This window comes from Pelodiscus sinensis, chromosome 1 (genome assembly GCF_049634645.1).
Source record: "Pelodiscus sinensis isolate JC-2024 chromosome 1, ASM4963464v1, whole genome shotgun sequence".
NCBI lineage: Eukaryota > Metazoa > Chordata > Testudines > Trionychidae > Pelodiscus > Pelodiscus sinensis.
Window position 1 is genome coordinate 10070321 of NC_134711.1, and position 72089 is coordinate 10142409.

The 72089-nt window shown below is 45.9% G+C and overlaps 1 long non-coding RNA gene across 2 annotated transcripts; it reads left to right on the forward strand.

Moving 5' to 3' along the window:
• The first annotated feature begins 4543 nt into the window (after nt 1–4543).
• On the forward strand, nt 4544–22000 carry LOC142826490 (uncharacterized). Of its 2 annotated transcripts, none has more exons than XR_012900657.1 (3): nt 4544–4793; nt 20461–20569; nt 21073–22000. It is a non-coding gene; the product is annotated as an uncharacterized LOC142826490 (long non-coding RNA). The 2 variants fall into 2 exon arrangements; XR_012900659.1 differs by lacking the exon at nt 4544–4793 and adding an exon at nt 18738–19360.
• Nucleotides 22001–72089: the final 50089 nt, after the last annotated feature.

Sequence of the window (72089 nt, forward strand, 5' to 3'; positions counted from 1 at the left end):
GCAAAAAGGATGGGAAGAGAATATGCAAATGAGAGCGTGAGATTTGCAAATGAGCACTTCATTTGCATTTCCTCTTCCGAAAAGTTGCCGTAGTGTAGACGTAGCCTTTCTGTCTGGATTAATCCTGAGGTTATTGTTTAGTTCCTTTTTGTGCACTTTCTGAATCTTTTTTGGATTCTTTTATAAGGATGCTTCTATCCTGTCTTTTAGTTTCTTCGGAGGGTCTCCTGACTGGCTTTGATTTCTGTTATCATTGCACAAATATTCTTGATCTGCGTTCAAGTAGGAAAAGCAGTTTTTAATTCCTTTCGCTGGGGGAAAAACATCTTTCTCCATTCTTGACTTCAATTTTTGCAACATCCAAGTGGCCCGAGAAGAGAGAGGCCTCTAGATTGTGCTGATTATTCACCAAGAAATGAATGAGCTGACAGAGGGCGATGATCGTAATATCTTGTTCTGGTAGAGCACTTTTCATCAGTAGGTATCCAGGGGCTCTGCAAAGGAGAGTGGTATTGTTATCCCCATTTCACAGATGGGGAAATTGAGGCATGGAAAAATTAAAATGATTTCCTTGAGGTAATCTATGGGGCATTATTTGCTACAGGGTAAGAAGGGCAGTTGTTCCCTCCCTTCCCTTTCATAGGTCCTTATGTCTTCTACTTTTTGTTTCTCGCCCATCACTTTATAGAAAATTATATAATAACGTATAATGATCTACATGCTGATACAACTTTGTCCCCCACCCTCCAATTTCTTAAATGGCACCACTGGTCACCTACAGAGCCCGAATAGAATGAAGATCTCTGGAATCCTTGTCCAGTGTTCTAACCAGTAGGCAATACTATCTTCCTATTCCCTGTTTTCACACATATTGACTTTCTTGGCTCAACACAGCTGAAGAGATGGGATCTCAGGGTAGGGGTGCATGTAGTTCAGTCTCCCATCACCAACCGTGGCAGTTAGGCAGTTACCTGTTCCCATGGAAAATGCCTTCTTAACCCTAAAAATAGGCTTGTGCCATGATGCCTGGTGGCTCATGTCAAAAGCTTAGCAGCAGCAATACTTCACAAAGCTCAGTGTTCAGATTTTCCAGCCAAACTCTCTCTCTCGCTGGGCTCTCTGTTCAGTCTCTGCTCATTGCGCAGGCTCGGGGAGGTTGTCTACCCCACCCCAAGCACATGCCAAGTCCTTCTGTGTCTGTCCCAAGGGGTATAATGTGCCATGCTGTCAGGGAGAAGGTTCTTTATGGATCATTTGTTTGAACTAAATGAAGCCATTGCCTCTGGAAAAAACCAACCAACCAACTAACCATTTTTGCTTTTTAATACAGTAGGAGGGCCTTGTCCTCATCTGGCATTTTTCAGCAGTGGATCACAAAATGCATCACAACCTTGAATGTGTTTCTTCTTGCCACATCCCTCTCAGGCAGGAGAACAGTTTCCCAATTTTACAGAGAGGGAACTGAGGCACACGGTTGCACAGAAATATGCAGAGAATTGAGCGCAGCCCTCTACGGTTAGGGCCCTTATCACTGGGGTCAATCATCTGGTATTTTGTTTGACTAAAAATTCTTTCTGTGGCTGGGGTCAGTGTGGCTGTAGCACCTGATCCCACATCAGATATATGATTTTAGTAGGTTGTGACAGCTTCATTTTCTCACCCACTGACTCCTGGATTCAGCTTTTAAGGTGACAAGGGGCAGTTCTGATCACTGAAAATTATCTCTGCATGACAGAGACCCAAGAATTTCACACTCTTGTTCCTGGAGCGAGAATTGGCCCAAATCACGTTGACACTGGGGTGCACAGCTGTGTATTCCAGTTTCTTTTTAGAGACAGTCCAGATCACAGCCCCAGATGTGATGTTTGTGTTAACCCTATGGCCCGAAGCTCTGCTCACTGTTGACGCTTTACCAGCGTGTCTCAGAGAACAGGAGGAATGATTGAATGGCCTCAGTGGCATTTCAGTTGTGTGGCATTTTGATTACAATACAGTTACATTTTGAATTTGGTGGCAATATAATGCTGTTGACCCTGTTAGGAAACAAAAATACAAGAGAGTGGTACTAAATATATACCGGGGGGGAGGGGAGGGTCACCCTAACTGATACCACAACGAGGCACAGTTAGGTAATGGAGCTTAGGGTATATCTATGCTGCAGTTTTTTTTGGAAAAATGGCCATTTTCCTGAAAAAACTTCACTTACGTCCACACTGTGACTGCGTTCTTTCAAAAAAAGTTGAAAGTACAGAGGGGTTTTTCTGACATTGGTAAACCTCTTTCTACGGGGAAGAAGCCTTTTTCCAAAAGAGCTCTTTTGGAAAAAAGGCGTGTGTGGAAGGGGAAGAGGGAGTTGCTCTGAAAGAAGAAGAAAGAGGAAAAAGCACAGGTGCTCTGGTGGCCACTCCATCCATAGTAATCACAGCTTAAATGCGAGACAACGTCCGTTCAGTGTGGACGCTATCTTTCAAAAAAGCGGATTGCTTTTTTGATGAGCTTTGGCAGTGTGGATGCTCTCTTTTGGAAGAAGTTTTTTCAGAAGATTTCTTATGGAAAAGCTTCTTCCGAAAGAAGTCTGCAGTCTAGACATAGCCTGAGAGAGGGCTGAAGAGAGAAAGAGGCAGAAAAGGAGCTTGTATGGATGACACTTCTCTGACAGTAAGGACTTTGTTAAGGGTCTGTAGACCACTGATTCCTCTTCAAAGTCTCAGCCCAGAGGCAGCTTAAAGGAAATGGATAAGTTTGAGGTGGTGTATGGGGCTGAGGCTGGCAGTGGTTCTGCGGCGGTGTGGACTGAAGGTACAGAGACTAGTAGCCTGTACCTCAGCAACCTCCTTAAACTCCCTCAGCCCTGGACAGTAAATTATGTGTAGGGAACTGAAGTAGAAGGAAGGGGCTAAAACACATTAGACACCTACAACTGCAAAAGGAAGACTGAAGCTGGGATGATTGTTAAAACACACAGGGAGGTGGGTGGGGGAGTTTTATAACAATAGACATAATTAATGTATGAATTGCTGCCTTCCCCAAGTTCATTCTCACCCCCCCCCCCAAAGTGTTTTGTTTGTTTGTCTTTATACCCCGAACTTAGTGCTTGCACTTTGGGAAATATTACCCATCCGGGTCATATAGAGTTCCCTGGATTTCTGGATGAGGGCTCAAGATGGTGTTATTAACCCCTAGAAAACTGAGTCCACGCCTGTTTGCTGTCATGAACACCTGGCAGAAAGAATGCACAGCTCCAGAGCTGACTCTAAACTCCACAACTCTCTCTCTCTCTCTCTCTCTCTCTCTAACATGCATGAAGGGAACGCTAAATCTCAATCCTGTGGATGTCTGGGATGGAGGATGGGGAGGATTTATATTCAGATCTGAATCCAGACCTGTCACCCAGTTTTGTCGCGTGGGCCCCTCTTTAATTCTTTTACCTGATGAGCTTGCTCAGCATGCCCACATCCTGCCCTGTGGCTGCCTGCAGTGAGACCGGAAGACAGGCAGACAAGAAAGCATGCTTACTGACAACAGAAAGAGTTGAACCCCACACCTTTTCATACATGGACAGGTGCTCCCCTGGTCTCCAGAAATGTCAGGGATTTCTTCCAGTCTATCACCGGAGCATTCTCGAACTCTATTCCTCTGCCTCTCTCTTCCATACACCAGCACCTGTCTCCTCACTTTCTGTTCTTGTGAGCTTTCTAATGTCGGCAGAAGAGTGTTCTTTGTAACCTTTATACAGTGAAACCTTTGTTATCTAGCACTCCATTAACCAGCGAACTTTGTTAACCGCCACTGCCCCCAGCCACGATACTGTCACATCTTCAGGTGTACAGGCCTGGCTTGGTTTACCACGATTGGCTTAACAATTTTTTATTTAAGAAGTACTAATCATCTTTAACTCAGAATAGAAACGTGAGACCCACTGCCTCACACTACAAAACTACCAATATTAAAAACTTGAGTTTTACTATTATTGTCCATTGGTTTTTCCTAGGTTGATGGGACCCTCAGATAACCGGAATTTTTAGATATCCGGAACCCCCTAATCACTGAGCATGCTGGATAACAGAGGTTTTACTGTATCTCTGGTTCATTGACTTCCCAGCTCATTTCAAATCTCGGCTGGGCAGGCGTGTCTTTTCCACATGGTCTGCAGAGCTGTTCATTTAACTCCCCTTGTATTTTTACCTTGTTATGGAATATAACTTAGTGAATGCAGCATTTAACGCTCCTTTCAGTGCTGCCTCACTCAGAGTAACAACACTTTGGCACTTCATGGTAGGTACCACTGAGTGATCTTGACAGAGAGGCAGGAGTTCCAAACACCATACCAAGACTACTGGGTGTTTCTCACACGGGGAGACATAAAGACTTTATTCACATTATGGGAGTCTGTGCCAATAAATGCACAGCTCCTCAATGGAAAGACTGTGAAGCCCTGCCACAAGGAGAATGGTCATGAGACATCCCAGGGCCACAGAGTCAAAGAGAAGTCATATGCCAGAAGGAATGACTGGGTATCAGTCTTTATTTAGTTTCGTTTTAGTGAAGGCATGCAGAGAAAAGAACTTGCCTCGTTCCAGTATAAAACTTCTTCTAATGAAATAACTTATTCCCCTTAGAGATCAAGATGTGACTTGAAAAAAATGTTGGGCACTGAAGGCCTTTTAAATTTAGGGGGAAAAACGCATAACAAGAACCAATGGTTGGAAGTTGACGGCAGACAAGTTAAAATTAGAAATAAGCTCTGTATTTTTAACAGCGAAGGTGATCAGTCATTGGAACAGACTATCAAGGTAAGTGTGCATTCTCCATCTCTTGAAGTCTTCCTGGAAGAGATGCTTTAGCCGAACACAAATTTTTGGGTAGAATGGTTAAATTCTGTGACCTGTGTTACATGGGAGGTCAGACCACATGATTTCAAGGTCACTTCTTATTTTAAGATCTACAGATTTATGGCAGCACACATGCATGCCTTCCATTTGTGTTACTTTTGCCAAGTGTATAGTGGAGATCCAGAAAATGTTAGGATTCAGCAGGGATGGGTTAGAAAATTGTACAGAGGCTATTATAACACTGTTGTATAAAACAGTGTGTCTCAACCTTTCCAGACCAGTGTACCCCTTTCAGGAGACTTATTTGTCTTGCATACCCCAAGTTTAACCTCACTTAAAATATTTGGTTACAAAATCAGAGATAAAAATACAAAAAAAAGTGTCACGGCACACTATCGCTGACAAATTGTTTACTTTCTCATTTTTACCATATAATTATGAAATAAATCAAATAGAATATGTATGTTGTACTTCCATTTCAGTGTATAATGCATAGAGAAGTATAATAAACAAGTGATTGTATGAAATTTTAGTTTGCAACTTTGCTAGTGCTTTTTATGTAGCCTGCTGCCTGTAGCCTGTAAAACTAGACAAATCTCTAGATAAGTTGATGTACCCCTTGGAAGATTTCTCTGAACCCCCAGGGGGTAAATGTGCCCCCGGCTGAAAACCTTTGATATAAAGCAGCAATAAGCCTTCATTGGAATCTGTCTGTCTCAACCAGGAGAGCAGAAACTGAAGGGGTTTAGAGGGAAGAATGAAAATGATTCAAGAGGTGGGAAGTTATCCATATGAAGAAAGTTGGAAAAGACAGGGACTGTTCAATTCATAGAGGACTCAAGAAAGAACAGATGTGGTAAAAGTATGCAAAACGATGAATGATGTAGAAAAAAGTACCCTGGGTGCACTTATTTACCTTCTCTCCTAACACAAGAACAAGCGGCCTATCCGTGAATTAGAAAGGAAGCTAATTTAAAACTGATAAAAGGAAAAACTTGTTATGCAAAGTGCAATTAGCCACTGGAACTCATTGCCGCAAGGTACCAACGTGACAGTTTGAAGGTTATACTATGTTGCCAGGCTGATTTTGTATAAACTCTGTTGTGTTCCAGCCTCCGTTTTGGGCATCACCTTCACTGTGTGCTTCACTATATATTGTAGAGCCATGTTGGTTTGCACCATCTCACTTGTGTTAGGCAGTGGCTAGTGCTTAGGTGTCTGGAACGAGAGGGCCATCGATGGCTGTCAATGGCCATCAACTTGGCCTGTCACCTTTTAATGACCCTCCACACTCATGGGGTTGCAACATGGGACTCCCTCACTACATCTACACTGCTTCCCTCTTGCGGAAGAAGAAATGCAAATGGAGTGTTCGTTAGTTTATGTTACGCTCTTATTTGCATATTCTCTTCCAATCCTTTTGGCAGAAGAGAATTTTGCACAAAAAACCACAGTGTAGACAGGGCCGTTTTACGCAAAAAAACCCTTTTGCGCAAGAACCTTTTTTCAGCAAAAACCTCTTCTGCAAAAAGGATCGGAAGAGAATATACAAATGAGAGCATGACATATGCTAATGAGCTCTCCATTTGCATTTCCTCTTCCCCAAGAGGGAAGCAATGTAGACCGTAGCCTCAGTAGACAGAAAGGAAAAGAAGGGTTTACACAATGCTTTTTAAAAGGAGACAGGATTTCTAAGGCTTAGTCTGCACTACAAAGAATGGCATCATTATCTGAGTCAAGAGATAGCACTTTGAGGCACTTGGAAGAGGGGAAAGTGATCAGGAATATTCAGCCTGGATTCACCAAGGGCAAGTCATGCTTGACTGACCAGCTTAGCTTATACGATCAGGTAACTGGCTCTCTGGACATGGGGAAGTCAGTGGATGCGATTATACCTTGATTTTAGCAAAGCTTTTGATACGGTCTCCCACAATATTCTTGCCAGCAAGTTAAGGAAATATGGATTGAATAAATGGACTGTAAGGTGGCTGAAAAGCCAGCTAGATTGTTGGGCTCAACAGGTAGAGATCAATTGCTCAATGTCAGGTGGGCAGTCAGTTTATAGCGGTGTGCCCCAAGGATTGGTTCTAGGGCCGTTCAACATTTTTATTAATGACCTTGATGAGGGGATGGATTGCACCCTCAGCAAGTTTGTGGATGACACTAAGCTAGGGGGAGAGGTTGATACGTTGAAGGGCAGGGATAAGATCCAGAGTCTAGGTAGGGTCTAGACAAATTGGAGGATTGTGCCAAAAGAAATCTGATGAGGTTCAAATAGGACAAATGCAGAGTCCTGGGAAGAATTCCAAACATGGTTACAGGCTGGGAACCGACTGGCTAAGTAGCAGTTCTTCAGAAAAGGACCTAGGGATTAAAGTGGAAGAGAAGCTTCAGTGTGTCCTTGTAGCCAAGAAAGCTAACGGCATATTGGGGTGTATTAGGAGGAGCATTTCCAGCAGATCTAGAGAAGTGATTATTCTCCTTTATTTGGCTCTGGTGAGGCCACATCTGGAGTATTGCATCCAGTTCTGGGCCCCCCTCTATAGAAAGAATGTGGACGCCTTGGAGAGGGTCCAGCGGAGGGCAACCAAAATGATGAGGGTCTGGGGCACATGACCTACGAGGAGAGGCTGAGGGATTTGGTCTTATTTAGTCTGCAGAAGAGAAGAGTGAGAGGGGATTTGATAGCAGCCTTCAACTTCCTGAAGGGAGGTTCTAGAAAAGTTGGAGAGGTTGTTCACAGTGATGATAGATGGAAGAACAAGGAGCAATGGTCTCAGGCTGCAATGGGCAAGGTGTAGATTGGACATTAGGAAAAACTATTTCCCTAGGAGGGTGGTGAAGCACTGGAATGGGTTAGCTAGGGAGGTAGTGGAATCTCCATCCCTAGGGATTTTTAAGTTCCGGCTTGACAAAGCCCTGGCTGGGATGATTTAGTTGGGATTAGTCCTGTTTTGGGCAGTGTGCTGGACTCGATGACCTCCTGAGGTCTCTTCCAACCCTTAGATTGTCTGATTCTATGAAGAGTGTGAAAAATCACACTGCTAACTGACATAGCTATGCTGGCAAAAACCCTGGTGCAGACACAACGGTGCAGACACAGTGCTGCTGCTGACATAGCTAATGTTGCCTGAGGAGATTGTGTAGTTGTGCTGTTGGAAGGACTCCTTTTTGTTGGCTTGTACTACAGCTCAACTAGGAGGCTTCCCAAGGAAACCCTGCTGGCATGACTGTACTGGCGAGGACTCTAGAGCAGAAAAGCCCCAAGCCAGGGAGAATAATCACCCAAAGGAGACAATGGAGCAGGTGGAATAGAGGACAAGACTCTGTGCAGTCTGGTTCAAATAGTCCCAGTGTAACCAGAGGTCTGATCCCAGAGAAGACCCTGATTTATTTTCCTCCCATTGTCCTATTTGAGCCTTAAATTCACAGTTTAGAGGCCCCAATTCATGCATTCTAGATTTCACTGATAGTCACCTGAGAACAGGGATGGGCTGTAATTACAGGGGTTCTTGTAGAGAAGCCGAAGAAAAGACAGTTTAGATATGGCTGATTTCAGGGGACAAAGCTGTTACAAAGGAGCTAATCACATATAAAAGTCAAACTCAGTAGATAAATCAGTATGCGTTTTTCTATCCCATGTGCTGCCCACTCACTGAACCTTGATGCAACGATTGTTTCCCGCGTTAATCTTATTTTTTTTTTGGAATTGTTCAAAGATTGCATACCTTTGTTCCCACTTCTGCTAATCATTAAGGATGTGTTGAAAAAAAGTATTCACATAACATTAAAATTGCCAAAAACCTGACAGAGGTGATCAGCAAGGGTAGAGGCAATCCAGGCACGATGAAATCAGGTTGAGGGGTTCGTGATGTGTTAGGCGAGATCAAAGCTTCACACAGTCCCGTGTCAGAACTTAAGGCTGATAGCTTGCAAATGAACATTGCAGTTTTCATTTCTTATTTTGGCCAAGAAGCGGTACACTATCTTCTCAAAAGCTGTGAGCAAAAAATGGCAGCATCTGGGACTTGACATTGAAATGACTTGTGGATTAACTGGTGGTCTTTGAGCGGCTTTAGCAGAATTGCAGTCTTCTGGGTTCATTGCATTTAAGGAAGCTGCTGCTTCAAAGGCTGAAATGTCAGGGATATTTGTGCACTAGAAAGAGAAACAATCCCGAATAAGGTAAAATCATACCTGGCGAATTTGCAAAGGAGGAAGAGTCATTCGATCTCAAAAAAAGTTTTTGAATGCAAGGTTTTCAAACCCATCTTTGACACAATATCAACATAATTGCGTAATAGGTGGAGTATGTATGATGAAGTCAGAGAAAGATTTGCTTTTTTGACAGGCGAGAAACTGAGAACTATCAGCAGCAAAGACCTAAGAGGCAAGCTAGAAACTTAGCAAGCATCCGCCCGGAGGATTTGAACTCTGGCAGTTTTGAAAACGACCTTGAACTCTTTGGTAGTTTCTGAAAGTCAGTTTTTAAGGTTGACTCAGAGATTAAGTCACTCAATGAGCTCTCCACCTACACTCACAAAGGGTCTTTAGCTGTGAGTTTCCTTAACACAGAAACAGCATGGCATTTTTTCCTTCTATATCCTACGCTACTCATGAAAGTTTCAAGAAGCTAAAATTAATCAAGAGCTAGCTAGGAATGTCCATGGGGCAGGTAGGGTTCAGCGATCTGGCAGTTAGTTCTACAGAGAACTCGGGAGCAAGGTAGGCAGGCTGGGAGGAGCCAATTAAGGAGATTGCTTCAAAGAAGGCATGGAAAGTCTGATTGTAAAAGTTCTTGGCACCGCCTGCTATTTTTTTGTTTGCTTTTGGTTTTGACCAAAGTGGGGAGGGCCCTGCGACTGAGCCGTCCAAATGGGCCCAGAACACTCTTGGCATGGCACAGCGGCTGGGGAGATAGGAGGAGTGACACTGATCAAAACCCAAGACTCCCAGGAGAAGTAAGGTCTTTGAAGGAGGGAATTGCTAGTGAGTTTTTTTTTTTTTTGCCTAGATCTTTACATCTCTTAAGCTTCTTAAGCAGGAGACAAGGTGGGTGAGGTAATACCTTTTATTGGACCCACCTTGGTTGACAAAAGAGGCGCTTTGTTTCATTGAGAGCAGTCCAATAAAAGATATTACCTCACCAGCCTTGTGTTTCTCATATCCTGAGGCCAATGTTTGGCTTCAACAACACTGCAAACATGGCTCTTAAAAGTAACCTGTGCGTTGGATGTTCTCTTTAGAAGCCTGTATTACTCTTTTGAGCTGCCACGTGTTCCCCAAAGAGTTAAGCTATTCACCAGGTTTCCCACATGTGCAGAGCTCTGGGGACTTTTGGGGGGGTCAGTCAAAACTGGTATTGTAGCCTAATGTGGAGGGGATGGGGCTCCCTGGGAGTGTGCCAGAGTAGACAGATATAGAGACAACGTTTGGATGCTGCTCAGACCCAGTGGGCAGAAAGGTATATGGGGCTGAAAAGTCTGGTTCAATACAGCAGTGTGGCAGCTATCTACAAGGGGAACTTGGCCAAGGTGCGTGATGAACTGTCTGCACTGTTTATGAGCCTACACAAACTCTATTTTGAATATGCTAATTTTTGCCTTCTCTATGGTACGTCTGTTTCCATGTGAGGTTGAAAACGCCAAAGGCTGGTGGCAAAAGAATAATAATAGAGGTTAGTTCACCTTTATGAACCAAGAAATTGGAAATCTAGTCACTTTAGTTGGTCTCGGGCCCAGGACTGGATGGCAGGGGGAAGTTACCATGGCAACAAGGTCACCTGAAAGACTTTTGTGATCACATGGGGAAGTTGGCAAAAGTGTCCCCTGATCCAGGTGGACTGAAAGCTTTTAAAAAGACAGAGGCTTAGGTGGCCATTTTCTCCAGTCCATGAGGAAGAGACCACTCCCCACATAATAGCTTGCCTATAAGTAAGCGGTATCCTTCCCGCCTGCCTTCCAGGACACCAGTGGTAGAACTTTCCTCATGGTCTGTGCTATTGCAGCCAAATAAGTCACTGACAGTTCTTAGTTCATAGTTCATAGTCTGTTGTATTTAGTGAGCTCACAAAAGCCTAAGAACTGTCTTTTCCCAGTTTGCCCTTTTCTGTATCTTGTGGTTGGAACTGGCCAAAATTTTCACGTAAAATATTTGAGGTAGAAAAAAAAATGCCAATTAGTCAAAATTCAAACTGCTCACAAAGCAAGTTTGGATTCAATGATACTCTCAACTTGAAAAAAAAAAAGTTGGGAAAAAGTTTGAAATTGTTGTCCTTTTCTAAATGTTTAAAATCACTTTGTTTCAAAATGTAAACTAATTTAGTTTTAAAAAAGGGCAAAGGGGATGGAGAGGAAAAAGTAAAATTGAAATGAATTTTTTTAGTTGACTGAAACTAAAAAAAAAGTCATTTTTTTGTTTTGTAAATAGTACAGAGATTTCAACTTTTCATCCTATTTAAGATGAGAGAAAATGCTGAAATCTTAAACATAGCTGAAGAACAACAGTGTTTCCTCCTCACCTCTACATCAAAGTGTGTCTTTCCAAGCAGCACATGCAGTCTGGGATGGTTTTTGCAGAAAGATTTTATTCTCATGAAAATCAGGAGTCAGAATTTCATTCAGCATTTCCTCTTCAGCACAAAACTACGCTTCCAGCAATACATCGTTAGCTTTGTATGTATCAATTCACAAACTAATTCAATGAGGCAAACCTTCTGTGATGGACTGGGCCAAGTCTGGGCACAGCTGAGGGCGTCCGCTCAGGGTGAATTGCTCAAATCCGGGGCTCCTTACAGCCCCCAGACTGGTGACTTTCCCAAACAGGCCACAAACCAGTCCCACAGAGCGCTTCAGCAGCCTGCCTGAAGCCTCACGAGCAAAACCCCTCCGGTACCCCAGCAATAACCATGCTCCAGATGGCCCCAGGCCTCATACACAGGTGGGGGGTCCTAGCACCCAATCCCACCTACCCCGAACAAGTTCTGTCCGGTTCCAAGAAACCAGCCACAGATCCCTGGTCAATTTACCCTCTGGATCTTACCCACAAATCACGCTGAGCCAATCCTTTAGCATCTAACAACTAAAGGTTTATTACCATAAGAAAGAAAAGCATGAGAGTAAGGTTGTTAAAGGAATAGTACATTACATGCATCGAATCTCCCAGTCCTCGATGCAGGCTCTAGCAGAGATGTTACAGCTGCTGGTTTAAAAGTCCTTGTTGCACATCCTAGAATCAGGATGGGTCCACAGTTCTTCTTGTCTCTTCTATCCCTGCATTGCTGCCTCTGGGATGAAGTGCTGAGCTGAGAACAAGATGGCGTCAACCACATGGCCTATTTATCCTTCCTTCCTGGTCCCTTCTTGGCTGTAGCAGGTCACCTGGCCAGAGGCCAATCTCTGTGTTCCCTGCTGGCAGCTCTCAGATGACAGCCCCCATTCTTTAGGTGTGTCCTTGGCCCATTGAGAGCCATTGTCCCACAGGGCCTCGCTAATTAGCATGTCCACAGGCCCGGCCCTGCCCAATGCTTAACCACATGCAGGGAAATCTTCAGTATCCATACAATTACATGCTAATAATTGCACACACAGACATTATACAAACACATGAACAGAGTACATAGGATTATCAGACAGTAAGTTTCTATTCAATACCTCACATGGCCCCCTTCTATACCATTTTTGGGGCCAACTCCCTCACCTATGGGTGCATCAGTGATCTGGCTGCTCCCCTCAAGATCCAGTAACGTGACACCTTCCTTGATACACAAGGCCAGACCTTAAACCAGATCTAAGAGGGCTTGTGATGAATAGGAGCAGTGCTGGCCAGCACTCAGTGACTAAGGGGTTAAACTCAGATAGCTAGCAAGGGTGTTGGCAGGGGGCCAGAAGAACCAATGGGGGCACACTGCTGAAATTTTAATTGGATATAGATACCTGGTTTGCTCTTTGGTCTTCTTAGTTAAGGGCTGGAAGGAGCAACATGCAGTAATCAGAATTGCCATGCCTACAAGTGGACTGAAACAAGAAGAGATTGTGAGTAAATAAAGGGAAAATGTGTAGTTAGCTGCGATCAGGGTATTTTTCTTTGTTTTGGTTGTTTGGTTAAACTTCTCTGTGTGAATTTATGCCTTCCCTTCCCATTTATTATCTAGGGGTGTGCCTACACAGCACAGTTATTTTTAAATAAATTTGAAATAACAGATGGCTTATTCTGACTTCTGTAAACCTCATTCCATGAAGAATAACTCCTATTCCAAAATAGCTATTTTGAAAGAGCTGTAGTGTGGATGCTCCACTGCTGCTATTTCAAAATATCTCCTCGTAGGGCCATTCAAACTAATTACTCCCCAGTGCCTCCTGGGGCTCTACAACAAGGTAGCATGTCCACATTAGGGAAGCCTGTCTCAAACTAATTTTGAGGCTTCCCTGTAGTGTAGATGTGCTATTTCGAAATAAGCTATTTTGGAGTATTTCTTCCAGAATAGCTTATTTCGAAATAAGTGTGCTGTGTAGACATACCCTAGCAGCATACCTAGAGATATTCTCTGTATTTTAATTTGTTTCACTTATTTGCTCTGTAACACCTAGAAACCAAGTATGTTTTATCAAGGACATCTTTTTTGTTTTGGCCTTTTTTGTTTAAGGCAAAAATTTGATTCTTGTGTCCTGGAAAGAAATAGGTCTCTGTGGGTATGTCTAGACTACATGGCTCCATTAATGGAGCCATGTAGATGAGTTTACTAGGCATAGGGAAATGAAACGGCGATTTAAATAATTGCTGCTTCATTTACATCATGGCTGCCGCGCTGTGTCGATCAGCTGTTTGGCGGCACAGCGGGGCACTCTGGATGCTCCTGGTCAACAATGGAAGCCTTTGTCGACCGCTCTGTTATGCCTTGTGGAATGTGGTTTCCCGGAAAGATCGACAAAGGCTTCCATTGTCAACCGCTGAGCATCCAGACTGCCCCGCTGTGCCGCCAAACAGCTGATCGGCACAGCGCGGTGGCCATTTTGATGTAAATGAAGCAGCGATTATTTAAATTGCCGCTTCATTTTCCGATGTCTAGTAAACTCATTTACATGGCTCTGTCAATGGAGCCATGTAGTCTAGACATACCCACTGTGTGCGTGTATGCATGCCTCAGACTAAGAGGTCAGCTACCAGAGATTGCAGTCTATTTTCTCTTTGTTTTTCAAGCTCTCTTGTGGTAAAAGAGCCTGGAGAATCCAAGTGCTTCCTTCCTAGATTCAAGAAGAAAGTTTTTTTTTTTTTATTTCACCCAAAAGTTGGTGAATCTGTAACTCTGGGGAGTTTTTGTAACCAGTGTCTATAGACGGAAGGTATTTAAGATCTTCTGCTATCGGAGTGCCAGAGTGGGAAAGAGCCCTGACAGGACAGATGAGGACTCCCTCCCTTCAGCTGGCTATGCTGACTTTATGTCTGCTCCTTCTGGACCTGTCTAGTGCAGAGGGCATGTTAAGTCCATTTGGAGGTGGGAAGGGAAGTAACAGTAATGGGAGGTGCTTGTCAGAGGGAGGAAGACGCAGATGCAGAGTTTGATATACTCCACCCCACCATTCCTCAGCTGGTGGAATTGTCTCTAGGGGACTTTTTTTTAATGTATGCAAGCAGGGCCATCCCTAGGAGAGGGTGAGGCCCGGGGAAACCTCCCGCAGTGCCCCAGGCATGGGGTCTGGGGCACCTCTGGCCCCACTGCAGGCCTTGCCTCTTCTCTGCCCTCCACTTTCCACCTCCACTCCAACCCTTGCCCCTCTGACCCCTAACACACTTTTGTCCCCTCCCCCAAGCTGTGGGATTACTGGCAAGTTTGGCACAGGGCAGCAGCATGGGTAGCAAGAGCTGGAGCAGCCAGACAGCCTGTGCCACTGCTCCCTTCCAGCCTGCAATGCTCTGCTTCACTGTGAAGTGGTTTGTGCATTGGCCTGCTAAACCCAGGGTTGTGAGTTCAATCCTTGAGGGGGCCATTTAGATATTGGGGTAAATCTGTCAGGGATGGTACTTGGTCCTGCTATGAAGGCAAGGGACTGGACTTGATGATGAGGTGATAGGGAACAGCCAGCATGGATTTGTGATAAACAAACCAATCTGATAGCCTTTTTTGTTAGGATAATGAGTCTTGTGGATAAGGGAGAAGTGGTGAACGTGGTATACCTAGACTTCAGTAAGGCATTTGATATGGTCTTGCATGATATTCTTATCAATAAACTAGTCAAATACAACTTAGATGGGGCTACTATAAGGTGGGTGCATAACTGGTTGGATAACCATTCCCAGATAGTAGTTATTAATGGTTCACAACCTGCTGGAAAAGTATAAGTGCGGTTCCACAGGGGTCTGTTTTGGGACCGGCTCTGTTCAATATCTTCATCAATGATTTAGATATCGGCATAGAGAGTACACTCATTAAGTTTGCAGATGATACCAAACTGGGAAGGGTTGCAACTGCTTTGGAGGTTAGGGTCATAATTCAAAATGATCTGGACAAACTGGAGAAATGGTCTGAGGTAAACAGGATGAAGTTTAATAAAGACAAATGTAAAGTGCTCCACTTAGGAAGGAACAATCAGTTTCACACATACAGAATGGGAAGCGACTGTCTAGGAAGGAGTACGGCAGAAAGGGATCTAGGAGTTATAGTGGGCTACAAGCTAAATATGAGTCAACAGTGTGATGCTGTTGCAAAAAAAGCAAACATGATTCTAGGATGCATTAACAGGTGTGTTGTGAGCAAGACACAAAAAGTCATTCTTCCGCTCTACTCTGCCCTGATTAGGCCTCAGTTGGAGTATTGTGTCCATTTCTGGGCACCACATTTCAAGAAAAATGTGGAGAAATTGGAGAAGGTACAGAGAAGAGCAACAAGAATGATTAAAGGTCTAGAGAACATGACCTATGAAGGAAGACTGAAAGAATTGGGCTTGTTTAGTTTGGAAAAGAGAAGACTGAGAGGGGACATGATAGCAATTTTCAGGTATCTAAAGGGGTGTCACAAGGAGGAGGGAGAAAACTTGTTCTCCTTGGCCTCTGAGGATAGAACAAGAAGCAATGGGCTTAAACTGCAGCCAGGGAGGTTTAGGTTGGACATTAGAAAAAAGTTCCTAACTGTCAGGGTGGTTAAACACTGGAATAAATTGCCCAGGGAGGTTGTGGAATCACCATCTGTGGAGATATTTAAGAGCAGGTTAGATAAATGTCTATCAGGGATTGTCTAGACAGTACTGGGTCTGCCATGAGGGCAGGGGACTGGACTTGATGACCTCTCGAGGTCCCTTCCAGTTCTATAAGAGAGTATTTCTCCATATGTATGTGGGCTGGGCTAAGCACAGTGGGACAGGAGAGGATGGTGAGGTGGAGTGAGCCGACTGTCTGGCTGCCCTGGCTCCCTCCACTATGGTGAGTGTGTATGTGTGTGGGAAGGACAACTTCCATCTGGCCCCTAGATATACATGGAGGTAGCCATTTAGTAGAACAAAACAGTGTCTGTCACACAGCATGACCTTGCACGCCTTGTCATGTCGTGGGAAAGGATGCCATTTTGCAAGCGTACAATTGAAAGCATGACTAAAAAATGTCATGCCGCACCACTGGCAAATCTCAACAGGTGTGTGTATAGTAAGGCTCTATCTGATGTAAGACAGGACAACACAATTGCCCTGTTAATCATGGCTTGGATGTAATAAGCCGCTTATTGTATGTGTCTTTCCTTCGAATGACTACAAACATAAATGCTGAGGTTTACCAGCACTGAAATAAAATGAGTGCGTAAGGCAGAGGTGTCAAACCTCAACTGACGTTATTTTCAATATTGAATGGGAGCTCCGTGAAATGACTGGAGTGCCAAAAAATGCTATTTCCCCTTGGAAGTAATCTTGGAAGATCCCTCAGTGACAAGGCAATGCCCCACTTATACAACAGATTTCCTTCATATTTCTTCTTGTCCTGCCCGCCACACACCCCTTTTTGTCTTTCTTTTATTCTTTATGGGGTTGGAAGCTTGGAAGGCATGGGGGACGGACCAGAATGCACAGCAGATAGAGCATCAAATCTGTTAAACAGAACTTCATTCGACTCCTACTTTCTACATTTCTAGGGTACTTATATGGCCCTCCTCACCATGTTACTTGAGCAATTCACTGTTGTTAATACTAGCCCCATTTTACAGACAGGAAACTGAGGCACAAGGGCTAGAGCCACAGAGTTGCCTATGTTACTGCAAATAAAGCCCCATAGGTGGCTACATTTCTGCTAGCACATGTAGAAATAGCCACCCATGTCCTAAGGAGCACATACCTAAGTCCCAGTGGGTTTCTCAGACTCGGTGTGTTCCCCACCTATTGACCCAGCCCAGTAGGTGAACCTTGAGATTGCCTGAACCTGAATGACAACATCCAGAGATGGAGGTGCCCCTTGCCTTTGCTCTTCTGCTGTAACCTTTATACTAGTTGTCCTCATCCAGGATGTGGAGGCTCTGGGTTCAATACCTTCCCTCTGTCATTTAAACCTGGCTCTCCCCAAGTGCCCCAGCTACTGGGCCCCAGGGCATTCTGGGGTGTGTTGCTGTCAGTCTCCCTTGTTTCATGGGGTTTCAATATATAAATATGCATTGGAGAGGGGAGACTGGCACCCAGCTGTCCCACATTTCAGGTGAGCACCCTGAGCACCGGGCTAAAAGTAGAAGTGGGGGAGGGGTACCGGAGCTGTGGAGTTTTGCAAGAGGAAGGTCTGAGGCTCCTGACTCCAGAACAGAGTTCCTGGCAGGAGGTCCCTAAAAGTGTGTGGGGGAGGTCCCCGGAGCCCAAAGCATGCCCCTTCCTCCCCCTGAGTCTCTGCCCCCAAGGCCCTGCTCCTGTACCACCTCTTCTCCCTAGAACCATTCCCCCTGTCGCTCACACTTACGGCTGGTAAAAGTGGGAGGGGCATGTCCCCTGACACACCCTGTTATAGCACTAATGAGTGTAGACCAGTCCTTAGTCAACAGCGAGGCCCCCATGGAATGAGCTTTGGATCAGGCTGTATGTGCTGCTCGGCAGAAGTGGGTTTTGCAGGCTGACACAAAAGAGGAGAGGATTGAGGCATCGGGGACTAGTTTGTTCAGGCACTAGAACCAAAATGGGGAATTATATCTGTACGGTCAGGCCATCAGATGGTGCAAATTGATGGAACTCCAGAGAACTCAACAGTGCCAGGTCATATCACCCCTGCTGAACAGCTGCCCTTTGGTTCAGGTAGACACCAGGGCTACGTCTACACTGGTATGATTTTCCGCAAATGCTTTTAACGGAAAAGTTTTCCGTTAAAAGCATTTTCGGAACAGAGCGTCTAGATTGGCATGGATGCTTTTCCACAAAAGCACTTTTTGCGGAGAAGCGTCCGTGCCAATCTAGAAGCACTTTTGCGCAAAAAAGCCCCGATCGTCATTTTTGCAATCGGGGCTTTTTTGCCGAAAACAAATCTGAGCTGTCTACACTGGCCCTTTTGCACAAAAGCTTTGAGCAAAAGGACTTTTGCCCAAACGGGAGCAGCATAGTATTTCTGCAAGAAACACTGATTTCAGACAGTAGGAAGTCAGTGTTCTTGTGGAAATTCAAGCGGAAAAACTTGCCAGTCTAGATGCAGCCATTATGTGTGTTGTTTATGATTTACTGAACACTGGCAGTAATCTCTGTGATAATCCAGTGCGTGAGGTGCTATCGCTCACAGAGGTGGACAGATGGAGACAGATGGAACCCAATGTCTGCTACAGATCCCCATCGAGGCCTAATCCGGAGACAGCAGGAGTCTGGTTCAGCCCCCGCGGTGGAGTTTTGAAGGTCCCTGTTTCAATCCTTGGTGTATTGGCTAAGTTGTCTCCTTGCTACACGCACACTCCCAAGAAGTGGCCATGCATGCCTCGGGATGCAGCTCAGAACTATCTCTGTACTTCCCAGTCCCTGTCCCAAGCAGTTTGCAATCTAAACATCCATGCAACTCAGTCCAGAGGCAGGTCCGAGTTCAGGCCGGTGTGAAGTTTGTTGTGGTGGATTTTGCCATCATTATATTTGCTCTGATTTTGAATGGCACTTCTTTTCATGGGGGAAGCCGCCCTGGATGCCTTTGAGGAAGAATTGCTTAACCATTTGAACGATTCTTGGAGGAGTATGACAAAGAAAGGACCAGCTGTGAAAGGGTCAAAGGGGTTAATTTCCCCCTCTGTGCTGCCAAGTGACTTTAGCATTAGTGAAAAGTATTGGAATGAAATCTCTGGAAAACAAGACCCGCTGTTTGGGACAAATCCGGATCCCGCTGAAGCCAGTGACAAACTCTCGCTAATATCAGTAGTATCGAGGTCTGGCTGTTTAGGCACAAACAGGGACAGCATGGGAAATGTAGCAGCATCATTCCGATGCTGCTGTGCTAAGTCTGATTCACGTCTGACTAGGCTGGACCACATCCAGGGAGGTTCACTTTCCAGGCAAAGCTTCAGTTGCTGGCACATTTGTGGAGTAAGCACATGGCTTTGCAGCATGGTAGGTACTTCTTAACGATACAGACATCGGCCCACTAGGAAGTGAGCTGAGACCACCAAATGTACTTTGTCTCCCCTACTGATCGTTGTCACATGCAGGGGGTTTAACTCATGAGACTGAGTGCTCTGAAGTGGGATGGTATTTTTGTGCCCAAAGCTGGGAATGAGCGACAGGGGTGGATCACCTGTTCTGTTCATTCCCTCTGGGGCACCTGGCATTGGCTACTGTCAGGAGACAGGCCACTGGGCTACATGGGCCTTTTGTCTGACCTGGCGTGGTGGTTCCTATATTCTTATTCAGTTTTACCCTCCCTCTAGACATGCATGCTCTGCACTTACTATCCTCTTCTATCCCTCAGAGGGAATAGCTGCTGCAGAATGCTGCAGGGAAGAGAACAGGAATGACTTAGATTTAGTTGATAAAGTGCTTTTCAGGTACAGGCCAGAGGAGGCTGCAGGAAACCTGCCCCCAGGAGGTAAGTGGCAGCTTAAGATCCTGGAAGGGTGGGAGGAGCAAAGCCAGCTTAAACCAGCTCTTCTGTAGTTAGTTTACAGCATTTAAAAGTTTAAACCCTGCTGCCCCTGGCTAATCTACCATCTCACTTGTCATGAGTAATATTATGTCTGAGGACGGCATGTACATCAGATACTCATTAAACAGTTAGATTGTAAGCTCTTATGTTCCTTGTCTTGGATTGGGCCTTGATCCTGAAAACATTTATGTGCATGCTTAACTGTAAGTATGTGAGTAAGCCAGTGACTTCAGCAGGCAACTCATGAGCTTAATATTAAGTGCATTCCTAGGTTTTTGCAGTTTGGGGTTGTTGAGCCCTATAACTTTCAATGGAAAGTCTCCCATCACTTTCATGGGCTTTGGCTCAGGCACTGGGCTTGTAAAGTGCCATACAAATCTATGGACCTTAGACATAATAAATAATATAACAATAACTGGAGTCATGGGCAGATTTCCATTATGCCAAGTGCCCATTGGCACACATACAATGTTCTCACGAATGTCAACTGCATATTTAATGCGCACTCTAAGGTTTGAAATTCTGCCTCCGTGGTGGACGTCATCTGTGCTTTTTTATTCCTCTGTAGGTTTGTCCAAATATATTTATATGTGCTAAGAAGACATATATAAGTTTGGAAATATGCACTGTGTTGTACACATGCCAACTTTCTGCAAGGATTTCAGGCAGTGGTGAAGGTAAGTTGAGTGAAAATGTTTTTGTGAATGTTCAAAGCAGAGAAAGTTTGAATCTTGTACAATACAATTAAAATGTGTATTTTAGTGATAACTGAATCAGACATAAACACAAGGAAAATATGAGAGAAGAAAGAACTAAAAAATTACTCACTGTCGACATGCTCTGAATTAATTTGCTAGGTAGAAACCATGATGTTGATGGAGATATTGTATCGGGAGCTAGTTCGACAGTGAGCAGAATAGCCACTAATACTGTGTTGATAGGAAGGACTTTGACACAATTTGAAAGCACGAGTGATATATTAGAGGATAAAAATAACAGTGTTCATTATAGGGTCCAATGGAAATAATTTGTGCTGCGGGCTTTTTTTGTTCTAGCAATGGATTATTTTATGAGGAATAGGTTTTGATTTCTCAACTTAGACGTGCTGGCCACAAACAGTACTTTCTGGGGATTAGTGATTGATCTTTCTATTTCTCAGCTTTCTTGCTTTCCTTTATAGCTTCGACTTCCCAAGTTTTGTGTGTGCTCTGCAATCAAACACAGAAAGACTTCTGCTGAAGCAAGAAGCCACCAGCAGACAGATATATTTCTTCCTCCTCCAAATCTGCTCTTAGCCTAGCTGTGATCTGATGACCAAGGAAAAACGAAAACTAAGTGTGGCCTTCTCTCCTCTTTTCCTATTTGACTGTTGAGAGAATTCTCCCTCCTGGGTGTGTTCAGACCACAGACATGCAGGGTCAAACCCTGAAGAATATTATTCCCATTGACTGCACGACGTATTTGGCAAGGATTTGAGCCCTAGTCAGGAAAGCATACACTCAGTGCTGAATAAGAATATATCACGGGGCAAGTTTCCCTGGTTATGTCCTTGGATTTTTACTACAAACAGACCTCTCACACATCAGTGGCAAGTTCAACTCCAACTGCGTTATTTACGATCTGCTTTATACATGCTTGTTTCGCACAATATAAGATTTAGCTCCTTTCAAGGCAAGGGGCTCTCACCTCTAAGTTCTTGGGCTTCTTCAGCCCTTTCTTCCAACCTTGCTCCCTTCTACTGATGCTTCCTGCCTCTCTTTTATCTCTTTCAGCTGTGGAGCTGACTCACTAAGCTGAGGATTCAAGCCTTGTCTACACTTACTGGAGGATTGATGCTCTGGAGATTGATCTCCCGGGGTTCGATTCAGTGGATCTAATAAGGGTTTGCTAAATCAAACGTTGAGGGCATCCCCGCCAACTCTGTATGATGTTACTGGGCTTTTGGTGTGAACATGCAGAACATTGTTGCACCCGTTCTTGTTCTTGGCCCCAAATTTTGTACGAAGTGGGCCAAGTGAGGTGTCTGTTGAAAGCTTATGCTTTGCTGACTCTGTTTATGTTATACCAAATAAAAGCAAGCAGGATCTTATGAGGGGGATAAGGCAAAAAGCCACATTTATTGTAAAGATAATAAAAAAAATAAAGATAGAAGCAAACAACGTTGTTTAATTACTTATTCCTATCACTACTTAACCCTTATACACTTATATATATATATAAAACCATTCATTCATACATCCATTCATTCAAGTTCTGTATATAGTTACCAGCCTGGAAGTTGCTTGTGACAGAATACTGGCCAGGTACTCTGTACACAAGTGATGGTAGTGGGGAGCGAAGTCCTGATCAGATGCGCATCTGAAGCTCCTGGTGGGCTGGCAGCAGAACCATGGACTCTGATTCCATAGTTTTTTAGTCCAGTTCTTATAGGAATTTTTTCCTATGCCAGTCTATGGAAATTGCTGCATCATGCTGATGTCTCCAGGGTGGCTGCCAGGTGCTCATCAGTGATCTTATCAGGTGGACCTCCAGTACTTGGTTTTCTCCACTTGACACCTTTTGGTTGCACTGGCACCTGATGCCTTCTTTAGCCCTTTGTTGCTGTATTCTCAGGCTGGCACCTCTCAGAACCATTCATTCATCGTCCAAGCACTCTCTCTCTCTCTTACATACATTCCCTAATTAATGTTTCCCTTACAGTATTTTGTATAATAATAAAAGTTGTAGTTACAAAAGTTTCTGGGTGGTATTGCTTAAAACATTCTCTGAGTGCTGAGTAAAGTTACAATGTTTTAAAGAGAACAGGAGTCAATTATGTAACAATGCCCTTAGTCAATTACAGGGCTTGGCTCCCATAGCAGAGTTAGTGGCTTGACAATGCATTGTTACAATGTATCTCTGCAATGTCAATTTCAAGCAGCCCCCTTGCACAAGCTTGAGCATGCCCTGGGGCACAGAGGGGGGGCTGTTTCTGGCTACATAGGATTATATTCTTAACAGTTCTAAGTTACATGACCTAATACATTATATTCTAAAGGAGCAATAATAATAATAAATCTAAACATTTAACAATCTTAACAAATAATAATAATAATAATAAGAAGAATTAATAATAAATCTAAACACTTTAAGTTGTGGGGAACAAATTATGGGTAGTCACTTCCATTTGGGGGAATAATTTTCAATACATTAATATGTTATCCCTACATTTATACTATTCATACGAATGCATGATTTTTGGATTTGAGGTTATAAGCATTGGCTATGTACTTGTATGCCAAGTATTTGCTTCTAGGAGCTATCAACAGGCTTTGCCCATGTATTATGAAAGGTTGGATAGACAAGTGAGATGGAGTACTTGGCTGACAATGGACCTTAAGTGGTGCCAATCCACATCTAAGGAATTTTGCTGTGAACTTGCAGATCAGCATGCAGCAATGGCTGGTAAGGACCGCTTCATGCATGGACAGGGGACTTGCCCTGGGCAGGTGGGGGAGGGGCTAGGTTTTGGGCCCTCTGGAAGGGACAGGGTCTCAGGTAGGGATGAGGCCTCGCCTCCTCCAGCCAGCTCTCAGATTGCTCGGCGTCAGGCTCTGGTGGCAATTTAGAGGGCCCGGGACTCTGGCTGCTGCTGCTGCCTCTTAAAATCACTGGTTCCTGAAGTGCTGCCCTTTTTGTCTCCCTGCCAGTGGGCCTGGGCCGAGGATGCTTTCCTAAACCGGGCTTTGGCCTAACAATATTATACAACAGGTATAGCCAACATATAGCCCCTGGGACAAATGGAGCGATAGCGCTCTGCAGCAGATCATCCACACCTTGTATTTGGAGATGCAGCCCCATGAAGAGTGAAGGTCTCAGCACATGCTGCTCCCTTTGAGCTGAACAGCTGTGCTGGGACAGAGCATTTCATAGCAGGAACTTCAGTCCCCAATACTTCAAAGTGCAGGGCAGCTGCAAGAGGCTCCATTTGTTTCCAACTGAAGCATCCAGGGGGCATCTGAGAAGTGATCAATGGTTCTTTTTCATTGGGAAAAATGGGGATGTCCCACAACCAGGGAGTAACCAGTCAGTGGTGAGCTGCTATTGCCATGTTTGGCTGCCTAATAATGGTTCTCACACAATTATTTTTATTGCTCTATCTCTCCCACCACAGCCCGCATAATCTACCTTGTCTTTTGGACTGTAATCTCTTTGGAAGGCCCACTGACGGAGGGACAGAAGGAGCAATTGCCCTGGGACCCATCAATTCAAAGGGGTCCAGGGACCTGTCACTGCTGCTACTGTGGCAGCTGGCACTCTCGGCCCTTTAAATCTCCGCTGGAGTACCACATTGGCTTCTCCGTACGGCTCTGTGGGCTGGGGCAGGGGCGCTGTGCTCAGGGTGGTGCTGAGGGCTGGTTGCCCCTGGCCCTGCCCCTTTGGGGAGGCACAGAGTCATGCCCTGCCCACACTTTGCCTTGGGGCTCATGGTGGCTGTCTGCCCCGCTGCTCTTTGGGGCAGGTACTACCGTGAATTAGCATATATAACCCCTGGGTTATACACATTTTTACAAATCCTGCCGCCCCTCTCCCCCCGTGGAGTATACATGTCCATGGGGTATGGACCATTAGAATTGGGTCAGCTCCGCTTCACTGCAGGGAGGGCCTGACGAGCTTCCAGTGTGCCTGCGCTGGGCTCTCCATTCCCCTACCTGGAGGAGGGTGGGTTGTGTCTGGCTGCGGCTGCGCAGGGCCTGGGCACGAGTGCTGCTCCCCTCCCGCAGGCTGGCCAGCTTGCCCACGCTGCGCTCTCCATTCCCCCCGCTGGCAGAACAACAGGGGGATGAAATGCAGGACCTGTGGGTTATACATGTCCATAGGTAATCTAAGGGTTATACACGAGTGTGGGTTATACACAGGTGCGGGTTATATACGCTAAAATACGGTACCCTTTACGATGTTTGTACAGTGCTGAGCACAGTGCAGTTCTGAGCTTGTCGACTTCAAGGAACTTTTACAATAGCAGTATTAAATCACCACAATAACCTGGGAACATTTTTTGCCTTTATTGTTAGAGCTGGTCAAACACCACAAAAACTGAAGTTTTCAAGTACCTAAAAGGGTGCTACAAGGAGGAGGGAGAAAAATTGTTCTCCTTGACGTCTGATGAAAGGACAAGAAGCAATGGGCTTAAATCGCAGCAAGGGAGGCTTAGGATGGACATTAGGAAAAACTTCAAGGTGGTTAAACACTGGAATAAATTGCCTACAGAGGTTGTGGAACCTCCATGTCTGGAGATATTTAAGAGCAGGTTAGACAGACACCTGTCAGGGATGATTTAGATGGTGCTTGGTCTTGCTGTGTGGGCAGGGGACTGGACTTGATGATCTCTCAAGGTCCCTTCCAGTTCTTGGTGTTCTACGATTCTATGAAAACCATGTGCACAAACACCTTAAATAGCTCTTTGGTTTATCTGTATTGATAGTACTTATTTTTCAATATGCAAAACAAATGTTTGAGAAATTGGCTAATCCATATGTGAGTGATCATATCCACACATGAATAAGAGGATTCATGCACGAACAAGAGCATTTGCCATTCATTATTTGTTATTTTCACTCATTGGTTCCTACTGATCATTTTTTAAAAATCGCTAAGCATCCACTCAGAGGGCAGAAAAGATGCCATGAGGGCAGGTGACTGGACTCGATGACCTCTCGAGGTCCCTTCCAGTCCTAGTATTCTATGATTCTATTCTATGATTCTATGACTTAGTCTAGGCTACACTAGAAGAGGTTTGAGGATATAATTATACTGGTACATCTGTATCAGCACATCTGCAAGTGTGGACATGTTTTATACAGTACCTGCTAAAAATGCTTTTGTTGTTATGCTTATACTAGTTTGCCAAGGAAAATAAATGATGTTGGCAAAAGCACTTTTATGCAGAGGGAGGGATAGATCAGTGGTTTGAGCATTGGCCTGCTAAACCCAGGGTTGTGAGTTCAATCATTGCAGAGGCCATTTGGGGCAAAAATTCATCAGGGATGGTACTTGGTCCTACTGTGAAGGTAAGGGACTGGACTTAATGACCTTGCAAGGTCCATTCCAGTTCTAGGAGATAGGCAATCTCCATTATTATTAAAAAAAAAAAAATGCCAGTGTTTCTATGTCTACACTAAGGTTTTTGGCAGCATAAAAATACACAAAATCACACCTCTAACCACTTTGCAATAGTTTTTAGTGTACAGTTGGCTGTAGATAACCAATCACTCACCAGGAAGAGCAAACAGAACAATCATAAGGGCCATAAACAACCAACAGCTTGAAATTTCTTCACATAAACTACAGCACAAATATTTACTACTACTGCGTGTATTTACAAAAGTCAGGGTTGATTATAGAAAACAGGCTACAGTTGTTGAAAAATTGCATAATATTATAATTACTAGTATATCTGATTATGTTTAAATTAAAAAAGACGCCTAGCTATGGCTCCAAGTACCCCCAACTCATCATTATTAATACAGTAAAGTTATATGACTATTGGTTTATTTACAGTAGTGCCCAGAGTTCCCAATCAGAACTTCTTTGCTGCTGTACATCCATGCAATGCAGCTGTACTTTTTTACCTCATCCACCATGTGGTTTCAAAACCAATCTTGCTCGCTGAATTTCAGGTATGAGACTGTTCGCTTCTAAGTGTCATTGACCTCTGCACCCCGTAGTTAGTGATAGTCCTGCCGTATTCTTTACTATTACACAGTTGGACCACATAGCTTCACAAGAGCCTGGCATGCTCTGCATTCTGGAAAGACACTTCTAATTCCAAACCTGTGTTTCATGGAAACAGACGAAGAAACATGTAGAAGCGCCTTTGTGTCAGGAGAGTCATAGTTTGTGAAGTTTCAGGCAATGTATGCTTGGAATGAATTTCTCGGTGCTTTACCTGCCTTTGAGATGACTCAGAAAAGGAACTCAGAAAGATTCATAGATTGCAAAGCCTGAAGGGACCAGTGTAATCATCGAGTCTGATCTCCTGGATAACACAGGCCATAAGACTTCCCTGATATAATTCCTGTCTGAACTAGAGCAGTGGTTCCCAAAGTGGAGTCTGCAGATTCCTGAGGTCTGTCCCTTGACATAGGTCTGGAACATGCCAGAATAGTGTTCCAGCTCTTTTGCTGCATGGAAGATTCAAAATGGTATCCTTCACATAGTTCAACCTTGCCTGAGCCCTACAAGAGAGATCATGTTGGCTGGGGCATGCCCATGCTGTTGGGAGCAATCTGATAGGACCAGAAAAGAAAGGAGTTCAGGACATCTATTTAGATGCCAAAGGGGTCCTTGGGAAAAACAGCCGGGGAACCACTGAGGGTGATACTATTTTTTAGTTCAAAGAAATGGTGTCTGGAAGAGCACCACCACCTACTTTTCCTAACTGGAAACGAGCATGGTTATATTTTGTGAAATCCTGCTGGAGTAGCGAGATCAGAATGTTCAACTGGTCTCTCCTTTATCCAGTTCTCCTTCTTACTCCCTTTTAATGCCTCTGACATTCGTTCTCCCACTCTTGTTTCTTCCCCTTTTCCTCCTACCTCCGTTGGCCTCATTCCTCCCTTCCCTTCTTCTCCCTCCTCTCCTCTTTCTCCTACCGTGTGAGAACGTTCCTCGCATTCACCATGGCAAAGCTTTCTACAGTTCTGAGCATGGCCCCACCAAGTCTGAATCTGGCAAAGTTCCAGTCCTGACTGCCTTGGCAGGTAAGCAAAAGGTGGTGACTTAGAATAGGAAGCTGACATCTTGTCTGTTGGGTGGATGCCAGTGCCCCATTATCCAGACCTTTATGGCACCTTTAGGGAGGTTTGCCACAGAATTAGTTATTTAAAAAAGAGGCAGAAATATAGTGTGCAGCCAGTGATTCCACTTGGAGAAGTAGGTGCATCTCATCAAATCTTGCCTTCTCGCTCTTCTCCCCCCTACCACTACTCACCTGAGTGACTATACAAGCCAGACACACCCCAAGGAAAGGAGAGTTTACTGGTCTCCAGCACTAATAAAACATGCTCCCTTGGAGGAGTAAAGGAAGATACATTTTCCTAGCAGTGCTAGTGTCTAGGTAAAAACTGTTTTGGCTAATCAATGAAACCAAGTAGTTCCTATAAACCCAAGGTAGCAGTATATCCTGTGTCACACACTTGGCTACTGCTGAGACATTACAGGGGTGATAAATACCCTCTGTCCTTCTACAGGGCATTCCAGAGTGGATCAAGACTTGTTTAAGTGTCACAGCATCTCCTGTGAGGTGGGTTGGATTCTACTCTTAGACAGCAATATCCACCTCCTACAAGGTTCATTGCACAGAAGAGAGGACGAGGCTCAATGCAATGGAAGAGGTGGGGAAAAGACCTTCAAACAACAGTCAATTTTGCAGAAATCCTGCTGCTTAAACCTCTTTGCTTCTCCCAAGATGAAGTCTGCCACCTACTATGTGGGGTGGCACCAGAGATGTGATTTTCCCTGACTAACCTTGTATGTTTGTGACCTGCCACCCTCTCAGTGTTGGTGTGCTCTAGAAGTGAATGGAACTTGAGGATTCTCAGCACCTTGCAGACGGTGCTCAAAGCCCCAGATCACTTCTTAAATCGGAAGCTAAAGCAGCTATGCAGGTTTCTATCAGACCCTTTGTCTGCATGGGCTCACTCAAGAGGATAAAAGGTCTTTCTCTGAGGAGGCGTCTGTGGACAGGAGCGGTGGATACTGTATTCCCGAAGGTTGGTATTTAACGATCTGGGCTTGATCTTTTCTCTGGTATGAATTTGTGTAGTTTAGAGGGAACAGCAAAACATGGCCCTGACACTGACAACACACAGACTCTTCCTCTTTGTGTCTTTCCATCCAGTGCTTAGATTGTCCTTTGCGTTGAGAGGATCTGTCTCACATAATTCTCCCTACAGTTTTGCACAAGGCAGCGGTTCTCAACCAGGGAAAGATATATACCTGGGAGTACAGAGAGGTCGTTAAGGGGGAACATCAAGTCATCTATATATTTGCCTAGTATTACAACAGGAGAAATAAAAATGACTAGCAAAGTCAGTACAAACTACAGTTTCATAAGGATGGCTTGTTCTCCAGCCCTGTGTACCATCCACTGAAATATAAGTGCAAATTTTATTTTGAAACAATCTGTTTGGAAACATGAGCTCTGAGGCAAGGCTGAAAGAATTGGGCTTGTTTAGTTTGGAAAAGAGACGACTGAGAGGGGACCTGATAGTGGGTTTCAGGTGTCTAAAAGGGTGTCATGGGCGGGGGGAATTGTTCTCCTTAGCCTCTGAGGATAGGACAAGAAGGAATGGGCTTAAACTGCAGCAAGGGAGGCTTAAGTTGGTCATTAGGTAAAACTTCCTAGCTGTCAGGGGGGTTAAACACTGGAATAAATTGCCCAGGGAGGTTGTGGAATCTCCATCAGTTGGAGATATTTAAGAGCAGGTTAGACAGACATCTTCCAGGGATGATCTAGACCATGCTTGGTCCTGCCATGAGGACAGGGGACTGGACTCGATGACCTCTCGAAGTCCCATCGAGTTCTAGTGGTCTATGATTCTATTTTATAATTATATAATTAAAGTCAGAAAGCAAGCGACTTTGCAGGCCGAGTGTGCTGAGACAGTTTTTGTGAATTTATTTCTGATTTTGTAAGGAAGTAACTTTTAAGGGAGGTGAAACTTGGCGTAGTCAGAACAAACCTGACGCCTGAAAGGGAACAGTAGTTTGGAAAGGCTAAAAAGCCCTGACTAAGGGTGATCTTCATTTGGAAACAGCGCAGTCTTTACTCAATGGCTTAAAATAGTACAGTGGCATTGCTGTTGGCAGCTAAAAAGTAGCGTACCCCGATGGGGCAGCTGTATTTCAACAGTGGGTGAAATGATCCTTATGATTAGCTTACTGGTTATTACCATAAGCCTGAGCATGGGCTGTGTGCTGTCACCTCTGCCCTGTCTTGTCCAGCCCGGCATGCGGCCTGAAAGATATTCATTGCTGTGGGGAAGGAGGCCAGATTTGCCTGAACATGAGGGATTGTTTCCAGCGTCTTTAAGTCAGATGACCCCTAATTTCCTCCCCACACTGGATTCACTCCTCCCTGCAAGGGCAGCCAGCAAAGCGCTGTGTCACAGCGTGTGGGGGAGTCACCAGGCCCTGCACCCCCATCTACACAGCCACATGTGACTCTCAGGCCAGCTGGTAGAACAGAAGGCTTGTTTGTTGGCAGGGACACAGAGGAGCACAGACTCGTTGTTACAGGAACCTGGAGCATTCAACCCAGTCTATTTTGTGGATAGGGGACCCAGAGCCAGGGATCTGGGCCCCTGCCTGGCCCCCCAGGCCAGCTAGGCTCCATTCTCCCTAAGCCAGATGAAAAACTAAACTTCCTCCCCACCCCCTGAAACTAGTTGCAGCCCTGCCTACTCCTTTGTCCTGCTTCCAGGGCCCAAGGTGTTATCTGCTGTCACCTGGACCTCAGGACATGAGAGTGACATACTTTCACAGTGAGTCGTGCCTCCTCATTCAGATTGTGTTGCAGTGACCAGGGAAACTGAGGTGCGCGCGCACACACTCACAGACACACATATACACACACAGAGTTACTACAGAACAGCACAGGACAGTAGAATCACATGCAACACAACGAAGCAAACAGAGTGAACATAAAACAGAGTGAATACAGGGACTAAAAGAGCGAATACGAACCCTACTACGTCACATTCTGATTCGGCCCCAGTCCAGAAAGATGTCCTGACTCGTGCTCCACCCCATAACAATGAGTTCAGGATGCCCCAGCAGCCCTCAGACCCCTCCTAACATACCCCGGTCTCTTCCAGGATCCCTGTGGAGAATCCACCGTGGGGAGATAGAAAGCAATGTGCCACCTCTGTGTAGACACTTTGTCCCAACTACCCTTTTTTGTCAGTGGTGAATTCTCCTCCACAGCCCAGCGAGGTGCAAGAAACAAGGGAACAACGGCCCGTACAGGAAATAACAGCATGAAAAGTCTCAAGCTTTACTTTTGCCCCCTCTTGCTAGTGCCTTTGTTAGAACTGGCTCTGAAGGAGATTTTATTTTATTCTAATTGTTTTTCGTTCTTTGTGCTTTACCGCTCTAGGGCTACGTCTACACTGGCACGATTTTCCGGAAATGCTTTTCACGGAAAAATTTTCCGTGAAAAGCATTTTCGGAAAAGCGCGTCTAGATTGGCAGGACGCTTTTCCACAAAAGCACTTTTTGCGGAAAAGCGTCCGTGGCCAATCTAGACGCGCTTTTCTGCAAAAAAGCCCCGATCGCCATTTTCACGATCGGGGCTTTTTTGCGGAAAACACTGGCCCTTTTGCACAAAAGTTTTTCGGGAAAAGACTTTTGCCCGAACGGGAGCAGCGTAGTATTTCCGCAAAAGCACTGACAATCTTACATGAGATCGTCAGTGCTTTTGCGGAAATTCAAGCGGCCAGTGTAGACAGCTGGCAAGTTTTTCTGCAAACGCAGATGATTCTGCAGAAAAACTTGCCAGTCTAGACACAGCCTAGCAGTCTGAGGAACCCACAAGATGCGAGGGGTTCAAGTCAGCACTGGGAGCCTAATGAGAAGTGAATCTGTGAAGGAGGAATGTAAAATTACCAGAAGCATAGGGTCAGCCCAGAACTGGCTCTAGGTGTTTTGTCATCCAGAATGGAAAGGTTTTTTTAGTGCTCCATGAAATTGGCACCCTGATTGCTTAGGGCACTGGACTGGGAATCTGGGGATGTGGGCTCTATACTTGGCTCTGCCACTGCCTTGCTGGGTGACCTTAGTAAAGTTACTTCCTCTCTCTATGCCTCTGTTTTGCCTCCTTCCCTTCGGCTGTGTGTGTGTTTAGGCTGTACACTCACTAGGGAAAGGACTGCCTCTTGTGTGTATGCATAGCATCTAACACAACATGGCCCCAGTCTTAGCTGAGTCTTCTAAGCATTACGATGATACAATAAATACTAATAATCTACAAACCTAACTAAAATAACATTGCAATTAAACCAGTAAGAAATCCAAAGTTGCTAAAAAAAGGAGCAAAACATATTTTTCTTTCAGTTAGAAAAACATCCTTATCACTTCTTCAATCTTTCCAGGCAAACACACTGACAAAGTGTTAGGCCCAGGCAAACCTATAATTAAGGCCAAATACAACTGCTAATAAAGGCTGAAAAAACTCAACTGAGTTTACTTACATCTCCCCCACTGGGAGTTTTCCATCAAAATCTTTTATCTGCCTTTGCAAATGCCACTTTGACATTATTTCCACTGAATAAATCAAATGCGGAGGTCACACACTCTGTCCATGTTGCCGAGAAGATGTTCCCGCTTCAGAAGTAAAGATTTTTTTGTTGTCATCCCAGTCTCTCTGACTCACAAAGTGCAGGGAGATTTTAGAAAGAAAGAATGGGGAAAAATGGAGCGGGGGAGGAGGGAGAGGGAGAGGGAGAGAAAACGTGAGCCTGAGATTGTGGCAAGCTTTACAAATTGGCACAGCCTTATCGACAGCATTTCATGGTTTTCTGGAACTCTTTCAAAGGAAACTTGCCTTTGTGTGTGACGGCTTAAGCTTTACTAATATTTAAAGCTATATTTAAAAGTTTATGAAAATTACTTTTGAGTTCCTCTGTCTCTCAAAATCATTGTGGCCGGCGTTTACTTGTTCTTATTTCTCCCCCATCAACTTTGCGTGCTTCCCCAGCTCTCTTTTGCCCAGCCCCCTTGGGCTGGGGTTGCTAGAGAAGAGAATGGATTGGCGTTTACTGTGACAGACAAGGCCCACTTTTGCTGCTCTTGGAGGTGCCTCATCGTTTGGACCAATATGGGCATGTCTGAATTAGGTGATGCTTAAAAGTGCAGGAAAATTTGACGCCTTTAGACTCTCAACTGGTTGAGGTCAAACCTAAAGAGGAGCCTACAGTGGACAATGACCCGCTAACGTGTTTTTAAAGGGATTAATTCCTGACTACACGAGTATTGAGTTAGCTAAGGTCACGTCTTCACTAAACGGAAGGTTAATGCTGCTGTGATCAATGTTCCAGAGCTTCAGAGGAATATCCGAGTTAGTCTGTAACAGAAAAAAACATAAAAAACAACAAATAGTCTAGTAGCGCCTTAAAGACTAACAAACATGTAGACGATATCATGAGCTTTCGTGGGCGCAACCCACTTGCCCACGAAAGCTCATGATACCATCAACAGATTTTGTTAGTCTTTAGCCTGTCATTTGAAGAAGTGGGTTGTGCCCACGAAAGTTCATGATACCATCTACATGTTTGTTAGTCTTTAAGGTGTTTCTATTTGTTGTTTTTTTACATTTTTCAATCTTCCAGAGTTCAATTTAGTGAATCTAGTTAAGACTTGCTAAATCAAACTCAGAGGGTATCCTTGCTGATGGCCAGTACTCCTCCTTCTGCATGGAGTAAGGGAAGCCAACAAGAGTGTTTTCTCCTGTTGACCTTCCACTGCGAGGATGGTGGGGAAACTCGAAACAAAGTACGTCGACTCCAGCTATATAATTAACATAGCTGAAGTTGCAAATCTTGATTCAGCATTCTCTTTTAGTGTAGACCTGGCCTCAAATGTGCTAGCTAACATGGTGCTAAACACGCCTTGCTTTCCTAGTCTAGGGTATGTCTACACTACCCCGCTAGTTCGAACTAGCGGGGTAATGTATGCATACCGCACTTGCTAATGAAGCCCGGGATTTGAATTTCCCGGGCTTCATTAGCATAAGCGGGGAGCCGCCATTTTTAAATCCCCGCTGCTTCGAACCCCGTGTAGCGCGGCTACACGGGGCTCGAACTAGGTAGTTCGGACTAGGGTGCCTATTCCGAACTACCGGTACACCTCGTTTCACGAGGAGCCGCGCTACACGGGGTTCGAAGCAGCGGGGATTTAAAAATGGCGGCTCCCCGCTTATGCTAATGAAGCCCGGGAAATTCAAATCCCGGGCTTCATTAGCAAGTGCGGTATGCATACATTACCCCGCTAGTTCGAACTAGCGGGGTAGTGTAGACATACCCCTAGTCCCAGCTATGATTATGATGTTGATGCTCATTTCCTGCTAGAAACTTTATGGAAGAGTCCAAATCCACAACAGACATAAATCAACATGTTTGCATAGACTACAATACAGTTAAAGCATCAATCACTTCAGAGGAGCTATGTCAATTTGTGCCAGCTGAGGATCACTTTCATTATCTTATACCAGTGCTTTCTCTGATCCTCAGACTAAAGCTTTGTGGAAAGGGGTGTTAGAGTGCATTAGTATCCCTCAAAAAATATGTACTGTACTGTACAAAGCTAAAATATTGTACCCTGTAAATCAGTATATATAGTGGATGGTCTATGTATATAGAAGGACAATGTTGCAATACAATAATATCTGTATTGTGTTTTAACTTATTAATCATCACCGTGCTCCAGAGGGTCTGGAACAATTTAAGTAGCGGGGATGCTGACTGACATTGAACCAAACTTGAAACTCTCTGTGTAATGGAAACTGCTTCAAGCCAGGGAGTGCAGCAACAGTCTCCTGCCCCTAATTCTAGCACCTATGTAATTCTTCCTGGGCAACTCTTACCACGGCTTGGCTCCAGCTTCTGGTCTGGCCAAGAAGCAGGGCCTCAGAGGGAAGAGGCGGAGAAGGAAGTGGGGTCACAGAAGCAAGGGATACTCACTTCTACGAAGATTCTGGAGCTCTTGACCTTTCGCCAACAGAAGCTGGTCCAATAAAAGGCATTACCTCGCCCACCTTGCCTCTCTGCTGCAGTGATGTAAATCCTGAGTAACTGCTCTGAGCGAATTGGTTGCCCATTTTGACTTTACTCCACCGAGTTCAGAGGTGTTACTCAGAGGCTATGTCTAGACTGCAGGCTTCTTTCGGAAGAAGCTTTTTTCGGAAGAGATCTTCTGGGAAAACTTCTTCCACTCGGCAAAAATGCATCGAAAAAGCGACCTGCTTTTTCGAAAGAGAGCATCCAGATTGAATGGACGCTCTCTCACGTGTTAGCTGTGATTGCTACTTGCGGAATGGCCATCAGGGCACCTGTGCTTTTTTCCTCTTTCCTCTTCTTCCCCGTCCACACATGCCTTTTTGTGAAAGAGCTCTTTTTCAAAAAGGCTTCTTCCTCATAGAATAAGGACTACCAATGCCGAAAAAACCCGTCTGTTCTTTCGATTTTCTTGCAGAAGAACGCAATTGCAGTGTGGACGTTCCTCAAGTTTTGTTGGAAAAATGGCTGTTTTTCTGACAAAATTCTGTAGTGGAGACGTACCCAGAATGTCCACTGCTGTAAACTGAGCAGAATCTGGCCCCAGATCTCCACCTGAAACATATAAGAATCAATGTGACAGGCTTCAGCAACTTACAAACAGATACAGAGTGAATGTTTAAAATGGAAATCAGCCTTCCCCTTCGCCATCACCGTAGTCTTGGGGGTAGGTACATAGTTAGGTGATTTATAAAATTTCATTATTTACCCAGCAAACTGTGGCAACTCCTTCAGAAGCTGCCATGCTCGACTGACTTAATACATATTTAGTGTGTGCTGAGGAGAAGAGGGCTCCGGGATGCAAAGCAACAGCGTCTCTGAGTTAGATACCTCCCAAGAGGCATGGCGGGGGAGGGTTTCCATATGCCAAATTAGACAATATTGTGGATTAGTCACTTGCCAAATTCCTTTTCTTCTTTTTTTTAATCCAAACCATTTGAATTAAAGAAGAGCCAAAAATAAAATAAAACATAAAATGAAAGCATCTCCATCCAGTGATCAGTAACGGTGTTTGAAGGAGGGGTTGGAGAAAATACAATTCCATAGCTAATGCCTTAGTATTGCAAGTACATCTTTGCCCTCAAATTCTAACCTCTTTAGAGGCAAAAAATTCCCCTGCGCTGACCCAATGTTAAACTGTAACACAGCTCCTGGCGGTGACAGCCAGTGTAATATTGCACCTCTTGCTTAGCAAGAGCAGTCTGAGCCTTGATTCTTTCAGCTTCTTGTTTCTTAATAGAATGAATCCAGATTAAAAGCTAATGTCTTTCAGACTTTGGAGCCTGAGTCTTACTCCGGCTTTGTTGTGCAGTGAGCTAGAGTGTAATTTTCTGACTCTTCCTAACTCCGCACTTTGAGACAATAATCCACTCTGTCTCCTCTTAATTAAAGTAAATAACCCAGGCTCACAATAGCAGTTCAGAAAGGCCTCTGGTCTCCTCATTCCCTCAGTGCAAGGAGCTAATTGATTTTGAGATGATAATGGTGTTTACATTAGAAAGCCCACTCTACCTCCTCTCGCTCCCCACACAGACACACTCCTTTTCTCTTCTTAAACCTTCCTCCTTTCATGAATATCAAATGGCCAAGATATTTCCATTGTGGCTGGTGGCTTCTACTGCATATGGTATCACTCCACTATCTTACACTGAGTCTCTCTCTCTGTCTTTCTTTCTCTCTCTCTCTCACACACACATACACCTCCAGTGGAATGTTCCTTTTTCTTCCTAGCTCCTTTGTCTTGGGATACGGAGTCTACAGTTGAAGGCCCGAAGGCAGGATGTGGAGTTTTCAGTTGGGTGGGATATTAAGGGTGAGAGGACAAGGTCACTGAAATGGCAGCTTAAGTAAAAATGAAAATATATGGAAATGTGGCATGCCTGATAGAGCAAACAGAGTAATACGTAAAACAGGCATGCACTTGAACTGATGTGTAAAACAGCGCATGCCCAGACAGAATGCCATATAAACTCATGCCACATGTGAGTGTGGAGACAATATACAAAGAGTAAATTTCATAGCAAGTTATACAAATCTCATATCAAACACTTAGGGTATGTCTAGACTACATGGCTCCGTCGACGGAGCCATGTAGATGAGTTTGCTAGACATAGGAAAATGAAGCGGTGATTTAAATAATTGCCGCTTCATTTACATCAAAATGGCCGCTACGCTGTGCCGATCAGCTGTTCGGCGGCACAGTGGGGCAGTCTGGACGTGCCACGGTCAGCAAAGGAAGCCTTTGTCGACCACTCTGGCATGCCTTGTGAAATTAGGTTTACCGGAGCAGTCGACAAAGGAAGCCTTTGTCAACCGCGGCGCGTCCAGACTGACCCGCTGTGCTGCCAAACAGCTGATCAGCACAGCGTGGCAGCCATTTTGATGTAATTGAAGCAGCGAATATTTAAATCGACGCTTCATTTTCCTATGTCTAGTAAACTCATCTACATGGCTCCGTCGACGGAGCGATGTAGTCCAGACATACCCATACTGACCTACCACCTTGACAACATTCATACACACAGACATGTGTGCACACAGGACAGGCTGATCGAGTGCTGTGAGTGAGATGAGGTCTTGTCATGATGTAATTAAAGACCATCTCATACTGCATATACACCAGGGGGATGAATTAAGGTTCCATGGGAATGGTTTTCTATATTTTCAAAAGTATCGATTTCAATCACGACAGACTGCGTGGAGTGCTCACGTCACATTGTTGTTTTTGATTACTAATCTTTGCCCTGAAAAAGTGATAAACTAAGAAAATAGTATTTTTCGGCTCATCTCATACAAGTTCTGCAGTGTAATCTCTTTGCCGTGGAGTACAATTTACACATGTAGATTTTTTTTGTCATAGAACTATACTGAAAAACAAAACAATGAAAAACTAGAGGGCCTACAAGTCCACTCAGTCCTACTTCTTCAGCCAAGTGGTAAGACAAACAAGTTTGTTTATGGGAGATAATGCTGTCTGCTTCTTGTGTACAAGGTCACCTGAAAGTGAGAACATGTGTCCACCCAACACTTTTATGGCCATTATTACAAGGTATTTATATGCCAGATATATTCATATGTCCCTTCATGCTTCAGGTCTCCAGTTCAGAGTACATGTGTCCATGCTGATGATGCTCATTAAAAATGTTTTAATTAAATTATTGACCGAACTCCTGGGAGAATTGTATGTCTCCAGCTCTGTTCTATCCACATTCTGCAATATATTTCATGCTATAGTAATCTTGGATTAGGGATGTGAATATCTGAGTAGTTGACTACCCAATAAGCCTAGGTTTATCAGGTATTTGAATAGACTACATGACTACTTGTATTCCCCTCTCCCTTCAGCTGTCTCTGTATTGCAGGCAGCAAGGGGAGGGGGAAGCAGGAGCCAGTGCTGGAAGGAGCTCTCTCCTGTGCTGTGTCTGTGTTGCCACCTGCCCTCTGATCCTGTGTGGGAGGAGGGTGGGAAGCAGCCTTTGCCTGCAGCAGTCCCAGGCTTGCTGTGGGCAGAAGCTGCTCCACATCCTGTGGAGCAGCCCCCGTTCACGGCCAGCCTGGGCCACCGCCAACAGAGGCTGCTCCAGCAGCAGCCACAGTCCATGGGGGGGTCCCAGCTCCTCACTGGGACCCCCCATGGACAGGGGCTTCTGCACCCAGCATGAGCCGGGACTGACCAAGCCCAGCTGAGTCCCAGCTCACGCTAGGTCCAGGAGCTACCCCTGCTGTGGCTTTGCATTTTAAAGGTAATAAGAACCGGGCATGGATCTTAGTACATTTACACTGCAGAGCTGCAGCGGGGGGTAACTCCTGGACCTGGCATGAGCTGGGACTGAGGCTTCCTCCCTTATCGATTCTAATTGTGTAGTCAGTAGAAATTCTATCTATCGACTACGCTATTAGTTAATTCCTCGCTTCCTAACACCCCTATCTCTGATCTGACAAAACGCAAACAAGGTACCAGTATATGATTTCTAAAGATAACTGTCACACTTGCCCCCAGGTTTAAGAATTTGAAATACCTCCCAAACTCTGAGAGGGACGAGGTATGGGGCAGGCTTTCAGAAATCTTAACAGAGCAACCCTCCAGTGTGGAAACCACGGAACTCGAACCAACAAAAAAGAAAAATAACCTTCTGCTGGTGGCATTGGACTGAGATGATGAAATGAACAGGGTTCGGGCTGCACTGCTTTGGATTGTTATCAAGCGGAACCTGGGGTGAAACTAGACTCTGGAACTCGCCTGTACATGTTGCACTGGGCCAGACATCCTTGGAAAGGTGGGTGGAAGTGGCAGGGCCTTGGGAGGAAGGGGTGGGACTCAAGGCAGACTCCACTTCCCCAGCCAGTCGTCCTTCATGGCCGCTGCTATTGTGGTGGCCAGGAGCCCTGGGGGGCTGCAGTGGTAGCAGCCAGCAGCCCTGGGGCTCCAGTGGCTATTTGAAGTGGGAGCCCCAGGCCCTTTTAAATCTCCAGGCCCTGGGGCAGCTGCCCCTTTTGCTCCTACTACAGGACCCTACGGCAGGTCCGCTGATGGGGTGATGGGACAGGAGCAAAACGGGTGGTGCACTGACCTGCACCAGCCCATCTTTACCTCTGGCATAACCCATTACCAGCCTCCGACACACGCACGTGCTCTGGAATGATGGCTGAAGCATAAAGGGCCATATGAATCTTCAGCGCGTTTGGCATGTAAATATCTTGCGATGCCGGCTACAACAATGCCATGCAAATGCCTGTTCTCACTTTCAGAGAGCAGCATGGGCCATGCCTCCGCAAACAACCAAATGTGGCCCCACCCACACACTGCCCCTGCTTCAGCTGTGCCACTGGGCTCCACAGAGCTCAGCGGCTGCAGAGGAGTTCTGGGTCCTGGGTTCTGCAGAAGGGGTAGAGCTAACTTCCCCTAGCCAGTGTCCAAGGGTGCCATTGTAAACAGGAAGTGGTCACCATCATCTCTTGCAAATGCAAACCAACTTGTTTATCTGAGTGATTGGCTGAACAAGGAGTAAGACTGAGTGGCCACCTAGGCACTAATGTTGTTTTATTTTTGAGTGAAGATTTTTTTTTACATAATTCTACATCCTTAAGTTCAACTTTCAGGATAGCTTGTACTGTAGTACTTGCAACAGGGGAATTGAAAAACACCATTTCTTTTGTTTTCCACAATGCAAATATTTGTAAAAACCATAAAGTGAGACCTGCACACTTGTGTTGCAATTGAAACTAACAGATCTGAAAATATACAAAAAATTCAAGAATATTCAAATAAATGGTATTCTGTTGTTGTTTAACAGAGTGATTAATGGCATGATTAATGGCAATTAATGATTTAAATCGCTCCACAGCCCTAAAATAAACACAGGCTCTTTGTCCTGAGGAATTTGTCACCCAAATGACAGATCAAGAACAAAGAAGAGGGTCCTTGGAGAATGGTGACTGTTTGCTTGAGGAAGGTTTTTGTTTGCTTTTCTATGAAATGGGAGTGTTGATGACATGATAGCGACATGCTCCATTGTTTGGCAGCCTTGTGGAATACGTAGGTTGTCAGGCAGGAGGAAGCCTGGTGCACTATGTTGTCCTAATGGGGTTTATACCAGAGTCCATCACCATAGGATCAGAGCCTCAAGACAGAGATTGTTTCCCAGGAACATGGGAAGTATAGAAGAAGGCTCAAACATGAGGCCAAGAAAAGGAAAAGAATGGCGCAGCGAGGAAGACACCTAATCTGACTGGGGGGAGAAGTGAAAGCCATTCACAGTCAATGGGCCGTTATTTCATAGCCAAATCACTTACCCAATCTGAAAGTTCACCCTCGATGTGTTTGTAAGGCATGGCAGCCTGTTACACTGATTTTTGTATGCTCCAGGCACAGATTTGGGGTCAGATTTGCTCTCAGCTATAGCAGTGTACATTCTGAGTAACACCCCTGAACGTAATGGAGAAAAGTCAAAATAAGAAACCGGTTAACTCAGGTCAATTCCTCTGCATTTACACCACTCTAACAGACAGACAAGGCGGGTGAGGTAATACCTTTGGGTACGTCTAGACTACCGGGTTTTGTCGACAGAAGTTTTGTCGACAGTATCTGTCGACAAAGCTTCTGTCGACAAAGAGCGTCCAGACACATTGAGTTCTGTTGACAAAGCAAGCTGCTTTGTCGACAGAACCCTGTAGTCTAGACGCAACCCTACAGGCAATAACACCTTCTGTTGACAGAACTCTGTCGACAGAAGGTGTTATGCCTCGTAAAATGAGGTTTACCAGCGTCGACAAAACTGCTGAGTTCTGTCGACGTTATGTCGACAGAATTCAGCGGTAGTGTAGACGCTGGTATAGTTTTGTCGACAAAAGTCCACTTTTGTCGACAAAACTCAGTAGTCTAGACACACCCTTTCACTGGGCCACCTTCTTTTGGTGGAATGTCAGGAGTGCTGGGACCTTGGTAGAAGTGGGAAGGCCTAGATGCTCCGCCCTGTTTCTGTGGCCCTACCCCCTGTTCCTCCTCTTCCCTCCAAGGTCCTGCTGCCTGGCTAGGCTGGAAGCCAGAGCCAGGCAGTGGTAAGAGCTGCCCAGGGAGCTTGGACCACTGTGGGGAGCCTGGGATCCTGCTCCTGCCTTGAGTGGGAAGCCAGGATACCTGAGATCAGTCCTTGGCCTGTGTCTCCAACCCCTTGGGTGTGTCACTCAGGGCAGGTGGCGGGTCTGGGGCTCCTCACAGTGGTCCAGGTTCTATGGGTGGCTGTTACTCTGGCCAACTTCTGGCTTATGGTCTGGTGAGGGAGCAGGACCTTGGGGAAGAGAAGAAGCAGTGGCAAGGGCCCAGAGAAGGGCCAGGCCTCATGGCAAAACCCACCTCATCCTCCCACTGGGAAGAGGCTGATGCAGAGCAGGGTTTGTGCTTCATGGCAAGGAAGATATTCCACCATGAAGTACATCACATTTAATTGGTTAACCAATTAAATGGGATTTTCCATCCCTAGTCCTGTGGCACCTTAAAGACTAACAGATGCATTTAGGGCATGTCTAGACTACATGGCTCCGTCAATGGAACCATGTAAAGTAGTTTACTCGGCATAGTCAAAGAAGAGGGGATTTAAATAATCCCCGCTTCATTAAAATAAAAATGGCCGCCGTGCTATGCCAACGATCAGCTGATCTGGCACAGTGAGGCAGTCTAAACGCGGCGCGGTCGAAAAGGGAAGCCTTTGTCGATGGCTCCAGTAAACCTCGTTTCACGAGACATACTGGAGCGGTCGACAAAGGCTTCCCTTGTCGACCGCGCCGCGTCTAGACTGCCACGCTGTGCCGGATCAGCTGATCGTTGGCACAGCGTGGCAGCCATTTTTTATTTTAATGAAGCGGGGATTATTTAAATCCCCGCTTCTTTGACAATACTGAGTAAACTACTTTACATGGCTCCGTCGACGGAGCCATGTAATCTAGACACACCCTTATGTTTAAAATGCCACAGGACTCCTCGTTATATCTCTACCCCCAAGAACTAATTAATTTACACGCAGCTCTCCTAATAAGTACATGGGAAAGAGAGACACAAACACACCTGAACTCTGGAGAAGTTAATATCTATAGTGTGATCTGAACTCTCTAACTCAGGACCATCCCTGCTGCATGCATGCTTATTGTCGAGCATGGAAAACCTGGGAAATAAAGCATAAGGCACATACTCAGCTCTTGAGCTACCAGGTATTGCTCTGTAACACCTAGTCACAATGGGCTTGGCTAATGAACTAATTCCAGGCTTAGCTCTGTGCGTGAGTTGGATTAAAGCAAGCCCTTTGGATCTATTGGTTAATTATCATATTATTTTACTATACTGAATACACGTAATTGTATTATTAATGATGTAGTAAGGTGTCTAGAGACTTGAAGGATCAGTTGAATAATCAGGTGAAGCCTGTTTTGGTCTGGGGGAAGGACGCGTACTGATGCGACAATTGATTTATACTGGTTAGCTCCTATGATATTCTGAGCCAGGTTTTCAGCTGATTAAAAATGGGCGTCAGTGGAGTCATGGTGATGTGTCAACACAAATTTCGGGCCTAGATTTCTTGAAGTGTGCATTGGTCAGATCCAGGGCTCCATGTCTCCGGGTACCCAGAGATTTAAAATCAAAATGTAAATACAGGCAGTCCCCGGGTTACATGGATCCGACTTACATTGGATCCCTACTTACAAACGGGGTGAGGCAACCCCGCACTAGCTGCTTCCCCCCAGCAGACCAGGGAGACACGAAGCGGCTTTTCTCAGCAGACACCTCAGCTTGAGAATAAAGGACTGAGGGAAGTGAGGTGTGGGAGAATAAAACTGAGCTCTGGAGAAATGTTTGGCTAGAGTTTCCCCTACAATATGTACCAGTTCCGACTTACATACGAATTCAACTTAAGAACAAACCTACAGTCCCTATCTTGTACGTAACCCGGGGACTGCCTGTAACTGAAAACCAGTTTGAAAGGAGAAAGTACTTTCCACTGTTTCACATACAGTATTTAAGGATCTCTGTCATGTTCACTGGACATGAAATTCCACTTTGATTTGCTCCCACCAGCTGTTCAAAAACAAGGGCTGCGGCCTTGAATAAGTTTCATGTTATTACAGAGGCATCAAAATCTTACTAATACCAGGTCAGGTTTAATTGAGTACAGAAACAAGAAGCTGAATGGAGGGTGGCCAGCTGCTTGTTCCTAGCCCTATGGTTAGAGTTTAGGGTTCTCATTAAAGCGTTTACGACCTTTTGAAACAATATTTTCATTCATGCTACAGAGTCCTTACGTAGCAGCCTAGTGGAATATTGGGCCGTGTCCTGGGGCAAACAGAATTGCTTTAGTTTAACTTTTCTTTTTTTATGTTTTAACGTCTTCATTACAGATTAAAGATATTCAAAGCAAAAAATATAGAACTCTTAGGGTCACATTCTTCCCCAGAAGAACTGGCCCTAAAGCTGGAAGTTAAGCCAGTTAACCCTAGCAGACAATGATTCTATCCTGTTAGGTCCACTGGTGGGGAGGGGAGGTTGGTTGCAAAGGGGGCTATTGCCCCTTGGGCTCTGTGATTCGCAGAGGTGGAGGGTGAGGCCTGGACCCTTTACATTTCTGTGGGAGCACTGTGTCGTGCACTCTGGGCAGTGCTAAAGACTGGGGGATGGGTACTGTGCTGAGGGCCAGCTGCCCTCAGCTCCTCCTCTTTTGCTCTTGGCCCTACCCCTTCTGGGAGCATGGAGTTGGGGCTCCACACACCTTGCTCAAGGGCCCGCAGAGGCTGTCGGCTCTGCTGTATCCTGTGTGACTTTAGGAAACACAATTCAATGTTCTGAGCCTCTGTTTCACCTTCCATCCTTTGTCTGTTTTGACTGCACTCTCTCTAGGACCGGCCTTTCTCTTAGCATGTTCGTATACAGACCCGCCCCCCCAATGAATCAGTAACTAATTCTGGGCCCCCCATTACAGACAGGATGTGGACACACTGATGCAACAAAAATGGTTAGGGGGCTGGAGCACATGACTTACGAAGAGAGGCTGAGGAATTTGGGCTTAGTTAGTCTACAGAAGAGGGGATTTGATAGAAGCCTTCAACTACCTGAATGGGCTTCCAAAGAGGATAGAGAGATACTGGTCTCAGGCTATGTCTACACTGTGGAGTTTTTCTGGGGTACCGAAGGTATCCTGAAAAAAACTCTGCCCCGTCCAGGGAATGCCACAATTTTTTTCAGAAGAGCAGATGTGCTCTTTTGGAAGCCCTGTATTCCTCATTTTATGAGGAATGAGGACTCTTCCAAAAGAGGAGGTTTTTCCAACATTTGGCCCACTAAAGATGGGCCAAATGTCAGAAAAGCCTCTTCCAAACAAAGAATTGGAAAAAGGTACGCAAATTGTGGTTTGCAATTTGCGTACCTTTTTCCAACCAACCCCCCCCCCCCCAGCATTGTAGACATAGCCTCAGTAGTGACGAATGGCAGAACGAGGAGCAATGGTCTCAAGTTGCAGGGAGAGCGGGGGGGGGGGGGGGGGGCGGGGGGCGGGGCTAGGTTGGATATTAGGAAAAACTATTCCCTAGGAGGCTGGTGAAGCACTGGAATGGGTTACCTAGGGAGGTGGTGGAATCTCCATCCGTAGGGATTTTTAAATTCCGTCTTGACAAAGTCCTAGCTGGGATGATTTAGTTGGGATTAGTCCTGCTTTTATCAGGGGGTTGGACTCAATGACCTCCTGCAGTCTCTTCCAACCCTAGGATTCTATGATTCTAACTTTAGCTGAGGCCTCTGGGGCTACGTCTAGACTGGCATGGTTTTACGGAAATGCTTTTAACGGAAAAGTTTTCCGTTAAAAGCATTTTCAAAACAGAGCATCTAGATTGGCACGGATGCTTTTCCGCAAAAGCTTCTATCAAATCCCCTCTTCTGTAGACTAACTAACTTTTTGCAGAAAAGCGTCCGTGCCAATCTAGACGCGCTTTTCCGCAAAAAAGCCCCGATCGCCATTTTCGCAATTGGGGCTTTTTTGCCGAAAACAAATCTGGGCTGTCTACACTGGCCCTTTTGCACAAAAGTTTTGCGCAAAAGGACTTTTGCCCGAACGGGAGCAGCACAGTATTTCCGCAAGAACACTGACAAACTTACATGAGATCATCAGTGCTTTTACGGAAATTCAAGCGGCCAGTGTAGAGAGCTGGCAAGTTTTTCCGGAAAAGCGGCTGATTTTCCGGAAAAACTGGCCAGTCTAGACACAGCCTGGGTGTTACTATAGTGTATTGAATAATAATTGAGAATTGTGAATCTATCCCAGTTCTCTGCCACTGAACTCATTTGTGTGAAGGGTGAATGCCTAACGTGAAGACCTGGTAGAAGTTAACGGCATGAGATCAGTGGAGAACGGACCCTTGCTCTACACTGTAACACCTCACACCAATGTACTCTTCATTACTCGTCACATGCATTATCCTTCCCTAGTGCCTGTCACGAGAAGATCTCGGAATGTTTACTTAACGTGAGGAAAGTAGAGATTACTCTCTCCGTCTTACATAACAAGCTCAAAGCGAAGTACCCAAGTGTCCAAGGCTAATCTTTGTCAAACATGGCTGCCGAAAGTTGGTCTCTATCCTATTTCCATACTTAGGTAAGTAACTAAATAGTCTGATTTTCAAAAAGGCTCAACGCCCATAGCTCCACCTGACTTTCCCTTTAGGAACTGGAGGGTCATAGCCCCTCTGAAAACCAGTCCATGGTTTGATTAAATGTGGATTTGAGTTCAGCACTCACCTTTACAAATTATGGCCAAATTGACTTGAACAAGGTCACATGGATGGTCAGTGTCAGAGAGCTGGGAACAAACTTGGGAATCATGATGCCTAATTTTCCACTTTACAGTCAGATTGTGGCCAACCCATGTGTAGTGTACCAAGGGACAGGGAGAATCAGGAAGCTAAGCCATTTTCTAGGGTGGGATCTGGCCTTGTTGCCTGCTATTACCCTCATTGGCATTAGGGGCCAAATTCAGCTCTGAAGCAGCTGAACGGACATTTACATAGAGATGAATCTGGCCCTAGATGTCTAAGAGGGGAAGGAATAAAACTCCTCTAAACCAAACAGCAGAGGTGGCTTTTTTATTTTTCTTAGGTCCTTTGGTGGGCCTCAAGGATCCAGCCCTCAGTGGATCAGGAGAACAAGGAGAGTTTTCCTCAGCTGAAGGAGCAAGGAGGACCCAGGAATTGGTCCTGTCTCAGCTACTAATGGAGTAAAGATTAATAAAGGTCCAAAAGACCCTCAGAAGCACCTCGACCACAACCACCTCTAAACAGTTCTTTCCGAGCCAGAAAGGTCCCTCCCCAGTCAATCGCTGGACATAGCTCATCTGCTTGGCTCCCTAGTGTATGTATTTACATCCAAACACAAGTGGGCGTGCTCATCCCTGGCATCGTGACACCCTGACTTTGGCTGCATTATGCCAATGAGGAATTTGGCCAGAATGCTTAGGAATCCATCCTTCCTAAGTGGGTGCTTCCAAAGAACTTTCTGATGCCACGGGTCTAACAGAATAATACGAGCTATCTGTGTGCCAGGGGAAGCAATGCAGTCTAGCGGTGGATGGTGAGATTCTGCCACTTTATTACCGGTATGCCGTAGTGGTCCTAACAGACCACTTTCACCTTTGTTAGTTAGGGTGACAAAACCCTGTAGTCTAGACACACACTTAAGCTGCATCTAGAATGGCAAGTTTTTCCGCAAAAGCACGTGCTTTTGCGCAAAAACTCGCCAGCTGTCTACACTGGCCGCTTGATTTTGCGCAAAAGCACTGACCTTCTACTGTCTGAAATCAGTGCTTCTTGCACAAATGCTTTGACATTCCCGTTCGGGCAAAAGCCCTTTTCCAGAAATGTTTTTGCGCAAGAGGGCCAGTGTAGACAGCTGAAACCTGTTTTGTGCAAAAAAGCCCCGATGGTGAAAATGGCGATCGGGGCTTTCTTGCGCAAAACTGCATCTAGATTGGCACGGACGCTTTTCTGCAAAAAGTGCTTTTGCAGAAAAGTGTCAATGCCAATCTAGACGCTCTTTTCCGCAAATGCTTTTAATGGAAAAACTTTTCCGTTAAAAGCATTTGCGGAAAATCATGCCAGTCTAGATGCAGCCTTAGAGTATAGTTGTTTTGTGACAGGGATATACAGAACCTAGCATAATGAGACCTGGATCTCAGGTATGTTACCATAGTACATCGATCTTTGTTTGGGGCAGTCAGGTGCTGCCATAATGAATAATAACAAGGTAATTATTCTTGCGCTTGTTCGGGGTGCACTTCATACTTGCTTCACGTGCTCTAGAAAAGGTAATAACTTGAAGATCCTTTTTGTTCTCCTTTACAGTGACTAATTCACCGTTGTGCAAACACTCCATTTAGATCAGAGAACTCTCCCTGAAGACAAGCCTGTGGAATGTATTCAGGACTGACTCACCCAGAAGTAAGTCTCTTTCCTAGCATACCATTGTACTCCCCTTCCCCCTCTAACTGACTGACTGGGCATTTCCTTATTTGTTTTCCTTTGGGGAAAACTTTAACTGAAACCTTTCCCAGACTTTTATTTGCCTCTGGAGAGTCATAGAAAACCAATGACAGTGTTGCTCATAAAACAATTGTCTCGTCCCCTAACCTATGTTAGCTTGGTGGCCTAAGTGACTCATGGATGCCCCCGCTAAAATTTTAATTGCTAAATGGGGTGCTCCCATCTGCCCCCTTTGTGTTTCTCTGGGTAGCCTGTCCTGTAGCCCTCTCACCACTCGCCACTGCTTGGTGGGCCTCAGTTTACTTGAGGTATACTGTAAAAAGGGGTAGCAGCAGGTATGGTACCATAAGCCAAAGGTTAGAGCCCACCCATGCTGGGAAAGGTTGGCTGGGAGATCCATTGGATTAGTTCTGTTTTCAGTGCAATATGTAACCTTGACATGCAATCAGCAAAGTAAAATATTCATTACTGCCTGACTGTCGGCTGAAGATAATTTCAATTATTCTGGCATTTCAATGGATGAAGAAGCTCTTTAGGTTGGCTCATGAGATTAGACTTAAAGCTCTGTAAATTCAGAAAGTTGCCATCAGTGCATTAGCTGGCAGGCAGCTGTGGAATATACTATCCAGAGCAAGGGGAAGGAAAGGAAAGACAAATTGCTGTGCTGAGGTGGTGGGTTTTGATATATCAATTTTCAGTTTTAACATATTCATTCGTGAAATTATTATTTTGCATTTTTAAATCACCTTTAAATGTGCAGACATGAAGTTTCCAAATTCTATAACTTGACAGCGCAGAGTTTCTTTTGCCGAGTGCCTTGTGCCTTCTTTTAAAGCCTAATTTGAGTGAGGGGAACAAAAAAAAACCATATGGCCAATTTAAGAATGTATCTTTCTAAAAGTTATTCAAATATTGTAATACAGCTTGTCAGATGCGTGGCAGCTGATGAAGTGGGTCTTTGCCCACGAAAGGTTATGATCCAATAAATCTGTTAGGGTATGTCTACACTACAAAGTTAATTCGAACTAATAGACGATAGTTCGAATTAACTTTGATAGGTCCTACACTAGCGCTCCACTAGTTCGACCTTAATTCGAACTAGCGGAGCGCTTAATTCGAACTAGGTAAACCTCATTCTACGAGGACTAACGCCTAGTTCGAATTAAGTAGTTCGAATTAAGGGTTGTGTAGCCACTTAATTCGAACTAGTGGGAGGCTAGCCCTTCCCAGCTTGCCCTGGTGGCCACTCTGGCCAACACCAGGGAAACTTGTCTGCCCCCTCCCGGCCCCAGAGCCCTTAAAGGGGCACGGGCTGGCTACACAGTTTGTGCCAGTTGCAAGCCTGCCAGCACCCAGCCAGCAGACCCTGCACCTGGAACGCCATGAGCCAGCCACCCGATACCACCCAGCCCTCCGCCTCTTCCCGGGACCAGCCTGGCGGCTCCTAGGAGCCTGCTCGGGGCCTCAAGAGGCGGGTGCCCGCTTGGTCTAGTGCGGAGATCGTGGACCTCATCGAGGTTTGGGGGGAAGCCTCCAATGTCCACGATCTCGGCACTAGCCACAGGAACGCGGCTGTCTACGGCCTCATGGCTGACAGCCTGGCCACCAGAGGCCACCAGCGGACCCAGGAGCAGGTCTGCTGTAAAATAAAGGACCTGCGGCAATCCTACTCCCGGGCCTGCCTGCCAGGGGCCGACCCGGAGGCCTGCCCCCACTTTCACGCCCTGGACCGCATCCTGGGGGCTCACGCCGTCCATGCCCCCCGGGTGGTCATCGACCCCGGGGCAGAGGGACCCGTCCTGGACACCGAGGAGGAGGAGCCGGAGGACGCCACGAGCCAGGAGCCTGCTGGGAGCCTGCCCAGGACCCAGGACCCCCGAGGAACCCCGCAGAGCACATCTACTGTGTCGTCCGAGGCCGGGGAGGCCTCCACCTGTGAGTACCATCATGCTCCCCTAATGTGTACGAGGGGGTAGGGGGGAGAGGGAGCCCAGGAACCGTGCGCCTGGGCCTTGACCACCATGGAGCAGCAGCTGGGTGTCATGCAAGGGCCTTGGCCTTGCAGAGGGGGGCTGGGTTTCACCCACCTTGTCACCACAGCCGCAGCACCTGGGACTGCAGGGCGCACCACCCCACCTGCAACAGCCACCCGCGCCTGGGCCAGCAGGCGTGCCAGGAACCAGGAGGAGTACCAGCAGCGGCACCTCTGGTTCATGGAGCAGCTGCTCCGCAACCAGGAGCACTGGGTCCGGGAGGACCTTCGGCTGCACCAGCAGAGTGTGGATGCACTGGAGGAGCAGGGCCGTGGCCTCAGAGGAAACCTCCAGACCCTGGTGGACTGGTTCCTGCCTCCTCCTGCTCTGGCTCCTGCGGCTGCCCCAGCTCTCGCTCCTCCTCCCACCCCTGCTGCCCCTGCTCCCTCTGCTGCCCCTGCTCCCTCTCCCGCTTCCTCCCCTCCCACCCCAGTTATGTAAAATAAAGAGAGGGTTTTTTTGCCAAAACAGGTGTCTTTATCTGACATTAGGAAGGGAGGTTAGGGAGGGGAAAAGGGAAGGGGGGGAGGGTGGAAGAAGGCCCCAGTGGGGCATGCAGGGAGAGTTCAGTCCTCCTCCTCCACCTGGAAGCTCTCCCGCAGAGCTTCCCGGATCTGGACGCCCCCCCGCTGGGCTTCCTGGACGGTGGCGGTGCGGGGCTGAGCGTACTGGCCAGCCATGCGGTCAGCCTCAGCCATCCAGGCTGGCAGGAAAGCCTCCCCCTTCCTCTCACACAAATTGTGTAGCACACAACATGCTGCCACCACGGGAGGGATGTTGTGCTCGGTGAGGTCGAGGCGGGTGAGGAGGCACCTAAATCGGGCTTTCAGTCGCCCGAAGGCCCCCTCAATGATGATGTGGGCCCTGGTCAGCCTCGCATTGAAGGCCTGGCGGGAGGGGTTGAGATGCCCCGTGTAGGGCTTTATGAGCCAAGATTGTAGGGGGTAGGCCGCATCCTCCACCAGTCACACGGGCATGTCCACGTCCCCGACCCTGATGTGGCGGTCGGGGAAGAAGGTCCCGGCGTGCAGCCTCTGGCACACGGAGGAGTTCCGGTACACCCTGGCATCGTGTGCCTTGCCGGACCAGCCCACATTAATGTCCGTGAACTGTCCCCGGTGGTCACACATGGCCTGCAGGAGGACGGAGAAGTACCCCTTGCGGTTTACGTACTGGGAGGCCTGGTGTTCCGGGCATGGAAGGGGATGTGCGTCCCGTCGATGGCCCCCCCGCAGTTGGGGAAGCCGAGGGCGCCGAACCCCCGGATGACAGCGTCCGGGTCGGCGAGGCGGACCACCCTGCGGAGCAGCACCCGGTTGATAGCCTTGACCACCTGCGGAGAGACACAGCAAAGCGCGAATCAGCTGGGCGCCTGGGTGGCTGGGAGTGCTTGTGCCCTGGCAATGCCCCGCGCCCCACTCCCGGGAGCAACCCCCCCGGGCGGCGTGTAGTACGGCCGGGGGAGACCGGCCCCTCCAGTGCGGGGCACTTTTGCCTCCTCCCCCCCGTCACCCAGTTTTCCCTGGGGCGGCCCATTCCCTCCTTGCAGCACCCCTCACTCCCAGCCCAGTGGCTGGCGAGTGCTGTACCTGCATGAGCACCGCTCCGACGGTGGATCTCCCCATGCCTAACTGGTTCCCGACGGATCGGTAGCTGTCCGGCGTGGAGAGCTTCCAGAGGGCGATGGCCACATGCTTCTGGAGGGGGATGGCGGGCCTCATGCGAGTGTCCCTTCTGCGCAGGGCAGGGGCGAGCCACTCGCAGAGCTCCAGGAAGGTGTCTCTCTTCATCCTGAAGTTCTGGGTCCACTGTTGGTCTCCCCAGCGCTCCAGGATGATGCGGTCCCACCAGTCGCTTCTGGTGTCCAGACGTCAGATGCGGTGGGGCACGCCGGTGCCCGGGTGCTGCCGCAGCTGCGCCATGGCGCCCAGGGTGGCCAGGCGGAGAGGCAGGAGGCTGACGTGCACCAGGTGGTGCCAGGCAGCCTCCAGCCATTGCTGGCAGGCTTGCAGCAGCAAGTCCATAAACTGCACCAGAAAGTGCAGGGCGAGCTCTGGCTCCATGTTGCCACCTGCGGCGGCACCCCCGAAGGGAAGCACCGACACAGACGGGCGCAGAGGAAAACGCTTTGCTGTCCCTCGGCGAGGTAGGCAAACAAGCGGAAAAGCTGAGAACCGGCTGTCCAGGGGGGGTCCCTTTAAGCACGAGCCTCAGACAGCAGCCACACAAAGCAACTACTGACCTGATGCCCTGCCAGAATCGGTTTCAGCCGTCCTTAAATGCGCCCCTGCGTCCAATCAGTGTGGACGCGCTAGTTCGAATTAGCAAAACGCTAATTTGAACTAGTTTTTAAGTCGAGATGCGCTAGTTCGAATTAGCTTAGTTCGAATTAACTAATTCGAACTAAGTTAGTTCGAATTAGCGCTGTAGTGTAGACGTACTCTTAGTCTAGAAGGTGTCACAGGACTTTTCATTGTTCTTGCAGATTCAGACTAACACGGCTACCCCTCTGATACTTGTAAAACAGGCTGAATCTCCTCAATCCAGGATTCTCTGGTCTGTCAACATTCACAGTCAGGAAGAACCACAGATGTTGCTGGACTAGATAGCCCCAGAGGCAGGAATGCAAGCCCACTGGGAATCCAGCAATCGGGAGCCCCAGCCTGGGCTGGCGGTGGTAGAGACACGGGAGCCCCATCCCTGAGACGCCCCAGTTAGGCGGATCAGAAGTGAGGCTAGTGCCTGAGCCCAAATTCTGCAGCACTGGAGCCCAGTTGCTGTGGGGCTGGAGCAGAGCCAGTCGCAGGGAGGGGCAGGGGGCAGGAGATCTTCCCTGTCTGGAGAATTCCCTCATTCAGGACCGGTCAGGTCCAGAGGGTGCTGGACCAGGGAGGTCCAACCTGTATCTGGTGGTTAATTGGAAAATTCCATTAGCATAAACTATTAAAACTAGCTCACCAGGATAGTATGTTTAATGTGATTGCTGCCTCTTTTGCCAGATGTATGGGTCATTAAACCCATCTTTATTATTGACCACGCCTTTCTGATGTGTTATAATAAATAATACTAATTCAGAATGAATATCATCTTATATTTCAGGTATAGCTCATTCCCCTCAAAGGATGCCAAAGGCTGTAACAAACAGCAGCATGGGCCAAATTCTGCTTCCCCCCTTATAGGACCCCCTTCCACTCTGAGCCAGGATTACACGGACATACATGGAGAAGGATGACATAGGGCAGCTGAGAAGGATAGATTTGTGTTTAAGGTGCCGCCACCCTGAGACTCAGTAGAGGTTCTGGGTAAAATTTCCTCATAGCTTCGGAGACAAGCCATCTTTGGGCCATCCCCGCTTGGGCTGTTTTGGGGCCTTCAATGTAATTTAGATGGTCCGGGGCCTGTCTGAGTTATGGCAGCCTCCCTGGGATGTCGTATGGATTGCAGTGCTGCCTGGAATTTCAACATCGTTAGGTGCTGTGGCCATGCCTGCCCTGCCACTAGCAAGCTTGTCCTGCCCCCAGCACCAAGGCTTGCAAGGGTATCTTCTGAAGATAGCCTTAGGGCTGTCTTTCATAGTACCTGTTTTAGGGGAATCCAATAGAAATGCAGGGCCCTTGGGCCAGATGGGAGAGGCCTGGCTCCAGGCCTCTGACAGGACAGAGCCTCAGGCAGAGGGGGTGGGATTGGGGGCTAGCCTCCCTCAGCCAGTCCTTCAGCACTGCAAAGCCTGCGCCACCTGGGGCTTTGGTGGCAATTTAAAGGGCCTGGGTCTCTGGTCGTTGGTATGGTAGTGGTGGCAGCAGCCAGGAGCCCTGGGTTATTTTAAATCACCAAGTCTGGGGCGGCTGCCTCTTTTGTCTCCACCCCCATCGGTGGCCCTGGGTATTTAGGGCTTCTTTATGCTGCACTGGGCCTTTTCCACATCTTTGTTACAAAATTATTGATCCTGGCCAAGAAATGTAATTGTTGAGTCTCTATTCCCAATCTGTAAAATGGGCATAATAATTTTTCTTTCCCCCACCATCTGGGTGTCTTCTCTATTTAGACTGAACATTCTTCAGGGCAGGGACTCATCATGTATATGTACCGCACCAAGCACAGTGGGACCTGCCTCTTGGTTGGGCCTCTGTGTGCTAGATCCTGAATTCCATTGACTCAACTTGAAATTTTACCTTCCAGACGCCCTCCAGAGGAGTTTTGCACTGCTAGCTTCCATTGATAGCAATGAGGATTTTAGGATGTGCAAGGAGTGCAGGCCTCAATCTGTACCAGACTCCTGCTTCTAATTAGTCCCAGACATATGCATATTAGTCCAGCTAAAAGCAATCGGTACAGGGGCATGTCCATGGAGGCTATAGACAGGTCAGGGAACATATGACCATTAAAAAGTTGGTAGAGTGGGTGGGAAAATGTTGAGGAAAAAGAGAATGAATGTCATTGTTTGGCAAAGATTCAACATTTGTAACCATCTCTCCATGCGCATTAACGCCCCTGGGCGGTACCCTGCAGAAAAGCCTCTCCTTGGTTTTCTGGGGGAACTATGGAAGTAGAGCCCATTTTTTCCCTCCACTCCCACTGCTGCTCGTGGAGATCACTAGTACGTGCTTATGCACCTTCCAGAATGTGTCCCTCCATCAAAGCTGTTGGCAAAGAAGCTTGGACTCTGCTTCCCTTCCTTAGCATGTTTTATTTGTCTTAACTGTCCTGAGTCTGATCTTCTTTACGTCCAGGCAACTCCATTGACTTCACGCCAGTCACTTGGAATGCACAGTGCTGGAAATGCGAATAGAATCTGATCTGCCACCTTTTGGCCACTTGATACCCCAGAAAATTGTAGCTTTTGGCCCACTTATGAGACCTACTCCCTGGCTAATAATATGGTGAGGTTGGGGCCTGATTCCAGACCGACGGAAACCAATGGGACTTCTCCATTTTCTGTTTGCTAGAAGCTGGGAATGGGCAACCAGGGACGGATCAATTGTTGATTACCTTTTCTGTCCATTCCCTCTTAAGCACCTGGCCACTCTGGGCAGACAGGACACTGGGCTAGATAGACCTTTGATCTTATTGACTTCAGTGGGTTTGGGGTCAAGCTTTAAGAAGTCAAAATTTTCAAACTTGACTAGTAATTAAGGTTTCTCCAATTTTTTGTGATGGGTGTTTCAACCTGTGATGCTCCAAATGCTGAGCATCCCACTCCCGAAAGCCATTCCTCTTCAACAGACTTCCATTTGGTTACTTTGGTTAATTGTGAAGCATGTAGAAGAACATAATTTGTTGGACAAAAGTCAGCATGGTTTCTGTAAAGGGAAATCCTGTCTTACTAATCTGTTAGAGTTCTCTGAAGGGGTTAACAAACATGCGGAAAAGGGGGATCCAGTAGATATAGTATACTTAGATTTTCAGAAAGCCTTTGACAAGGTCCCTTACCAAAGGCTCTTGTGTAAATTACATGGCCATGGGATAAGAGGGAAGGTCCTTTCTTGGATTGAGAACTGGTTAAAAGACAGGAAACAAAGGGTAGGAATAAATGGTAAATTTTCAGAGTGGAGAGGGGTAACTAGTGGTGTACCCCAAGGGTCAGTCCTGGGACCAATCCTTTTCAACTTATTCATAAATGATCTGGAGAAAGGGGTAAGCAGTGAGGTAGTAAAGTTTGCAGATGATACAAAACTGTTTACGATAGTCAAGACAGAAGCAGACTGTGAGGGACTCCAAAAATATCTCACCAAACTGAGTGATTGGGCAAGAAAATGGCAAATGAAATTTAATGTGGATAAGTGTAAAGTAATTCACATCGGGAAAAATAACCCCAAGTATACGTACAGTATGATGGGGGCTAATTTGGCTACGACAAATCAGGAAAGAGATCTTGGAGTTAACGTGGAGAGTTCTCTGAAAACTTCCACACAGTGTGCAGCGGTGGTCAAAAAGGCAAGTAGAATGCTAGGAATTATTAGGAAAGGGATAGAAAATAAGACACAGAATATCTTACTGCTCCTGTATAAAACTATGGTACGCCCACATCTTGAATACTGTGTACAGATGTGGTCTCCTCACCTCAAAAAAGATATTTTGGCCTTGGAAAGGGTTCAGAAAAGAGCTACTAAAATGATTAGGGGTTTGGAATGGGTCCCATATGAGGAGAGGTTAAAGCAATTGGGACTTTTCAGTATAGAAATGAGGAGACTGGGGGGGAGGGGGATATGATAGAGGTCTATAAAATCATGAGTGGTGTGGAGAGGGCCGATAAAGAAAAGTTATTTATTAGTTCCCTAAATAGAAGAACTAGAGGACACCAAATGAAATTAATGGGGAGCAGGTTTAAAACTAATAAAAGAAAGTTCTTCTTCACACAGCGTGTAGTCAACCTGTGGAACTTTCTTCACACAGCGTGTAGTCAACCTTGCCAGAGGAGGCTGTGAAGGCTAGTACTATAATAGGGTATGTCTACATTACCCCGCTAGTTCGAACTAGCGGGGTAATGTATGCATACCGAACGTGCTAATGAAGCCCGGGATTTGAATTTCCCGGGCTTCATTAGCATAAAGCCGGCTCCGCCATTTTTAAAAGCCGGCTAGTGCGAACCCCGTGCCGCGCGGCTACACGCTGCACGAGCTAGATAGTTCGAACTACGTAGTTGTTCCGAACTATCTGTACACCTCATTCCACGAGGCGTACAGATAGTTCGGAACAACTACGTAGTTCGAACTATCTAGCCCGTGCTGCGTGTAGCCGCGCGGCACGGGGTTCGCACTAGCCGGCTTTTAAAAATGGCGGCGCCGGCTTTATGCTAATGAAGCCCGGGAAATTCAAATCCCGGGCTTCATTAGCACGTTCGGTATGCATACATTACCCCGCTAGTTCGAACTAGTGGGGTAGTGTAGACATACCCATAGAGTTTAAAGAGAAGCTAGATAATTTCATGGAGGTTAGGTCCATAAAAGTCTATTAGTCAGGGGATAAAATGGTGTCCTTGACCTCTGTCTGTCAGAGGCTGGAGAGGGATGGCAGGAGACAAATCGCTTGATCGTTGTCTTCGGTCCACCCTCTCTGGGGCACCTGGTGCTGGCCACTGTCGGTAGACAGGATACTGGGCTAGATGGACCTTTGGTCTGACCCAGTACGGCCGTTCTTATGTTCTTATGTACTTAGAATCATTAGTTACTTTAGAAAATCTTGGTCAAAGACCTCTCTATTTAATGTACCTTCAGCCTATATTTACAAGATGGCTGTGTCTAGACTGGCAAGTTTTTCCGCAAAATCATATGATTTTGCGGAAAAACTTGCCAGCTGTCTACACTGGCCACTTGAATTTCCGGAAAAGCACTGACGATCTCATGTAAAATCATCAGAGCTTTTCCAGAAATACTATGCTGCTCCCGTTCGGGCAAAAGTCTTTTTCCGAAAGACTTTTGTGGAAAAGAGCCAGTGTAGACAGCATGGTTCTGTTTTCTGCAAAAAAGCCCCAATCGCGAAAATGGCGATCGGGGCTTTTTTTGCGGAAAACCGCGTCTAGATTGGCCACAGATGCTTTTCCGCAAAAAGTGCTTTTGTGGAAAAGCATCCTGCCAATCTAGACGCGATTTTTCCGAAAATGCTTTTAACGGAAAACTTTTCCGTTAAAAGCATTTTTGGAAAATCATGCCAGTGTAGACATAGGCTATGTGTCTAGTGTATGGGCTTCTTTTTCAAGTGGGATTTTGACCCATATTTTTAATATTCAAATGTTTTTAAGTTAGAACATTTTGTTACTGATTCTCTTGAAATATATTAAACACCCAGTTTTCTAGGTTGGTTATCAAAGCCATAAAGAGAGCCTTTAAACAAATCATTAGCAATTTACCCCACAGTTATGTATCATTCTGCTTTTGAAAACATTTCGCTCAACTGAGATGAGAGCTCTGTACCCTAAGAACCAGCATTATATTTCCCCCCCATTCCTGAGCTACATAATTCAAAACAAGGAAATGTTAGCAGGTAAAACTCCGGGCTAAAAACCTTTGCAGTTGGAAATATTTGCATTATTAGGCTAACAACTGTAAAGCAGATAGGCACATTTTTATACTTCCTCATTCTTGGCTTGTTAAAAAGATCTTTGAAATTCAAAAGCTTCCATGTAAATGTTGTTGGGTTTTTTCCCCCTCCCCCTCATTTCACATGATTTCATTTTTACAAGGTGGGTTAAAACCGGAATCTGGACCCCTGAACCTTTTTGGTCATAAGATCTGAATGTAAATCTGGATCTAAAATTTGCAAATGGCTTCTGTCCTTAAGGTAGATCAGTCCCCTGAGTTTTGAATATGCTTCCACTGCAATTTTGGGGTGTATATGAAATATAAACCAAGATCTACAACTGAATTTCTCCAAAGTCCTTATTTTTGTAAAAGACTGTGCCAAAACCACCATATCTAAATACTCCTGAATTAGGGAGTATTCAAAATTCTGATCCAGACTGGGATTTTGCCATTTAAATCTATCAGTCCATATGATGTGTTCTCTGACCCAGCTTTATCAAGACCTTCCTTAAATTATCCTCTTTTAAATGATTTATCAGCACTGCTAGTTAACTAGTAAAGTGTCCCCTGAGGCCTTTTCAAGAAGGCGTTTATCAGTCGATAACAGCAAATTCAAATTCCCCCTCTCCCTCCTATTTACAAAACTGAATGATCCACCAGGGACAATTTCTTGTCTTTCACAATACCAGGGTAATGCCCTTCATTACAAACACTGGAGTTTGACTCCAGACCTTTACAGTACATTGCGCTGATGTATTTTCTCATGGGAAAGATCGGGCTAGTACAGGCAAGCATCTGCTATTCTTAAGTGAACTGATTTAAGGCTGGGGAATTTGAAAAGACACCAGAATTGAGTTTTAATGCTTCACAAGATAAAACAAAGTGACAGTTTTCAAAAGACTTGTTAAAAATTACTGTTATTTTGAAGGCTTAGGGGACTCATTCCAGAATTTGACAATAGATGGATGGCTAACCATATTAATCCAACTTAGAATCCCTTCTCCCCCCCCCCCCCCCATTTCTTGGGGTTGGACTGGTTTACTGGACCAGTAAAATTGCAAGAGCTTACTTCAATATGGCTAATGCTCCAAACCAATGTTTGAATTTTATACTAATTAGGGACAATCCACTGATATTTTTTTCTATAATGTGAAGACTAGTGCCAGCAGTAACCCAGTGAAATTTAACATAAAAGCAAGATAAAACAATTAAAGTGGCAGAATATTTGATTAAGTCACTCATTGATTTATAGCTGAGTAAATTGAAATGGAAGGGACAGTGAACTTTTTTTTTTAATGGCAACCATATTTATCAGAGACTCAGGGTTCTTTCTGCTTCTGTGATTAAAAATCCCAGTTCTGGGGGAAGAATTCTGGGATTTATGACTCTTGTCTTTTTTTCTACATTTTTTCTTTAAACGGTAAAATATGAAGCTTCCACTGAAAAGTCATATTGAGTAAATATATTGCTACCTAACCAGGAAACATCTGACATCATTCAAACAGCTTTAATACTGACAGATGCAAACAAACAAAAAATCCAAACACATACACTTTTGTTTAGTGACTGAGATTAAATCCTTCCGTGAGAGTTTAAGGGCTGGAAATAGAGCATGATAAGGAGGCAGTACAGGTGATTGTAGATATTCCCGGAGAACAAGGGGTAAAGTCCAGATCAGTTTTCCTCTCCCCTTATATCTGTGCTTGAAGAGCTATTTCATGGCCTCTTGGGAGACAGAAAAGAAGGATACTCCACACTCAGGACTCACATGGAGTAGAAACTTAGACGGAGGAGTCCTTGTGACTGATAAACTTATTTTACTTCTTATTAGCATGCCTTCGGCACATTAGGGTCTGCACTGAGATGGGGAAAAGGCTGCACCTTTCTGCGGCACGGTACAGAACTCACAGCCCAGGTGCATGGGGACTAAACTGGCTTTGAGGCACAGGGGCAAACTCTTGTTCCTGCGCTGCTCTAGAGTCTTCATTTTAGAGCCAGCCTCGGACTGCCCTATGGGATGTTGCACTGTGTGCCGTGGCCCCAGGCCTAACACCCTCCTCTCATCTCTGTCCTGCCCCAATACCAGGGCTTTGAAAGCCCCTACCTCACCGCTGACTTCAGCAGTGTCTGTACTGGGGGAAATGGGGCTTTTAGGAACCTTTACGCTGCTCTGGTCCTTTGTGTAAGTACAGGGGCTGCAATATTGATGACGGAACAGTTTTAAAAGGTTAATTCATTTTCTCTCTGAGAGACAAGGTGGGTGAGGTATTATTTTTGATTGCACCCTTCTGCAGGTGAGAGACACAAGCTTTTGAGCTTGCACAGAACTCTTCTTCAGGCCCGTCCTTCTATGTTCTCAGCAGGTGCTTGACTCCCCCATTCCATCCCTTCCCCCAAGCCCTCACCCCATCCGGCCTCTTTCTGCCCCTACGCTGCTTCCACTCCACCCCTTCCCCAAGACCCTACCCTGCTCTGCCTCTTCCCTCCCTGGCTCTGGCCCCACACTGCCTCATTCTGCCCCCTTCCCTAAGTGTGCCCTGCCCTTGCTCTTCCCTTTCCCTCCCAGAGCTTCTTCCAGGCTGCTGAACAGCTGATCTGTGATGGGCAGGAGGTGCTGGGAGGGAAGGAAAGGAGCTGATGGGGGCTGAGCACCCACTTTCCCCCCTCATGGGTGCTACAGCCTTGGAGCACCCAGGAAAACAGTGCCTATAGTTTGCTCTCTCTCTCTCTCTCTCTCTCTCTCTCTCTCTCTCTCTCTCTCTCTCTCTCTGTCTCTCATCTATCTCTCCCCTCACTCACACACGGTGGTTTTTAACAGTCCATAGCTCTAGTATTATAGACCAAAATGGAGACTACATTTTAGAAGGGTTCACTGTAGTAGGAATTTGACATTCTTCTGAATAGATAAAAAAGGTGTTTTTCTGAAAGAAATATAGAAAATAAGCACCCTGATTAATTAGTATAAGCTGGGGAAAAGGTTTTTTTGCAGTTGTCATTGTTTGAAAGAACAGTCACGCTTTCCAGGGAAAGTGGTTGGTAAAAGCTAAGGCAGGAGACAATGCGGCATGTCTAAACCAACTCGATTTTAGCCAGCCCCTGCAAGCGATGATATCAGCTTCCCTTTTTTTTTGTCAGCGTTCCTTTTGCTGCCAAGCATCCTCACCATGGAGTTGGGGACTCTCAGCCATCTGTTCAGCCTTTGAGAGGCCTGCTTTCAATAGCAGGGCTCGGCTCTGTGACATTTCTTCCCACTGGTACCTTCACGCAGGACATCTGCTCGAAGGTCAGTCGAAACAAAAGTGCAGCCTCACAGACTTGAGGCAAAATGGTACAAGGGACAGGGTTGGAGAGGGAAAGGAATAGTGGAACATGTAACAATATTATTAATTATTATTATTATGAGTGATAATAGTAGCAGTAGTAATAGTCATAATAATAATAGTCCTGCCCCTTTTATAAAAGTTATCTTTGGTACCCAGACTCCCGGTGCCCTTTGAATGTATTTCACAGTGGTGAAATGTGTGGAAAATGCACATCTCGGTTTGATTAGCAGCAACCCCAGTCATTCAAATATCATGACTCAGGCACTCCTAAAATCATGACATTGGCTCCAAAAGCATGAGATTTGAAAAACTGATGTTTTGTTCGTTTTTAAGGTGCCACTAGACTATTTGTCGTTTTTTAAAGTTTTTCTAGTTACAGATTCACTCGGCTACCCCTCTGAAGCTAAAAAAATAATGTGAGGGGCTTTTTTTAATTTGCCTTCTGAGCCTTTGGGAATCACTTGCTTCACTTTTTCAGGCTTTTCTCTGAAACTACCGTGGCTAGAAATGTATTCCGAGATTCTCCCATCCACACATGCCTCTAAAATCTACACCGTAGGAAAAGCATCCAAGGATTCAGACTACAGGGAAGTGAGGTGCGGCATGCACTGAAGTGTTGTGCTGTGTCTCTCATGTGTGGCAGCTGTTAGTTAGTGCCTAATTAGTGCCTAATTCAAATTACACAGTCCTCTTCTATGTCATTGCCACCAAATTTTTTTTAATTGTATCCTTTGGTATATATGGTTGTGACTATTTTCGTCCACTATTTGATCTGAGGAAGTGGGTCTGGCCCACGAAAGCTCATCATCTAATAAACCATCTTGTTAGTCTTTAAAGTGCTACATAGTCCTGTATTTTGTTATTGCCACCTAAGTACCTGTTAGTTTGTATAGCAGCATCCACATGGGAGAGTTGCAGCACAGCACTTTGGTGTGTGCTACAATTCACATCCCAGTGTAGCCTGAACTAGGTGTCAAGTAGACAATCCTCAATTATCACATCAGCATTCTAGAATCACACAGTACTAGAACTGGAAGGGACCTTGAGAAGTCATCAAGTCCAGTCCTCTGCCTGCACGGCAGGGCCAAACACCATCTAGATCATCCCTGATAGAGGTCTATCCAACCTGCTCTTAAATATCTCCAGTGATGGAGATTCCACAACCTCCCTAAGCAATTTATTCCAGTGTTTAACCACTCTGACAGTTAGGAAGTTTTTCCTACTAAATCATGAGGGCTGGGAACACTGCCATGTGGGCAGCATTATAAAAGCTTTTGTTCTAGTAAGCCTCAGAAGGGCCTGAGCTTAGAAGGTGCAGCATACTTTGTGAGTCTGAGCATTGAAAATGCTCAGCACTTCCCAGGATGGGGCCCTGTACTCAAACCGAAAAGTTTGAGTCCACTGTACTCAAACCGAAAAGAATCTGGTCATAGAGCTAAAGCATATGGGTGGCAGTCAGAGATCTGAGCTCTGTCAAGGACTCCCTAAATCACTCAGGGTCACCTTGATCCCAGGTTCTGAGAATCTGGCCATAACTGCTCCGTGCCTCAGTTTCCCCTTCTATAAAAGGGGGATAACTACGCAGCATCCACTTGGGAGATAAAGTCACTAACATTTGTAGAGCTCTTTGTGATCTTTGGATGGAAGAGACTAAAACTAAAGAAATGAAAATGTGAGTTTTATTCTTTGGACGGAGGCTACTTGCTATTGCAAGTATCCCTGTCTATTGCAAATAAGTGCTGTCACTTGTGTGGTTGAAATAGCAGTCAATAAAGCCATAAAAGTATCTGGTGCATGCCTATAGGTTAGTACATCTCTGGGATGCTACTATTTAGACCTTGCTACATTGGGGAATTAGAATTCCTTTTTACAGACATGGTTAGGAAACAATTATTGCGAGGGTAACACATTTCCAGACCCGAACTCCCCAGCCAAGGTGCCGAAAGATGGGAAATCCAGGGAAAGATATTTGGAAGCAGGATTTCAGTGAAACCTTGAAGCATTTAATCAAATGCAGGAATCTAGAGTGCAGTGGTATTACCTATGGGGGAAGCCTAAAGAAGTTATTTTTAACTGCTACACATCAATGAGAAGGGGAGCTTTAATGGTATTTTTGGAAGAGGATAAAACAGTGAGAGGTTCCTGGGTTGAAACAGAAAAAAATAAGCCACATGCTGAGGATAACTGTCAGCAGAGTTTGCTGTGATTGCCTGATTTGAACGGAGGGTGGGGAGCAGTTCCCTGAAATAGTTTTGTGGGACTGAGAAATAGGAATAAGAGATCCTCCGGAAAAGGGCTTATTTTCCGGAGAATCACGTCTAGACTGGCGCTTTTCTCCGGCTTATCCCCAAGCCGGAAAAAAGCGGCAGCCATGTTAATGCAAATGCCGCGGGGGATATTTAAATCCCCTGCGGATTTTGCTATTCCGAAGTCTACATTAGCATCCGTTTTCCAGAAAGGGGTGCCAATGTAGACACAGCCAAGCAGACTGTGAGGGACTCCAAGAAGATCTCACCAAAGTGAGTGATTGGGCAACAAAATGGCAAATGAAATTTAATGTGGAAAAGTGTAAAGCAATGCACATCGGGAAAAATAACCCCAACTATACGTACAGTATGATGGGGGCTAATTTGGCTACGACAAATCAGGAAAGAGATCTTGGAGTTATCTTGGACAGTCCTATGAAAACTTCCACACAGTGTGCAGCGGCGGTCAAAAAGGCAAATAGGATGCTAAGAATTATTAGGAAAGGGATAGAAAATAAGACTCAGAATATTTTACTGCTCCTGTATAAAACTATGGTACGCCCACATCTTGAATACTGTGTACAGATGTGGTCTTCTCATCTCAAAAAAGATATTTTGGCTTTGGAAAGGGTTCAGAAAAGGACAACTAAATAGATTAGGGGTTTGGAACGGGTCCCATCTGAGGAGAGGTTAAAGCGACTGGGACTTTTCAGTTTAGAAAAGAGGAGACTGAGGGGGGATATGATAGAGGTCTATAAAATCATGAGTGGTGGGGAGAGGGCCGATAAAGAAAAGTTATTTATTAGTTCCCTAAATAGAAGAACTAGAGGACACCAAATGAAATTAATGGGTAGCAGGTTTAAAACTAATAAAAGAAAGTTCTTCTTCACACAGCGTGTAGTCAACCTGTGGAACTCCTTGCCAGAGGAGGCTGTGAAGGCTAGGACTATAATAGAGTTTAAAGAGAAGCTAGATAATTTCATGGAGGTAGGTCCATAAAAGGCTATTAGCCAGGGGATAAAATGGTGACCTTGGCCTCTGTTTGTCAGAGGCTGGAGAGGGATGGCAGGAGACAAATCGCTTGATCATTGTCTTCGGTCCACCCTCTCTGGGGCACCTGGTGCTGGCCACTGTCAGCAGACAGGATAGTGGGCTAGAAGGACCTTTGGTCTGATCCAGTACGGCCGTTCTTATGTTCTTATGTTCACTATCCCAATGATGAATCCATGATATAGCTTTCTGGTTTCCCTACCACATCTGCTGATTCCCGGTCCTAAGTTTTTAACCACTAGGTAATACTTCCTGTCAGCCTACAATACTGACACAATGCTTGTCCTGTCATATGTGATTATCAATCACTTTTACGAGACTGAGTGAAAGGAAAAGGATTAACTTTCTTGAAAGCATCCCTCGTGCCTAGCAAAGTAGTTCTACTTTATAGTGCATATTAGTTGCTTTTAAAATGATGTGTTTTGGGAAGCATACACGGAAATTTGGATAGACCCTGTAAATCCTGTGTACTGGGATTATACTATACTTTAAGAATACACAAAAATCAGTTTATTTAACTACCTAAGGGCTAGCTCTTGGAAGAAAAAACAAGCATTCGGGTGAGTAACGTTAATCATGTGACCAATCCCACAGCAGATGTTCAGAGTGCTTGAGTGAAGAAAGTTCCCTACCAATGTCTTTGCAATGCTTGACCCATTGCAAAGTAACTGGAAAACGATCATGTAACTTGCGATGTTACATGCAGATTCTCTGCTATTCAGATAGTTACTGAGTCAGAGTCTCTGCTCTTCTCCACTCTGTCTGCACGGCAGAGCAGAGACGGGCTGCAGACATCCAGCTGGGAATTCCTGCAGCAGGGCAGAGTTGAGACAGCCCTGCTGTCATCCTTCCTGCAGCTCCTAGCATGGGAGATGGGGGCATGTTGGGGGCAGCGAGGGGTGGAGGCTGGGAAGGGCTGTAGTGTGATCCATGCTTGCAGCTTGCAGCTAGCAGATCTGGTCTCTTGGGAACTAATTCCAGTTGGCTCATGTCATGTCAGCACCCAGGCAGCTTAGACCTGAGACTCGGGGCAGGGCCGGACAGAGAATCAGGGAGTCTACCCTGTTCCCTGACACTCCCTTCCACCAGCTGCAGGGAAGCAACTTTTAGTAAACAGAAGAGATATGACTGAATTATGTGAACCTATTACAAATGAGGTATCTAAGGCTGTGTCTAGACTACATGCCTCTGCTGGCAGAGGCATGTAGATTAGACACATAGACAAAGGGAAATGAAGCCGCGATTTAAATGATCGCGGCTTCATTTACATTTCCATGGCTGCCGCGCTGAGCTGACAAACAGCTGATCAGCTGTTTGTCGGCTCGCGCGCTAGTCTGGACGTTCCCCCTGTCGACATCAAAGCCCTTTGTCGGCAGCCCCGTTATTCCTCATGAAATAAGGAGAAATAAGCCCTCTTGCCCAAGAGCTCTTGCGCAAGAAGGCAGTGTGGATGGGCAATAGGGGTTTCTTGTGCAAGAAACCACTATGGGTAAAATGGCCATCAGAGCTTTCTTGAGCACGAGAGTGTCCACACTGCCATGGATGCTCTTGTGCAAAAGCACATGGTAATGTGGACATGCTCTTGCGCAAAACAGTTATTGCGCAAGAAGCCTGCAGCGTAGATGTAACCCTACAGTAGTATCAGATCCTTTGCTTGCGATGGCCATAGAGCATCTGTGGTTTACACCAGTGGAGACTTTGGCCCAAAATTCTTATTGGAGTCTGTGGAATTTGCCCAAGTCTGAAGGTGGCCCTTCGTCTTTCAAACATGGGCTATAATCCGAGAAATCCATGTCAGTGTTTAGATGATACTGAAGGACTCCAAAGTTTGTCATGAACTTGGAAGGTGAAAATAAAACCACCTTTGTTGACAGTAAATGAGGTAATATTTACACAATACAGTTATACCTGTTTCCTTGTAAAGAGATCAATGGCTACTTCTTTTGCAATCCACCTCAGTGCTGCCCACTCTAGCAGGAACAACACGATGTGAAATGGAACATTTATCCAGGCATATAATTATTTCTACTGGTTTCCACTTGATCTCTATTCCCTATTAGTTTACTAGCAATGGACAAAACATAAGGCTATGTAGAAAAACGAGAGCAGCCCCTTGTTACTATTGTCTTTCAGAAAGAGTTATTCATATTATTTTTAAAATGGCAGTGCCTAGCTCTGCTTTCCCCTTTGCACTGGGTGCCATATGTACTCACAGTAAAAGACAGTCCGGACCCCCCAAAAATTTACAATTTAAATACACAAGATCGCAAACAGTGAGAGGGGAAAGAGAAATTAAGTGATTTCCTCAAGGTTGCACAGCAGATCAGTAGCAAAACAGGCAGCCTGACCCAGGTGTCCTGTACGTTAGTCCATTCTCCGTCTCTTGGACCAGTCTGCCTATCGGTAATTATTTCTTAGCATCCTGTCAAGGCCCACTGGAGTCAACAGAAGTATTTCCATTCATTTCAAAGGATCCTAGTTAGGCTTTAAATGAAGATGAGTCAGCTTTCAGCAAATATAAACCAGCTGAGTAATTCTGGTATTGCAAGACACAGGATGTAAGAGGCTAGTCCTCTGCATCTCTGATCTCTCTTTCCTTGGTTATTATAATCCTCCTCCTCCTCTTTTTTTTTTATACAGCATCTTTCAAGCCAACTGTATCTGAAGATGCTCATTAGCGTGCCAGAAATAAATATAGCTAATAATAATAAATGGTGTGAGTCCCCACAGCATTTTAAGATAATTCAGAATTGAAGGTGCAATATAAAAGTAAGATAATGATTAGGATGGTACAGAAATGCTTTTACCTGTTCTGGCTTCAAAGCACTCTGTGAGCATTCACTGTTTAGAAAAATTAAAACTATTGCTAATGTGAAAGGAAGTCTTGGATATAGCAAACCTCACTGTCATAAGAAGATAAGAACAGTCATACTGGGTGAGACCAAAGGTCCATTTAGCCCAGTATCCTGTCTACCAACAGAGGTCAATACTAGATTCCCCAGAGGGAGGGAACACAACAGGTAATCATCACACGATCCTTCTCCTGCCATCCATTTCCAGACAAACAGGTTAGGAACACCATTACTACCCATCTTGGCTAACAGCCATTGATGGACCTAACCTCCATGATCTATCTAGCCCTTTTTTGAACTCTGTTAAAGTCCTAGTCATCACAACATCCTCTGGCAAGGAGTCCCAAAGGTTGACTGTGCACTGTGAGAAGAACAACTTCCTTTTGTTTTAAACCTGCTCCCTGTTAATTTCATTTGGTGACCCCTAGGTCTTATATTGTGGGCATAAGTAAATAACTTTTCCTTATTCACTTTTTTCACACCCAGTCATGATTTTATAGACCTCTATCATATTCCCCTTTCATCTCCACCTTCAGACTTTGGTAGATTCCTGCATTGGCTTGCCTGGTTAGTGCATTACCAATATATTTAACCTACTGCTTTTTAAAGCCCTTTGAGATTCACAATGGTCAAGTCTCACAGGTTGTGTCTAGACTGCATCCCTTTTACAGAAAAGGGATGCAAATTAGACACATCACAATTGCAAATGAAGCGGGGATTTAAATCCCCCCCGCTTCATTTGCATAAACATGGCTGCCGCTTTTTTCCGGCTCGGAGCTTTGCCGGAAAAAAGCGCCAGTCTAGATGGGGATCTATCCCTCTGGAATAAGGTATCTTTCGGAAAAGGCTTTAATTTCCGAAAGATCCCTGTCTAGACTGGCGCTTTTTTCCGGCAAAGCTCCGAGCCGGAAAAAAAGCGGCAGCCATGTTTATGCAAATGAAGCGGGGGGGATTTAAATCCCCGCTTCATTTGCAATTGCGATGTGTCTAATTGCAATTGCAATGTGCAATTGCGATGTGCCTGGAGGCACAATGTAGCAAATGTTGAGAAGTGGTTAGAACACTAGTCAGCCACCCAGGAGACCTGCGTTTCATCCTATGCTCCCACACAGACTTCTTGTGTGATCTTGGGAAGTCACTGTGTGACACAGTTCCCCATGCGTCAAATGGGGATAATGCACTGCCCACCTCACTACTGTTCTTGTGAGGATAAATCCACTAAAGATGATGAGGTAGTGAGATACTACAGCCACGTGGCTCATATAGTATCGGAGGCTGACAGCAATAATGAGCTCTTGCACAGCACTTTTCCTCAGTAGATCTCCAGTGTGTTACAAAGGAGACGAGTTATCATTATCCTCAGTTCACCAGTGGGGAAACTGAGGCACAGAAGTGCAGTGATGTGCTCAAGGTCAGCTACCAGAAAAGCCAAGAATGGAATTCGGGCCTCCTACACTCTAGGCCTCTGCTCTGTTCATGAGGCCCCACTGCCTTCTTCCCAAATTCTGGAAGAAAGTCCAGACTTTGATTCCATCTGATGATGCCAAGCAAACAGATATTTCTCACAGTGTTTCAAGTCATTCCTGAGTGAGGCGGGAGACGCTCATTCTTGCAAATGGAATCAGGGAATGCAGAGCGGCATGCAGAGAAGGTAGACGGAGAAAATGCCCATTTGTTAAGTCATCTGATCCATCCTGTTAGATCATGTGATGGGGCATATCTACCCCGCACTGAAGGGCAGAGAGTAGCCTGGGCTCAGCTGATTGAAAAGGTCCCACCCATTCAGCCCTGCTGGGCATGCTCCCAGCGGAGCCAAGTATAAGAGCTCAGGGGACCCTGCAGTTGGGGCAGACAGCTGGGGGAGAAGGAGGTCAGGCTGCAGCTCCCCAAGTGTTCCTCTAGCAGCTGTCACCAGGGCTGCAGCCGCCGCCGCCCCAGGAGCAACGCCTTCAGCCGCAGGTGCTCAGGGAGCAGAATCCGCACCCACAGCCTCGGCCAAGGACCGTACCCAGTAGGCAAGCAGACTATGGGGATGCCAGAGAGGGGTAGGAAGCAGCCCAGGGCAGGGGGGATTAGCCTCCGGGACTCAGTGTGTAGCAGCAGGAATCCCCACCGAGCAGGCAGTAGCTACTGTCTCTGCCTACAGGGCCCTGGGCTGGGACCCGGTGGAGTGGGGGGGGGGCTGGGTCCTCCTACCACACTTTTCCCTATCCTGGCCAAACTGCTTCCTAGCCGGGAGAGGCTCACCTGCAAATAGACTTCAGGGCTGTAAATCCCCTAGTAGAGGGGCAGACACTTTTGAACCTGGCCAGAAGGCCGTAATTACCCTAATAGAGGGGCCTGAATTGCTGACTAGGCCTCAGGGCCATAACTCCCCTGGTAGAGGAGCAGATACTTTTGGATGTGGCCAGAAGGCTGTAAGTACCCCCAATAGAGGTGCCAGAACACCTTACTAGAGTTGCAGATATGCTGGACCGTTATATGCAGAGATGTTCATATCGTCCAGGGGGTACGCGCCCCTCGACAGACCACTTCAGAAAAACATTGTTTTTCAGTAGCCAGCACATCCACTGCTGTGCCAGCCCCATGTAACAAGTTCCTGTCAGTTGAATACAGGCAAACCTCACTGTCAAACTTCACTGTCAATCAGAGAATTTCCCCTTCTCGCCCCATCAGCTGCCTGTGCAGTTCTGTACAATGGGCCCCATGTCAGCTGGATTCCTCCTTCCACCCACCTTTTTATAGTGATTCACTTGTGCATCCCCATTTAGGGTAACTAGGGATGAAATAGGTATACCCCACGTCAATTCCATTCTCTATGCAATGGAAGAAATCCATTAAAACTCACTTTATTGCTCCATGTTTGCTGTAGAGTCAGATACAGAAGTTATATCTGCCTGTCTACTGTCTCACATTTTGAAGCAGGGATGTCCAGATAGCTTTCTGTGTGTGCAGAGATGTTTGATTCCAGAAGATTTCAGTTTGAAGCCATCTTTAATCATGATTTTTTTTATGGCCTGTGTTAGGAGGTCAAGCTAGCTGATCTCCACAGTTCATAAATTCCAAGGCAAGAGGAAAGCAATGAATGATCATTCATTGCATTGAATTTATTATAGGAGGGGTAGCAGTGTGGCCTAGTGGGTAAGGTACTGTCTATCAGACAACAGAAATGGTAACACATATAAACTGGTAGGGGAACATTTTAAGCTGTCTGGGCACGCACTGATGGATTTAAAGGTAGCTATTCTTCTACAAAGGAATTTCATCAGCCAATTACAGAGAGAGAGTGTGGAATTGACATTCATCTGCAAATTTAACACTGTTTCCCTGGGCTTGAACAAAGACATTAACTGGATGTCACATTATAAAGCCATCCTCCCCTGCCTTTAACATCTCATTTCTACATCAAAACCTAAGTATGGGACACATCCAGCCCACTTGATTAGCCTCATTAGCACCAGTCCAACAATTGACAGGTACCTTTCTTTCCCCTTCTTTTTTTGTTATAAAGTCTGGGTTCCTGTTATCTCTCTCCAGCTCATCTGATGAAGTGGGTTTTGCCCATGAAAGCTCGTGATACTATATATATTTTGAAGCTTCAGGGGGGAGCTGAGTTAGTCTATCCAGGATAACTTAAAAAACAACAAATGGTCTGGTAGCACTTTATAGATTAACAAAACATGTAGATGGTACCATGAGCTCAAAACTCCGGTCCTCTGAAGAAGTGGGCTGTGCCCACGAAAGTTCATGAGACCATCTATATGTTTTGTTAGTCTAGAAAGTGCTACCAGACCATTGGTTGGTTTTTTAAGTTTATATGTATTTTTTTACTCTCTTCCCTGAGAATCCCACTGCCTCCTCCACTCCATCCCTCCTGCCAAGGTCCCTGCTGCTTACCACACCCCTCTTCCTGGGGACAGAGGAGTGAGCCGAGATGTGGAGAGCTGCCGCACTGAGGAGCGTCCTCTGGGTACAGCTGGGGCTGACAGTTCACTGGGGTGGGGAACTTCAAGGAGGAAAGACATGGTGCTTGGGGAGGCTGCCAGTGGACCCAGCATGTGGACTGGCCAAAATGTTGTGGCACTGGGGCTGGCACAGTGCTAGGAGAGGCTGACCGCTCAGCCAGGCACCGGGGTCAGCCTGGTGCTCAGGGGCTGGGGGAGCGGAGGCACAGTAGTGTGTGTGTGGGGGGGAGGGGCAGCTCACCCACTGTAGCTGGAGTGGACAGGTTGGGTCCAGGGGACCCCTCAGGGCTTTTCTTTTTATTTGAGGGGGGAGGGGGAGAACAGTGGCTCTGGCTTGCGGGGATGGGGTTTTAATGCAGAAGGGGCAGGGCTGGCAGGCATGCCTCCCCATAGCAGGGCTTCACCCGCCGCCCATGCCCAGTGGTCTTTCCCAGTGGAAATATTGGTGTGAGTTAGGCACCTACAGCGTAAGATGACGGAAGCTGAGTTGGAGGGTCTGAGAATCGAAATTCTGGGCCTAGGTGCCTAAAGGAGCAGTAAGTTCCCTTTGCGAATCCTACACTTCCCTCTCCCTGCCTCTGTTTACCTTCCTCACACTGTCTGTCTTGTGTTTTGGGGCAGGGACTGTCTCCCACTACGTGGTGGTCCAGCATCTAGCACAACGTTTCTTGGTTGGGGCCCTATTGGGCATTACCATAGTGTAACTAATAATTATACATATTATTTAATCGAAATGTATTAATGAAGATCAAATCAGGCAATAATTATAATTGAATGTGGATGAATGTATTATTAATGTCTTGCCACTTAAAGCCTTTTCAGTGCTTGAGAAATTTATTTTGGTTAGCTCATAGAGAGCAGTATCATGTGGCCTCTGAGCAGGAATTTT